We start from the raw sequence: 72,089 nt of genomic DNA, 5'->3' as shown, positions 1-72,089 counted from the left end.
TACTCCCATGGAGGAAAGTGCGGATGGTGACTGTTGCATTCACTTCCGATGCACTTTCTGTGTTTCATCAACATTTTGAAGGTCCACAGATTACAGAAATCCTCCAGATGTTCACCGGAAACTACTAATGGTCTTCCAATGTACGATCAAAGCGTAGACTGTTTCAGACATTACTCCCATGGAGGAAAGTGCGGATGGTGACTGTTGTATTCAATCCCAATGCAATTTCTGTGTTCCATCAACACTCTGATAGTCCACAGAATACAGAATTCCTACAGATGTGCATCGGGAAGTACAACTGGTGTAACAGGGAACGATCAAAGCGTAGACTCTTTGAGACATTACTCCCATGGAGAAAAGTGCTCATGCTGACTGTTGTATTCAATCCCGATGCAATTTCTGTGTTTCATCAACACTCAGATAGTCCACAGATTACAGAATGCCTCCAGATGTGCATCGGAAACTACTTTTGGTCTTCCATCGAACGATCAAAGCGTGGACTGTTTGCTCCATTACTCCCATGGAGGAAAGTGCGCATGGTGAATGTTGTATTCAAACCCGATGCCATTTCTGTGTTTCCTCAACACTCTGACAGGTTACAGATTACAGAATGCCACCAGATGTGCATCGGAAACTACTACTGGTCTTCCAGGAAACGATCAAAGCCTAGAATGTTTCAGACGTTACTCCCATGGAGGAGAGTGCGGATGGTGACTGTTGTATTCAATCCCGATGCAATTTCTGTGTTTCATCAACACTCTGATAGTCCACAGATTACAGATTGCCACCAGATATGCATCGGAAACTACTACTGGTCTTCCTGGGAACGATTAAAGCATAGACTGTTTGAGACATTACTCCCATGGAGGAAAGTGCGCATGGTGACTGTTTTATTCAATCCCGATGCAATATCTGCGTTTCATCAACACTTTGAAGGTCCACAGATTACAGAATGCCTCCAGATGTGCATGGGAAACTACTACTGGTCTTCCAGGGAACGATCAAAGCGTAGACTGTTTGAGACATTACTCCCATGGAGGAAAGTATGCATGGTGACTGTTGTATTCCATCATGTTGCAATTTCTATGTTTCATCAACACTCTGATAGTCCACAGATTACAGACTGCCTCCAGATGTCAATCGGAAACTACTAATGGTCTTCCAGGAAACGATCAAAGCGTAGAATGTGTCAGACGTTACTCCCATGGAGGAAAGTGCGGATGGTGACTGTTGTATTCAATCCCGATGCATTTCTGTGTTTCATAAACACTCTGATAGTCCACAGATTAAAGATTGTCTCCAGATGTGCATCGGAAACTACTACTGGTCTTCCTGGGAACGATTAAAGCATAGACTGTTTGAGACATTACTCCCATGGAGGAGAGTGCGCATGGTGCCTGTTGTATTCACTCCCGATGCAATTTCTGTGTTTCATCAACACTTTGAAGGTCCACAGATTACAGAATGCCTCCATATGTGCATCGGAAACTACTACTGGTATTCCAGGGAACGATCAAAGCCTACACTGTTTCAGATATTACTCCCATGGAGAAAAGTGGGGACTGTGACTGTTGTATTCCATCATGATGCAATTTCTATGTTTCATCAACACTCTGATAGTCCACAGATTACAGATTGCCTCCAGATGTGCATCGGAAACTACTACTGGTCTTCCTGTGACCCATCAAAACGTAGACTGTTTGAGACATTACTGCCATGGAAGAAAGTGCGGATGGTGACTGTTGTATTCAAACTCGATGCAATTTCTGTGATTCATCAACACTTTGAGGGTCCACAGATTACAGAATGCCTCCAGATGTGCATCGGTAACTACTGCTGGTCTTCCAGGGAACGATCAAAGCGTAGACTGTTTGAGACATTACTCCTGTGGAGGAAAGTGAGCATGGTGACTGTTGTATTCATTCCCGATGCAATTTCTGTGTTTCATCAACACTTTGAAGGTCCACAGATTACAGAATGCCTCCAGATGTGCATCGGAAACTACTACTGGTCTTCCAGGGAACGATCAAAGCGTAGACAGTTTCAGACGTTATTCCCATGGAGGAAAGTGCGGATGGTGACTGTTGTATTCAATCCCGATGCAATTTCTGTGTTTCATCAACATTTTGAAGGTCCATAGATTACAGAATTCCTTCAGATGTGCACCGGAAACTACTAATGGTCTTCCAGGGAACGATCAAAGCGTAGACTGTTTCAGACATTAGTCCCATGGAGGAAAGTGCGGATGGTGACTGTTGTATTCAATCCCGATTCAATTTCTGTGTTTGATCAACACTCTGATAGTCCATAGATTACAGAATGCCTATAGATGTGCATCAGAAACTACTACTGGTCTTCCTGTTAACGATCAAAGCTTAAAGTGTTTGAGACATTACTCACATGGAGGAAAGTGCGCATGGTGAAAGTTCTATTCAATCCCGATGCAACTTCTGTGTTTCATCAACACTCTGATAGACCACAGATTAAAGATTGTCTCCAGATGTGCATCGGAAACTACTACTGGTCTTCCTGGGAACGATTAAAGAGAGGACCGTTTCAGACATTACTCCCATAGTGGAAAGTGCGGATGGTGACTGTTGTATTCAATCCCGATGCAATTTGTGTGTTTCATCAACACTCTGGTAGTCCACAGATGTCAGATTGCCTCCAGACGTGCATCGGAAACTACTGCTGGTCTTCCAGGGAACGATCAAGAAGTAGACTGTTTCAGACATTACTCCTGTGGAGGAAAGTGCGCATGGTGCCTGTTACATTCACTCCCGATGGAATTTCTGTGTTTCATCAACACTCTGAGAGTCCACAGAATACAGAATCCCACCAGATGTGCAACGGAAACTGCTACTGGTCTTCCAGGGACCGGTCAAAGCGTAGACAGTTTGAGACATTACTCCCGTGGAGGAAAGTGCGCATGGTGACTGTTGTATTCAATCCCGAAGATATTTCTGTGTTTCATCAACACCCTGATCGTCCACAGATTATAGAATGCCACCAGATGTGCATCGGAAACCACTACTGGTCTCCCAGGGAATGATCAAAGCGTAGACTGTTTGAGACATTACTCCCGTGGAGGAAAGTGCGCATGGTGCTTGTTGTATTCAATCTCGATTCAATTTCTGTGTTTCATCAACACTTTGAATGTCCACAGATTACAGAATACCTCCAGATGTGCATGGGAAACTACTACCGGTCTTCCAGGGAACGATCAAAGCGTAGACTGTTTGAGACGTTACTCCCATGGAGGAAAGTACGCATTGTGACTGTTGTATTCAATCCCAATGCAATTTCTGTGTTTCATCAACACTCTGATAGTCCACAGAATACAGATTGTCTCCAGATGTGCATCGGAAAGTACTACTGTTCTTCCTCTGAACGATCAAAGCGTAGACTGTACCAGACATTACTCCCATTGAGGAAAGTTCGGACTGTGACAGTTGTATTCACTCCCGATGCAATTTCTGTGTTTCATCAACACTTTGAAGCTCCACAGATTACAGAATGCCTCCAGATGTGCATCGGAAACTACTACTGGTCTTCCAGGGAACGATCAAAGCGTAGACTGTTTTAGACATTATTCCCATGGAGAAAAGTGCGTATTGTGAATGTTGTATTCAATCCCGATGCAATTTCTGTGTTTCATCAACACTTTGATAGTCCACAGATTACAGAATGCCACCAGATGTGCATCGGAAACTACTACTGGTCTTCCAGGGAACGATCAAAGCGTAGACTGTTTGAGACATTACTTCCGTGGAGGAAAGTGCGCATTGTGACTGTTGTATTCAATGCCGATGCAATCTCTGTGTTTCATGAACACTCTGATAGTCCACAGATTACAGAATGCCACCAGACATGCGTCGGAAGCTACTATTGGTCTTCCAGGGAAGGATCAAAGTGTAGACCGTTACAGACATTACTCCCATGGAAGAAAGTGCGCATGGTGATCGTTGTATTCAATACCGATGCAATTTCTGTTTTTCATCAACACTCTGATAGTATACAGATTACAGATTGCCTCCAGATGTGCATCGGAAACTACTACTGGTCTTCCTGGGAACGATAAAAGCGTAGACAGTTTCAGACGTTACTCCCATGGAGGAAAGTGCGGATGGTGACTGTTGCATTCACTTCCGATGCACTTTCTGTGTTTCATCAACATTTTGAAGGTCCACAGATTACAGAAATCCTCCAGATGTTCACCGGAAACTACTAATGGTCTTCCAATGTACGATCAAAGCGTAGACTGTTTCAGACATTACTCCCATGGAGGAAAGTGCGGATGGTGACTGTTGTATTCAATCCCGATTCAATTTCTGTGTTTCATCAACACTCCAATAGTCCACAGATTACAGAATTCCTACAGATGTGCATCGGGAAGTACAACTGGTGTAACAGGGAACGATCAAAGCGTAGAATGTTTGAGACATTACTCCCATGGAGGAAAGTGCGCATGGTGAGTGTTGTATTCAATCCCGATGCAATTTCTGTGTTTCATCAACACTCTGATAGTCCACAGATTACAGATTGCCTCCAGATGTGCATCGGTAAATACTACTGGTCTTCCAGGGAACGATCAAAGCGTAGACTCTTTGAGACATTACTCCCATGGAGAAAAGTGCGCATGCTGACTGTTGTATTCAATCCCGATGCCATTTCTGTGTTTCATCAACACTCAGATAGTCCACAGATTACAGAATGCCTCCAGATGTGCATCGGAAACTACTTTTGGTCTTCCATCGAACGATCAAAGCGTGGACTGTTTGCTCCATTACTCCCATGGAGGAAAGTGCGCATGGTGAATGTTGTATTCAAACCCGATGCCATTTCCGTGTTTCATCAACACTCTGACAGGTTGCAGATTACAGAATGCCACCAGATGTGCATCGGAAACTACTACTGGTCTTCCAGGAAACGATCAAAGCCTAGAATGTTTCAGACGTTACTCCCATGGAGGAGAGTGCGGATGGTGACTGTTGTATTCCATCATGTTGCAATTTCTATGTTTCATCAACACTCTGATAGTCCACAGATTACAGACTGCCTCCAGATGTGCATCGGAAACTACTAATGGTCTTCCAGGAAACGATCAAAGCGTAGAATGTGTCAGACGTTACTCCCATGGAGGAAAGTGCGGATGGTGACTGTTGTATTCAATCCCGATGCATTTCTGTGTTTCATAAACACTCTGATAGTCCACAGATTAAAGATTGTCTCCAGATGTGCATCGGAAACTACTACTGGTCTTCCTGGGAACGATCAATGCGTAGACTGTATCATCATTACTCCCATGGAGGAAAGTGCGGATTGTGACTGTTGTATTCACTCCCGATGCAATTTCTGTGTTTCATCAACACTTTGAAGGTCCACAGATTACAGAATGCCTCCATATGTGCATCGGAAACTACTACTGGTATTCCAGGGAACGATCAAAGCCTACACTGTTTCAGATATTACTCCCATGGAGAAAAGTGGGGATGGTGACTGTTGTATTCCATCATGATGCAATTTCTATGTTTCATCAACACTCTGATAGTCCACAGATTACAGATTGCATCCAGATGTGCATCGGAAACTACTACTGGTCTTCCTGTGAACGATCAAAACGTAGACTGTTTGAGACATTACTGCCATGGAGGAAAGTGCGGATGGTGACTGTTGTATTCAAACTCGATGCAATTTCTGTGATTCATCAACACTTTGAGGGTCCACAGATTACAGAATGCCTCCAGATGTGCATCGGTAACTACTGCTGGTCTTCCAGGGAACGATCAAAGCGTAGACTGTTTGAGACATTACTCCTGTGGAGGAAAGTGAGCATGGTGACTGTTGTATTCATTCCCGATGCAATTTCTGTGTTTCATCAACACTTTGAAGGTCCACAGATTACAGAATGCCTCCAGATGTGCATCGGAAACTACTACTGGTCTTCCAGGGAACGATCAAAGCGTAGACAGTTTCAGACGTTATTCCCATGGAGGAAAGTGCGGATGGTGACTGTTGTATTCAATCCCGATGCAATTTCTGTGTTTCATCAACATTTTGAAGGTCCATAGATTACAGAATGCCTCCAGATGTGCATCGGAAACTACTACTGGTCTTCCAGGGAACGATCAAAGCGTAGACTGTTTCAGACATTACTCCCATGGAGGAAAGTGCGGATGGTGACTGTTGTATTCAATCCCGATTCAATTTCTGTGTTTGATCAACACTCTGATAGTCCACAGATTACAGAATGCCTCCAGATGTGCATCGAGAACTACTACTGGTCTAACAGGGAACGATCAAAGCGCAGAATCTTTGAGACATTACTCCCATGGAGGAAAGTGCACATGGTGAGTGTTGTATTCAATCCCGATGCACTTTCTGTGTTTCATCAACACTCTGATTGTCCACAGATTTCAGATTGCCTCCAGATGTGCATCTGAAAATACTACTGGCCTTCCTGGGAACGATCAAAGCGTAGACTCTTTGAGACATTACTCCCATGGAGATAAGTGGGCATGGTGACTGTTGTATTCAATCCCGATGCCATTTCTGTGTTTCATCAACACTCAGATAGTCCACAGATTACAGAATGCCTCCAGATGTGCATCGGAAACTACTACTGGTCTTCCATCGAACGATCAAAGCGTGGACTGTTTGAGACATTACTCCCGTGGAGGAAATTGCGCATGGTGACTGTTGTTATCAATCCCGATGCAATTTCTGTGTTTCATCAACACTTTGAGGGTCCACAGATTACAGAATGCCTCCAGATGTGCATCGGTAACTACTGCTGGTCTTCCAGGGAACGATCAAAGCGTAGACTGTTTGAGACATTACTCCCGTGGAGGAAAGTGCGCATGGTGACTGTTGTATTCAATCCCGATGCAATTTCTGTGTTTCATCAACACTTTGAAGGTCCACAGATTACAGAATGCCTCCAGATGTGCATCGGAAACTACTACTGGTCTTCCTGTGAACGATCAAAGCGTATACTGTTTGAGACATTACTCCCATGGAGGAAAGTACGCATTGTGACTGTTGTATTCAATCCCAATGCAATTTCTGTGTTTCATCAACACTCTGATAGTCCACAGAATACAGATTGTCTCCAGATGTGCATCGGAAAGTACTACTGTTCTTCCTCTGAACGATCAAAGCGTAGACTGTACCAGACATTACTCCCATTGAGGAAAGTTCGGACTGTGACAGTTGTATTCACTCCCGATGCAATTTCTGTGTTTCATCAACACTTTGATAGTCCACAGATTACAGAATGCCACCAGATGTGCATCGGAAACTACTACTGGTCTTCCAGGGAACGATCAAAGCGTAGACTGTTTGAGACATTACTTCCGTGGAGGAAAGTGCGCATTGTGACTGTTGTATTCAATGCCGATGCAATTTCTGTGTTTCATCAACACTCTGATAGTCCACAGATTACAGAATGCCACCAGACATGCGTCGGAAGCTACTATTGGTCTTCCAGGGAAGGATCAAAGTGTAGACCGTTACAGACATTACTCCCATGGAAGAAAGTGCGCATGGTGATCGTTGTATTCAATACCGATGCAATTTCTGTTTTTCATCAACACTCTGATAGTATACAGATTACAGATTGCCTCCAGATGTGCATCGGAAACTACTACTGGTCTTCCTGGGAACGATAAAAGCGTAGACAGTTTCAGACGTTACTCCCATGGAGGAAAGTGCGGATGGTGACAGTTGCATTCACTTCCGATGCACTTTCTGTGTTTCATCAACATTTTGAAGGTCCACAGATTACAGAAATCCTCCAGATGTTCACCGGAAACTACTAATGGTCTTCCAATGTACGATCAAAGCGTAGACTGTTTCAGACATTACTCCCATGGAGGAAAGTGCGGATGGTGACTGTTGTATTCAATCCCGATTCAATTTCTGTGTTTCATCAACACTCCGATAGTCCACAGATTACAGAATTCCTACAGATGTGCATCGGGAAGTACAACTGGTGTAACAGGGAACGATCAAGGCGTAGAATGTTTGAGACATTACTCCCATGGAGGAAAGTGCGCATGGTGAGTGTTGTATTCAATCCCGATGCAATTTCTGTGTTTCATCAACACTCTGATAGTCCACAGATTACAGATTGCCTCCAGATGTGCATCGGTAAATACTACTGGTCTTCCAGGGAACGATCAAAGCGTAGACTCTTTGAGACATTACTTCCATGGAGAAAAGTGCGCAGGCTGACTGTTGTATTCAATCCCGATGCAATTTCTGTGTTTCATCAACACTCAGATAGTCCACAGATTACAGAATGCCTCCAGATGTGCATCGGAAACTACTTTTGGTCTTCCATCGAACGATCAAAGCGTGGACTGTTTGCTCCATTACTCCCATGGAGGAAAGTGCGCATGGTGAATGTTGTATTCAAACCCGATGCCATTTCTGTGTTTCATCAACACTCTGACCGGTTACAGATTACAGAATGCCACCAGATGTGCATCGGCAACTACTACTGGTCTTCCAGGAAACGATCAAAGCCTAGAATGTTTCAGACGTTACTCCCATGGAGGAGAGTGCGGATGGTGACTGTTGTATTCAATCCCGATGCAATTTCTGTGTTTCATCAACACTCTGATAGTCCACAGATTACAGATTGCCACCAGATATGCATCGGAAACTACTACTGGTCTTCCTGGGAACGATTAAAGCATAGACTGTTTGAGACATTACTCCCATGGAGGAAAGTGCGCATGGTGACTGTTTTATTCAATCCCGATGCAATATCTGCGTTTCATCAACACTTTGAAGGTCCACAGATTACAGAATGCCTCCAGATGTGCATGGGAAACTACTACTGGTCTTCCAGGGAACGATCAAAGCGTAGACTGTTTGAGACATTACTCCCATGGAGGAAAGTGTGCATGGTGACTGTTGTATTCCATCATGTTGCAATTTCTATGTTTCATCAACACTCTGATAGTCCACAGATTACAGACTGCCTCCAGATGTGCATCGGAAACTACTAATGGTCTTCCAGGAAACGATCAAAGCGTAGAATGTGTCAGACGTTACTCCCATGGAGGAAAGTGCGGATGGTGACTGTTGTATTCAATCCCGATGCATTTCTGTGTTTCATAAACACTCTGATAGTCCACAGATTAAAGATTGTCTCCAGATGTGCATCGGAAACTACTACTGGTCTTCCTGGGAACGATCAATGCGTAGACTGTATCATCATTACTCCCATGGAGGAAAGTGCGGATTGTGACTGTTGTATTCACTCCCGATGCAATTTCTGTGTTTCATCAACACTTTGAAGGTCCACAGATTACAGAATGCCTCCATATGTGCATCGGAAACTACTACTGGTATTCCAGGGAACGATCAAAGCCTACACTGTTTCAGATATTACTCCCATGGAGAAAAGTGGGGATGGTGACTGTTGTATTCCATCATGATGCAATTTCTATGTTTCATCAACACTCTGATAGTCCACAGATTACAGATTGCCTCCAGATGTGCATCGGAAACTACTACTGGTCTTCCTGTGAACGATCAAAACGTAGACTGTTTGAGACATTACTGCCATGGAGGAAAGTGCGGATGGTGACTGTTGTATTCAAACTCGATGCAATTTCTGTGATTCATCAACACTTTGAGGGTCCACAGATTACAGAATGCCTCCAGATGTGCATCGGTAACTACTGCTGGTCTTCCAGGGAACGATCAAAGCGTAGACTGTTTGAGACATTACTCCTGTGGAGGAAAGTGAGCATGGTGACTGTTGTATTCATTCCCGATGCAATTTCTGTGTTTCATCAACACTTTGAAGGTCCACAGATTACAGAATGCCTCCAGATGTGCATCGGAAACTACTACTGGTCTTCCAGGGAACGATCAAAGCGTAGACAGTTTCAGACGTTATTCCCATGGAGGAAAGTGCGGATGGTGACTGTTGTATTCAATCCCGATGCAATTTCTTTGTTTCATCAACATTTTGAACGTCCATAGATTACAGAATTCCTTCAGATGTGCACCGGAAACTACTAACGGTCTTCCAGGGAACGATCAAAGCGTAGACTGTTTCAGACATTACTCCCATGGAGGAAAGTGCGGATGGTGACTGTTGTATTCAATCCCGATTCAATTTCTGTGTTTGATCAACACTCTGATAGTCCACAGATTACAGAATGCCTCCAGATGTGCATCGAGAACTACTACTGGTCTAACAGGGAACGATCAAAGCGTAGAATCTTTGAGACATTACTCCCATGGAGGAAAGTGCACATGGTGAGTGTTGTATTCAATCCCGATGCACTTTCTGTGTTTCATCAACACTCTGATTGTCCACAGATTTCAGATTGCCTCCAGATGTGCATCTGAAAATACTATTGGCCTTCCTGGGAACGATCAAAGCGTAGACTCTTTGAGACATTACTCCCATGGAGATAAGTGGGCATGGTGACTGTTGTATTCAATCCCGATGCCATTTCTGTGTTTCATCAACACTCAGATAGTCCACAGATTACAGAATGCCTCCAGATGTGCATCGGAAACTACTACTGGTCTTCCATCGAACGATCAAAGCGTGGACTGTTTGAGACATTACTCCCGTGGAGGAAATTGCGCATGGTGACTGTTGTTATCAATCCCGATGCAATTTCTGTGTTTCATCAACACTTTGAAGGTCCACAGATTACAGAATGCCTCCAGATGTGCATCGGAAGCTACTACTGGTATTCCATGGAACGATCAAAGCGTACACTGTTTCAGATATTACTCCCATGGAGAAAAGTGGGGATGGTGACTGTTGTATTCCATCATGATGCAATTTCAATGTTTCATCAACAGTCTGATAGTCCACAGATTACAGATTGCCTCCAGATGTGCATCGGAAACTACTACTGGTCTTCCTGGGAACGATCAAAGCGTAGACTGTTTTGATACATTACTGCCATGGAGGAAAGTGCAGATGGGGACTGTTGTATTCAAACTCGATGCAATTTCTGTGATTCATCAACACTTTGAGATTCCACAGATTACAGAATGCCTCCAGATGTGCATCGGAAACTACTGCTGGTCTTCCAGGGAACGATCAAAGCGTAGACTGTTTGAGACATTACTCCTGTGGAGGAAAGTGCGCATGGTGACTGTTGTATTCAATCCCGATGCAATTTCTGTGTTTCATCAACACTTTGAAGGTCCACAGATTACAGAATGCGTCCAGATGTGCATCGGAAACTACTACTGGTCTTCCAGGGAACGATCAAATCATAGACTTTTTGAGACATTACTCCCATGGAGGAAAGTGCGCATGGTGACTGTTGTAATCAATCCCGATGCAATTTCTGTGTTTCATCAACACTCTGTTAGTCCACAGTTTACAGAATGCCACCAGATGTGCAACGGAGACTACTACTGGTATTATAGGGAACGATCAAAGCGTTGACTGTTTGAGACATTACTCCCATTTAGAAAAGTGCGCATGGTGACTGTTGTATTGAATCCCGATGCATTCTCTGTGTTTTATCAACACCCTGATAGTCCACAGATTACAGAATGCCACCAGTTGTGCATTGGAAACCACTACAGGTCTTCCAGGGAACGATCAAAGCGCAGACTGTTTGAGACATTACTCCCATGGAGGGAAGTGCGCATGGTGACTGTTGTATTCAAAACCTATGCAATTTCTGTGTTTCATCAACATTCTGATAGTCCACAGATTACAGAATGCCTTCGGATGTGCATCGGAAACTACTACTGGTCGTCCAGAGAACGATCAAAGCGTAGACTGTTTGAGACGTTACTCCTAATGAGGAAAGTGCGCATGGTGACTGTTTTATTCAATCCCGATGCTATTTCTGTGTTTCTTCAACACTCTGGTAGTCCACAGATTACAGAATTCCACCAGATGTGCATCGGAATCTACTACTGGTCTTCCAGGGAACGATCTATGCGTAGACTGTTTGAGAATTACTCCCATGGAGGAAAGTGCGCATGGTGACTGTTGTATTCAATCCCGATGCAATTTCTGTGTTTCATCAACACTCCGATAGTCCACAGATTACAGAATGCCACCAGATGTGCATCGGAAACTACTACTGGTCTTCTAGGGAACGATCAAAGTTTAGACTGTTTGAGAATTACTCCTATGGAGGAAAGTGCGCATTTTGACTGTTGTATTCAATCCCGATGCAATTTATGCGTTTCATCAACATTCAGATAGTCCACAGATTACAGAATGCCTCCAGATGTGCATCGGAAACTACTACTGGTCTTCCATCGAACGATCAAAGCGTGGACTGTTTGAGACATTACTCCCGTGGAGGAAAGTGCGCATGGTGACTGTTGTTATCAACCCCGATGCAATTTCAGTGTTTCATCAACACTTTGAAGGTCCACAGATTACAGAATGCCTCCAGATGTGCATCGGAAGCTACTACTGGTATTCCATTGAACGATCAAAGCGTTAACTGTTTCAGATATTACTCCCATGGAGAAAAGTGCGGATGGTGACTGTTGTATTCCATCATGATGCAATTTCTATGTTTCATCAACACTCTGATAGTCCACAGATTACAGATTGCCTCCAGATGTGCATCGGAAGCTACTAATGGTCTTCCAGGAAACGATCAAAGCGTAGAATGTTTCAGACGTTACTCCCATGGAGTAAAGTGCGGATGGTGACTGTTGTATTCAATCCCGATGCAATTTCTGTGTTTCATAAACACTCTGATAGTCCACAGATTACAGATTGTCTCCAGATGTGCATCGGAAACTACTACTGGTCTTCCTGGGAACGATCAATGCGTAGACTGTATCAGACATTACTCCCATGGAGGAAAGTGCGGATTGTGACTGTTGTATTCACTCCCGATGCAATTTCTGTGTTTCATCAACCCTTTGAAGTTCCACAGATTACAGAATGCCTCCATATGTGCATCGGAAACTACTACTGGTATTCCAGGGAACGATCAAAGCCTACTCTGTTTCAGATATTACTCCCATGGAGAAAAGTGCGGATGGTGACTGTTGTAATCAATCCCGATGCAATTTCTGTGTTTCATCAACACTCTTATAGTCCACTGATTACAGTATGCCTCCAGATGTGCATCGGAAATTACTACTGGTCTTCCAGGAAACGATCAAATCGTAGACAGTTTGAGACATAACTCCCATGGAGGAAAGTGCGAATATTGACTGTTGTATTCAAACCCGATGCAATTTCTGTGTTTCATCAACACTCTGTTAGTCCACAGATTACAGAATGCCACCAGATGTGCAACGGAGACAACTACTGGTATTCCAGGGAACGATCAAAGCGTTGACTGTTTGAGACATTACTCCCATGGAGAAAAGTGCGCATGGTGACTGTTGTATTCAATCCCGATGCAATTTCTGTGTTTCATCAACACTCATATAGTCCACAGATTACAGAATGCCTTCTGATGTGGATCGGAAACTCCTACTGGTCTTCCAGGGAACGATCAAAGCGTAGACTGTTTGAGACATTACTCCCAAGAAGGAAGGTGCGCATGGTGACTGTTGTATTCAATCCCGATGCAATTTCTGTGTTTCATCAATATTCAGATAGTGCACAGATTACAGAATGCCTCCAGATGTGCATCGGAAACTACTACTGGTCTTCCAGGCAACGATCAAAGCGTAGACAGTTTGAGACATTACTCCCATGGAGGAAAGTGCGCATTGTGACTGTTGTATTCAATCCCATTGCAATATCTGTGTTTTATCAACACTCAGTTAGTCCACAGATTTCAGAATGCCTCCATATGTGTATGGGAAACTACTACTGGTCTTCCTGGGAACGATCAAAGCGTAGAGTGTATCAGACATTACTCCCATGGAAGAAAGTGTGGATTGTGACTGTTGTATTCACTCCCGATGCAATTTCTGTGTTTCATCAACAATTTGAAGGTCCACAGATTACAGAATGCCTCCAGATGTGCATCGGAAGCTACTACTGGTATTCCATGGAACGATCAAAGCTTACACTGTTTCAGTTATTACTCCCATGGAGAAATGTGCGGATGGTGACTGTTGTATTATATCATGATGCAATTTCTATGTTTCATCAACACTCTGATAGTCCACAGATTACAGATTGCCTCCAGATGTGCATCGGAAACTACTACTGGCCTTCCAGGAAACGATCAAAGCGTAGAATGTTTCAGACGTTACTCCCATGGAGGAAAGTGTGGATGGTGACTGTTGTATTCAATCCCGATGCAATTTCTGTGTTTCATAAACACTCTGCTAGTCCACAGATTACAGATTGTCTCCAGATGCGCATGGGAAACTACTACTGGCCTTCCTGGGAACGATCAAAGCGTAGACTGTATCAGACATTACTCCCATGGAGGAATGTGCGGATTGTGACTGTTGTATTCACTCCCGATGCAATTTCTGTGTTTCATCAACACTTTGAAGGTCCACAGATTACACAATGCCTCCATATGTGCATCGGAAACTACTACTGGTATACCAGGGAACAATCAAATCCTACACTGTTTCAGATATTACTCAAATGGAGGAAAGTGCGGATGGTGACTGTTGTATTCCATCATGATGCAATTTCTATGTTTCATCAACACTCTGATAGTCCACAGATTACAGATTGCCTCCAGATGTGCATCGGAAACTACTACTGGTCTTCCAGTCCACAGATTACAGATTGCCACCAGATATGCATCGGATAATACTACTGGTCCTCCTGGGAACGATCAAACCGTAGACTGTTTGAGACATTACTGCCATGGAGGAAAGTGCGGATGGTGACTGTTGTATTCAAACTCGATGCAATTTCTGTGTTTCATCAACACTATGAGGGTCCACAGATTACAGAATGCCTCCAGACGTCGTCGGAAACTACTGCTGGTCTTCCAGGGAACGATCAAAGCGTAGACAGTTTGAGACAATACTCCCGTGGAGGAAAGTGCGCATGGTGACTGTTGTATTCAATCCCGATGCAATTTCTGTGTTTCATCAACACTTTGAAGTTCCACAGATTACAGAATGCCTCCAGATGTGCATCGGAAGCTACTACTGGTCTTCCAGTCCACATAATACAGAATGCCTCCAGATGTGCATCGGAAACTACTACTGGTCTTCCAGGGAACGATCAAAGCATAGACTGTTTGAGACATTACTCCCATGGAGGAAAGTGCGCATGGTGACTGTTGTAATCAATCCCGATGCAATTTCTGTGTTTCATCAACACTCTGATAGTCCACAGATTACAGTATGCCTCCAGATGTGCATCGGAAATTACTACTGGTCTTCCAGGAAACGATCAAAGCGTAGACTGTTTGAGACATCACTCCCATTGAGGAAAGTGCGAATATTGACTGTTGTATTCAATCCCGATGCAATTTCTGTGTTTCATCAACATTCTGTTAGTCCACAGATTACAGAATGCCACCAGATGTGCAATGGAGACTACTACTGGTCTTCCAGGGAACGATCAAAGCGTTGACTGTTTGAGACATTACTCCCATGGAGAAAAGTGCGCATGGTGACAGTTGTATTCAATCCCGATGCTAAGTCTGTGTTTCATCAACACTCTGATAGTCCACAGATTTCAGAATGCTACCAGATGTGCATCGGAAACTACTACTGGTATTCCAGGGAACGATCAAAGCGTAGAATGTTTGAGATATCACTCCCGTGGAGGAAAATGCGCATGGTGACTGTTTTATTCAATCCCGATGCGTTCTCTGTGTTTTATCAACACCCTGATAGTAGACAGATTACAGAATGCCACCAGCTGTGCATTGGAAACCACTACAGGTCTTCCAGAGAACGATCAAAGCGCAGACTGTTTGAGACATTACTCCCATGGAGGGAAGTGCGCATGGTGACTGTTGTATTCAATCCCGATGCAATTTCTGTGTTTCATCAACACTCTGATAGTCCACAGATTACAGAATGCCACCAGATGTGCATCGGAAACTACTACTGGTGCAAATGGGAACGATCAAAACGTAGACTGTTTGAGACATTACTCCCATGGAGGAAAGTGCGCATGGTGACTGTTGTATTCAATCCCGATGCAATTTCTGTGTTTCATCAACACTCATATAGTCCACAGATTACAGAATGCCTCTTGATGTGGATCGGAAACTCCTACTGGTCTTCCAGGGAACGATCAAAGCGTAGACTGTTTGAGACATTACTCCCATGAAGGAAGGTGCGCATGGTGACTGTTGTATTCAATCCCGATGCAATTTCTGTGTTTCATCAATATTCAGATAGTCCACAGATTACAGAATGCCTCCATATGTGCATCGGAAACTACTACTGGTCTTCCAGGCAACGATTAAAGCGTAGACTGTTTGAGACATTACTCCCATGGAGGAAAGTGCGCATTGCGATTGTTGTATTCAATCCCATTGCTATTTCTGTGTTTTATCAACACTCAGTTTGTCCACAGATTTCAGAATGCCTCCATATGTGCATGGGAAACTACTACTGGTCTTCCTGGGAACGATCAAATCGTAGAGTGTATCAGACATTACTCCCATGGAAGAAAGTGTGGATTGTGACTGTTGTATTCACTCCCGATGCAATTTCTATGTTTCATCAACAATTTGAAGGTCCACAGATTACAGAATGCCTCCAGATGTGCATCGGAAGCTACTACTGGTATTCCATGGAACGATCAAAGCGTACACGGTTTCAGATATTACTCCCATGGAGAAAAGTGCGGATGGTGACTGTTGTATTATATCATGATGCAATTTCTATGTTTCATCAACACTCTGATAGTCCACAGATTACAGATTGCCTCCAGATGTGCATCGGAAACTACTACTGGTCTTCCAGGAAACGATCAAAGCGTAGAATGTTTCAGACGTTACTCCCATGGAGGAAAGTGCGGATGGTGACTGTTGTATTCAATCCCGATGCAATTTCTGTGTTTCATAAACACTCTGCTAGTCCACAGATTACAGATTGTCTCCAGATGTGCATCGGAAACTACTACTGGTCTTCCTGGGAACGATCAAAACGTAGACTGTATCAGACATTACTTCCATGGAGGAAAGTGCGGATTGTGACTGTTGTATTCACTCCCGATGCAAATTCTGTGTTTCATCAACACTTTGAAGTTCCACAGACTACAGAATGCCTCCAGATGTGCATCGGAAACTACTACTGGTCTTCCAGTCCACAGAATACAGATTGCCACCAGATATGCATCGGATAATACTACTGGTCTTCCTGGGAACGATCAAAGCATAGACTGTGGGAGACATTACTCCCATGGAGGAATGTGCTCATGGTTACTGTTGTATTCAATCCCGATGCAATTTCTGTGTTTCATCAACACTTTGAAGGTCCACAGATTACAGAATGCCTCCAGATGTGCATCGGAAACTACTACTGGTCTTCCAGGGAACGATCAAAACATAGACTGTTTGAGACATTACTCCCATGGAGGAAAGTGCGCATGGTGACTGTTTAATCAATCCCGATGCAATTTCTGTGTTTCATCAACACTCTGATAGTCCACAGATTACAGTATGCCTCCAGATGTGCATCGGAAATTACTACTGGTCTTCCAGGAAACGATCAAAGCGTAGACTTTTTGAGACATCACTCCCATTGAGGAAAGTGCGAATATTGACTGTTGTATTCCATTCCGATGCAATTTCTGTGTTTCATCAACACTCTGTTAGTCCACAGATTACAGAATGCCACCACATGTGCAACGGAGACTACTACTGGTCTTCCAGGGAACGATGAAAGCGTTGACTGTTTGAGACATTACTCTCATGGAGAAAAGTGCGCATGGTGACTGTTGTATTCAATCCCGATGCTATTTCTGTGTTTCATCAACACTCTGATAGTCCACAGATTTCAGAATGCCACCAGATGTGCATCGGAAACTACTACTGGTATTCCAGGGAACGATCAAAGCGTAGAATGTTTGAGATATCACTAACGTGGAGGAAAGTGCGCATGTTGACTGTTGTATTCAATCCCGATGCGTTCTCTTTGTTTTATCAACACCCTGATAGTCCAAAGATTACAGAATGCCACCAGTTGTGCATTGGAAACCACTACAGGTCTTCCAGAGAACGATCAAAGCGCAGACTGTTTGAGACATTACTCCCATGGAAGGAAGTGCGCATGGTGACTGTTGTATTCAATCCCGATGCAATTTCTGTGTTTCATCAACACTCTGATAGTCCACAGATTACAGAATGCCACCAGATGTGCATCGGAAACTACTACTGGTCCAAATGGGAACGATCAAAGCGTAGACTGTTTGAGACATTACTCCCATGGAGGAAAGTGCGTATGGTGAGTGTTGTATTCAATCCCGATGCAATTTCTGTGTTTTATCAACACTCATATAGTCCACAGATTACAGAATGCCTCCTGATGTGGATCGGAAACTCCTACTGGTCTTCCAGGGAACGATCAAAGCGTAGACTATTTGAGACATTACTCCCATGAAGGAAGGTGCGCATGGTGACTGTTGTATTCAATCCCGATGCCATTTCTGTGTTTCATCAATATTCAGATAGTCCACAGATTACAGAATGCCTCCAGATGTGCATCGGAAACTAGTACTGGTCTTCCAGGCAACGATCAAAACGTAGACTGTTTGAGACATTACTCCCATGGAGGAAGGTGCGCATTGTGACTGTTGTATTCACTCCCGATGCAATTTCTGTGTTTCATCAACAATTTGAAGGTCCACAGATTACAGAATGCCTCCAGATGTGCATCGGAAGCTACTACTGGTATTCCATGGAACGATCAAAGCGTACACTGTTTCAGATATTACTCCCATGGAGAAAAGTGCGGATGGTGACTGTTGTATTATATCATGATGCAATTTCTATGTCTCATCAACACAGATTACAGATTGCCACCAGATATGCATCGGATAATACTACTGGTCCTCCTGGGAACGATCAAAGCATAGACTGTGTGAGACATTACTCCCATGGAGGAATGTGCTCATGGTGATTGTTGTATTCAATCCCGATGCAATTTCTGTGTTTCATCAACACTTTGAAGGTCCACAGATTACAGAATGCCTCCAGATGTGCATCGGAAACTGCTACAGGTATTCCATGGAACGATCAAAGCGTAGACTGTTTCAGATATTACTCCCATGCAGAAAAGTGCGGATGGTGACTGTTCTTTTCCATCCCGATGCAATTTCTATGTTTCATCAACACTCTGATAGTCCACAGTTTACAGATTGCCTCCAGATGTGCATCGGAATCTTCTACTAGTCTACATGGGAACGATCAAAACGTAGACTGTTTGAGACATTACTCCCATGGAGGAAAGTGCGCATGGTGAATGTTGTAATCAATCCCGATGCAATTTCTGTGTTTCATCAACATTCAGATAGTCCACAGATTTCAGAATGCCTCCATATGTGCAGGGGAAACTACTACTGGTCTTCCTGGGAACGATCAAAGGGTAGAGTGTATCAGACATTACTCCCATGGAGGAAAGTGCGGATTGTGTTTGTTGTATTCACTCCCGATGCAATTTCTGTGTTTCATCAACACTTTGAAGGTCCACAGATTACAGAATGCCTCCAGATGTGCATCGGAAACTGCTACACGTATTCCATGGAACGATCAAAGCGTAGACTGTTTCAGATATTACTCCTATGCAGAAAAGTGCGGATGGTGACTGTTGTATTCCATCCCGATGCAATTTCTATGTTTCATCAACACTCTGATAGTCCACAGTTTACAGATTGCCTCCAGATGTGCATCGGAATCTTCTACTAGTCTACATGGGAACGATCAAAACGTAGACTGTTTGAGACATTACTCCCATGGAGGAAAGTGCGCATGGTGACTGTGGTAATCAATCCCGATGCAATTTCTGTGTTTCATCAACATTCAGATAGTCCACAGATTTCAGAATGCCTCCATATGTGCAGGGGAAACTACTACTGGTCTTCCTGGGAACGATCAAAGGGTAGAGTGTATCAGACATTACTCCCATGGAGGAAAGTGCGGATTGTGACTGTTGTATTCACTCCCGATGCAATTTCTGTGTTTCATCAACACTTTGAAGGTCCACAGATTACAGAATGCCTCCAGATGTGCATCGGAAGCTACTACTGGTATTCCATGGAACGATCAAAGCGTACACGGTTTCAGATATTACTCCCATGGAGAAAAGTGCGGATGGTGACTGTTGTATTATATCATGATGCAATTTCTATGTTTCATCAACACTCTGATAGTCCACAGATTACAGATTGCCTCCAGATGTGCATCGGAAACTACTACTGGTCTTCCAGGAAACGATCAAAGCGTAGAATGTTTCAGACGGTACTCCCATGGAGGAAAGTGCGGATGGTGACTGTTGTATTCAATCCCAATGCAATTTCTGTGTTTCATAAACACTCTGCTAGTCCACAGATTACAGATTGTCCCCAGATGTGCATCGGAAACAACTACTGGTCATCCTGGGAACGATCAAAACGTAGACTGTATCAGACATTTCTCCCATGGAGGAAAGTGCGGATTGTGACTGTTGTATTCACTCCCGATGCAAATTCTGTGTTTCATCAACACTTTGAAGTTCCACAGACTACAGAATGCCTCCAGATGTGCATCGGAAACTACTACTGGTCTTCCAGTCCACAGAATACAGATTGCCACCAGATATGCATCGGATAATACTACTGGTCTTCCTGGGAACGATCAAAGCATAGACTGTGTGAGACATTACTCCCATGGAGGAATGTGCTCATGGTGACTGTTGTATTCAATCCCGATGCAATTTCTGTGTTTCATCAACACTTTGAAGGTCCACAGATTACAGAATGCCTCCAGATGTGCATCGGAAACTACTACTGGTCTTCCAGGGAACGATCAAAGCATATACTGTTTGAGACATTACTCCCATGGAGGAAAGTGCCCATGGTGACTGTTTAATCAATCCCGATGCAATTTCTGTGTTTCATCAACACTCTGATAGTCCACAGATTACAGTATGCCTCCAGATGTGCATCGGAAATTACTACTGGTCTTCCATGAAACGATCAAAGCGTAGACTTTTTGAGACATCACTCCCATTGAGGAAAGTGCGAATATTGACTGTTGTATTCCATTCCGATGCAATTTCTGTGTTTCATCAACACTCTGTTAGTCCACAGATTACAGAATGCCACCAGATGTGCAACGGAGACTACCACTGGTCTTCCAGGGAACGATGAAAGCGTTGACTGTTTGAGACATTACTCCCATGGAGAAAAGTGCGCATGGTGACTGTTGTATTCAATCCCGATGCTATTTCTGTGTTTCATCAACACTCTGATAGTCCACAGATTTCAGAATGCCACCAGATGTGCATCGGAAACTACTACTGGTATTCCAGGGAACGATCAAAGCGTAGAATGTTTGAGATATCACTAACGTGGAGGAAAGTGCGCATGTTGACTGTTGTATTCAATCCCGATGCGTTCTCTGTGTTTTATCAACACCCTGATAGTCCACAGATTACAGAATGCCACCAGTTGTGCATTGGAAACCACTACAGGTCTTCCAGAGAACGATCAAAGCGCAGACTGTTTGAGACATTACTCCCATGGAAGGAAGTGCGCATGGCGACTGTTGTATTCAATCCCGATTCAATTTCTGTGTTTCATCAACACTCTGATAGTCCACAGATTACAGAATGCCACCAGATGTGCATCGGAAACTACTACTGGTCTTCCTGGGAACGATCAAAGCGTAGACTGTTTGAGACATTACTCCCATGGAGGAAAGTGCGTATGGTGACTGTTGTATTCAATCCCGATGCAATTTCTGTGTTTCATCAACACTCATATAGTCCACAGATTACAGAATGCCTCCTGATGTGGATCGGAAACTCCTACTGGTCTTCCAGGGAACGATCAAAGCGTAGACTGTTTGAGACTGTACTCCCATGAAGGAAGGTGCGCATGGTGACTGTTGTATTCAATCCCGATGCCATTTCTGTGTTTCATCAATATTCAGATAGTCCACAGATTACAGAATGCCTCCAGACGTGCATCGGAAACTAGTACTGGTCTTCCAGGCAACGATCAAAGCGTAGACTGTTTGAGACATTACTCCCATGGAGGAAAGTGCGCATTGTGACTGTTGTATTGAATCCCATTGCAATTTCTGTGTTTTATCAACACTCAGTTAGTCCACAGATTTCAGAATGCCTCCATATGTGCATGGGAAACTACTACTGGTCTTCCTGGGAACGATCAAAGCGTAGAGTGTATCAGACATTACTCCCATGGAAGAAAGTGCGGATTGTGACTGTTGTATTCACTCCCGATGCAATTTCTGTGTTTCATCAACAATTTGAAGGTCCACAGATTACAGAATGCCTCCAGATGTGCATCGGAAGCTACTACTAGTATTCCATGGAACGATCAAAGCGTACACTGTTTCAGATATTACTCCCATGGAGAAAAGTGCGGATGGTGACTGTTGTATTATATCATGATGCAATTTCTATGTTTCATCAACACTCTGATAGTCCACAGATTACAGATTGCCTCCAGATGTGCATCGGAAACTACTACTGGTCTTCCAGGAAACGATCAAAGCGTAGAATGTTTCAGACGTTACTCCCATGTAGGAAAGTGTGGATGGTGACTGTTGTATTCAATCCCGATGCAATTTCTGTGTTTCATAAACACTCTGCTAGTCCACAGATTACAGATTGTCTCCAGATGTGCATCGGAAACTACTAATGGTCTTCCTTGGAACGATCAAAGCGTAGACTGTATCAGACATTACTCCCATGGAGGAAAGTGCGGATTGTGACTGTTGTGTTCACTCCTGATGCAATATCTGTGTTTCATCAACACTTTGAAGGTCCACAGATTACAGAATGCCTCCATATGTGCATCGGAAACTACTACTGGTATATCAGGGAACGATCAAAGCCTACACTGTTTCAGATATTACTCCCATGGAGAAAAGTGCGGATGGTGACTGTTGTATTCCATCATGATGCAATTTCTATGTCTCATCAACACTCTGATAGTCCACAGATTACAGATTGCCTCCAGATGTGCATCGGAAACTACTACTGGTCTTCCAGTCCACAGATTACAGATTGCCACCAGATATGCATCGGATAATACTACTGGTCCTCCTGGAAACGATCAAAGCATAGACTGTGTGAGACATTACTCCCATGGAGGAATGTGCTCATGGTGATTGTTGTATTCAATCCCGATGCAATTTCTGTGTTTCATCAACACTTTGAAGGTCCACAGATTACAGAATGCCTCCAGATGTGCATCGGAAACTGCTACAGGTATTCCATGGAACTATCAAAGCGTAGACTGTTTCAGATATTACTCCCATGCAGAAAAGTGCGGATGGTGACTGTTGTATTCCATCACGATGCAATTTCTATGTTTCATCAACACTCTGATAGTCCACTGTTTACAGATTGCCTCCAGATGTGCATCGGAATCTTCTACTAGTCTTCATGGGAACGATCAAAACGTAGACTGTTTGAGACATTACTTCCATGGAGGAAAGTGCGCATGGTGACTGTTGTAATCAATCCCGATGCAATTTCTGTGTTTCATCAACATTCAGATAGTCCACAGATTTCAGAGTGCCTCCATATGTGCAGGGGAAACTACTACTGGTCTTCCTGGGAACGATCAAAGGGTAGAGTGTATCAGACATTACTCCCATGGAGGAAAGTGCGGATTGTGACTGTTGTATTCACTCCCGATGCAATTTCTGTGTTTCATCAACACTTTGAAGGTCCACAGATTACAGAATGCCTCCAGATGTGCATCGGAAACTGTTACAGGTATTCCATGGAACGATCAAAGCGTAGACTGTTTCAGATATTACTCCCATGCAGAAAAGTGCGGATGGTGACTGTTGTATTCCATGGCGATGCAATTTCTATGCTTCATCAACACTCTGATAGTCCACAGTTTACAGATTGCCTCCAGATGTGCATCGGAATCTTCTACTAGTCTTCATGGGAACGATCAAAACGTAGACTGTTTGAGACATTACTGCCATGGAGGAAAGTGCGGATGGTGCTCTTGTATTCAAACTAGATGCAATTTCTGTGTTTCATCTACACTTTGAGGGTCCACAGATTGCAGAATGCCTCCAGATGTGCATCGGAAACTACTACTGGTCTTCCAGGGAACGATCAAAGCGTAGACTATTTGAGACATTACTCCCATGGAGGAAAGTGCGCATGGTGACTGTTGTTATCAATCCCGATGCAATTTCTGTGTTCCATCAAGACTGATAGTCCATAGATTACAGAATGCCACCAGATGTGCATCGGAAACTTCTACTGGTCTTCCAGGAAACAATCAAAGCGTAGAATGTTTCAGACGTTACTCCCATGGAGGAAAGTGCGGATGGTGACTGTTGTATTCAATCCCGATTCAATTTCTGTGTTTCATCAACAGTCTGATAGTACACAGATTACAGAATGCCCCCAGATGTGCATCGGGAACTAGTACTGGTCTAACAGGGAACGATCAAAGCGTAGTAAGTTTGAGACATTACTCCCATGGACGAATGTGCGCATGGTAAGTGTTGTATTCAATCCCGACGCAATTACAGTGTTTCATCAACACTCTGATACTCCACAGATTACGGAATGCCTCCAGATGAGCATCGGAAATTACTACTGGTCTTCCAGGTAACGATCAAAGCGTAGACTGTTTGAGACATTACTCCCATGGAGGAAAGTGCGAATATTGACTGTTGTATTCAATCCCGATGCAATTTCTGTGTCTCATCAACACTCTGTTAATCCACAGATTACAGAATGCCACCAGATGTGCATCGAAAACTACTACTGGTCTTCCAGGTAACGATCAAAGCGTAGACTATTTGAGACATTACTCCCATGAAGGAAAATGCGCATGGTGACTGTTGTATTCAATCCTGATGCTATTTCTGTGTTTCATCAACACTCTGATAGTCCATAGATTACAGAATGCCACCAGATGTGCTTCGGAAACTTCTACTGGTCTTCCAGGGAACGATCAAAGCGTAGACTGTTGGAGACATTACTCCCATGGAGAAAAGTGCGCATGGTGACTGTTGTATTCAATCCCGACGCAATTTCTGTGTTTCATCAACACTCAGATAGTCCACAGGTTATAGAATGCCTCCAGATGTGCATCGGAAACTACTACTGGTCTTCCATAAAACGATTAAATCGTGGACTGTTTGAGACATTACTTCCATGGAGGAAAGTGTGCATGGTGACTGTTGTATTCATTCCGGATGCTATATCTGTGTTTCACCAACACTCAGATAGTCCACAGATTACAGAATGCCTCCTGATGTGCATCGGTAACTTCTACTGGTCTTCCAGGGAACGATCAAAGCGTAGACTGTTTGAGAATTACTCCCATGGAGAAAAGTGCGGATGGTGACTGTTGTATTCACTCCCGATGCAATCTCTGTGTTTCATCAACACTCAGTTAGTCCACAGATTACAGAATGCCTCCAGATGTGTATCGGAAACTACTATTGGTCTTCCTGGGAACGATCAAAGCATAGACTGTTTGAGACATTTCTCCCATGGAGGAAAGTGTGCATGGTGACTGTTGTATTCAATCCCGATGCAATTTCTGTGTTTCATCAACACTCAGCTAGTCCACAGATTACAGAATGCCTCCTGATGTGCATTGGAAACTCCTACTGGTCTTCCAGGGAACGATCAAAGCGTAGACTGTTTGAGACATTACTCCCATGGAGGAAAGTGCGCATGGTGACTGTTGCATTCAATCCCGATGCAATTTCTGTGTTTCATCAACATTCAGATAGTCCACAGATTTCAGAATGCCTCCATATGTGCATGGGAAACTACTACTGGTCTTCCTGGGAACGATCAAAGCGTAGAGTGTATCAGACATTACTCCCATGGAGGAAAGTGCGGATTGTGACTGTTGTATTCACTCCCGATGCAATTTCTGTGTTTCATCATCACTTTGAAGGTCCACAGATCACAGAATGGCTCCAGATGTGCATCGGAAACTACTACTGGTATTCCATGGAACGATCAAAGCGTAGACTGTTTCAGATATTACTTCCATGCAGAAAAGTGCGGATGGTGACTGTTGTATTACATCCCGATGCAATTTCTATGTTTCATCAACACTCTGATAGTCCACAGTTTACAGATTGCCTCCAGATGTGCATCGGAATCTTCTACTAGTCTTCATGGCAACGATCAAAGCGTAGACTGTTTGAGACATTACTGCCATGGAGGAAAGTGCGGATGGTGCTGTTGTATTCAAACTCGATGCAATTTCTGTGTTTCATCTACACTTTGAGGGTCCACAGATTGGAGAATGCCTCCAGATGTGCATCGGAAACTACTACTGGTCTTCCAGGGAACGATCAAAGCGTAGACTATTTGAGACATTACTCCCATGGAGGAAAGTGCGCATGTTGACTGTTGTATTCAATCTCGATGCTATTTCTGTGTTTCATCAACACTCTGATAGTCCACAGATTACAGAATGCCACCAGATGTGCATCGGAAACTACTACTGGTATTCCAGGGAACGATCGAAGCGTAGACTGTTTGAGATATCACTCCCGTGGAGGAAAGTGCGCATGGCGACTGTTGTATTCAATCCCGATGCATTCTCTGTGTTTCATCAACACTCTGATAGTCCACAGATTACAGAATGCCACCAGTTGTGCATCGGAAGCCATTACTGGTCTTTCAGGGAACGATCAAAGCGTAGACTGTTTGAGACATTACTCCCGTGGAGGAATGTGCGCATGGTAACTGTTGTATTCAATCCCAATGCAATTTCTGTGTTACATCAACACTCTGATAGTCCACAGATTACAGAATGCCAGCAGATGTGGATCGAAAACTGCTTCTGGTCTTCCAGAGAACCATCAAAGCGTAGACTGTTTGAGACATTACTCCCAAGGAGGAATTTGCTCATGATGACTGTTGTACTCAATCCCGATGCTATTTCTGTTTTTCATCAACACTCTGATAGTCCACAGATTACAGATTGCCTCCAGATGTGCATCGGAAACTACCACTGGTCTTCCAGTCCACAGATTACAGATTGCCACCAGATATGCATCGGATAATACTACTGGTCCTCCTTGGAACGATCAAAGCATAGACTGTGTGAGACATTACTCCCATGGAGGAATGTGCTCATGGTGATTGTTGTATTCAATCCCGATTCAATTTCTGTGTTTCATCAACACTTTGAAGGTCCACAGATTACAGAATGCCTCCAGATGTGCATTGGAAACTGCTACAGGTATTCCATGGAACGATCAAAGCGTAGACTGTTTCAGATATTACTCCCATGCAGAAAAGTGCGGATGGTGACTGTTGTATTCCATCCCGTTGCAATTTCTATGTTTCATCAACACTCTGATAGTCCACAGTTTACAGATTGCCTCCAGATGTGCATCGGAATCTTCTACTAGTCTACATGGGAACGATCAAAACGTAGACTGTTTGAGACATTACTCCCATGGAGGAAAGTGCGCATGGTGACTGTGGTAATCAATCCCGATGCAATTTCTGTGTTTCATCAACATTCAGATAGTCCACAGATTTCAGAATGCCTCCATATGTGCAGGGGAAACTACTACTGGTCTTCCTGGGAACGATCAAAGGGTAGAGTGTATCAGACATTACTCCCATGGAGGAAAGTGCGGATTGTGACTGTTGTATTCACTCCCGATGCAAATTCTGTGTTTCATCAACACTTTGAAGTTCCACAGACTACAGAATGCCTCCAGATGTGCATCGGAAACTACTACTGGTCTTCCAGTCCACAGAATACAGATTGCCACCAGATATGCATCGGATAATACTACTGGTCTTCCTGGGAACGATCAAAGCATAGACTGTGTGAGACATTACTCCCATGGAGGAATGTGCTCATGGTGACTGTTGTATTCAATCCCGATGCAATTTCTGTGTTTCATCAACACTTTGAAGGTCCACAGATTACAGAATGCCTCCAGATGTGCATCGGAAACTACTACTGGTCTTATAGGGAACGATCAAAGCATATACTGTTTGAGACATTACTCCCATGGAGGAAAGTGCGCATGGTGACTGTTTAATCAATCCCGATGCAATTTCTGTGTTTCATCAACACTCTGATAGTCCACAGATTACAGTATGCCTCCAGATGTGCATCGGAAATTACTACTGGTCTTCCATGAAACGATCAAAGCGTAGACTTTTTGAGACATCACTCCCATTGAGGAAAGTGCGAATATTGGCTGTTGTATTCCATTCCGATGCAATTTCTGTGTTTCATCAACACTCTGTTAGTCCACAGATTACAGAATGCCACCAGATGTGCAACGGAGACTACCACTGGTCTTCCAGGGAACGATGAAAGCGTTGACTGTTTGAGACATTACTCTCATGGAGAAAAGTGCGCATGGTGACTGTTGTATTCAATCCCGATGCTATTTCTGTGTTTCATCAACACTCTGATAGTCCACAGATTTCAGAATGCCACCAGATGTGCATCGGAAACTACTACTGGTATTCCAGGGAACGATCAAAGCGTAGAATGTTTGAGATATCACTAACGTGGAGGAAAGTGCGCATGTTGACTGTTGTATTCAATCCCGATGCGTTCTCTGTGTTTTATCAACACCCTGATAGTCCACAGATTACAGAATGCCACCAGTTGTGCATTGGAAACCACTACAGGTCTTCCAGAGAACGATCAAAGCGCAGACTGTTTGAGACATTACTCCCATGGAAGGAAGTGCGCATGGCGACTGTTGTATTCAATCCCGATTCAATTTCTGTGTTTCATCAACACTCTGATAGTCCACAGATTACAGAATGCCACCAGATGTGCATCGGAAACTACTACTGGTCTTCCTGGGAACGATCAAAGCGTAGACTGTTTGAGACATTACTCCCATGGAGGAAAGTGCGTATGGTGACTGTTGTATTCAATCCCGATGCAATTTCTGTGTTTCATCAACACTCATATAGTCCACAGATTACAGAATGCCTCTGATGTGGATCGGAAACTCCTACTGGTCTTCCAGGGAACGATCAAAGCGTAGACTGTTTGAGACTGTACTCCCATGAAGGAAGGTGCGCATGGTGACTGTTGTATTCAATCCCGATGCCATTTCTGTGTTTCATCAATATTCAGATAGTTCACAGATTACAGAATGCCTCCAGACGTGCATCGGAAACTAGTACTGGTCTTCCAGGCAACGATCAAAACGTAGACTGTTTGAGACATTACTCCCATGGAGGAAAGTGCGCATTGTGACTGTTGTATTGAATCCCATTGCAATTTCTGTGTTTTATCAACACTCAGTTAGTCCACAGATTTCAGAATGCCTCCAAATGTGCATGGGAAACTATTACTGGTCTTCCTGGGAACGATCAAAGCGTAGAGTGTATCAGACATTACTCCCATGGAAGAAAGTGCGGATTGTGACTGTTGTATTCACTCCCGATGCAATTTCTGTGTTTCATCAACAATTTGAAGGTCCACAGATTACAGAATGCCTCCAGATGTGCATCGGAAGCTACTACTAGTATTCCATGGAACGATCAAAGCGTACACTGTTTCAGATATTACTCCCACGGAGAAAAGTGCGGATGGTGACTGTTGTATTATATCATGATGCAATTTCTATGTTTCATCAACACTCTGATAGTCCACAGATTACAGATTGCCTCCAGATGTGCATCGGAAACTACTACTGGTCTTCCAGGAAACGATCAAAGCGTAGAATGTTTCAGACGTTACTCCCATGGAGGAAAGTGTGGATGGTGACTGTTGTATTCAATCCCGATGCAATTTCTGTGTTTCATAAACACTCTGCTAGTCCACAGATTACAGATTGTCTCCAGATGTGCATCGGAAACTACTAATGGTCTTCCTTGGAACGATCAAAGCGTAGACTGTATCAGACATTACTCCCATGGAGGAAAGTGCGGATTGTGACTGTTGTGTTCACTCCTGATGCAATATCTGTGTTTCATCAACACTTTGAAGGTCCACAGATTACAGAATGCCTCCATATGTGCATCGGAAACTACTACTGGTATACCAGGGAACGATCAAAGCCTACACTGTTTCAGATATTACTCCCATGGAGAAAAGTGCGGATGGTGACTGTTGTATTCCATCATGATGCAATTTCTATGTCTCATCAACACTCTGATAGTCCACAGATTACAGATTGCCTCCAGATGTGCATCGGAAACTACTACTGGTCTTCCAGTCCACAGATTACAGATTGCCACCAGATATGCATCGGATAATACTACTGGTCCTCCTGGGAACGATCAAAGCATAGACTGTGTGAGACATTACTCCCATGGAGGAATGTGCTCATGGTGATTGTTGTATTCAATCCCGATGCAATTTCTGTGTTTCATCAACACTTTGAAGGTCCACAGATTACAGAATGCCTCCAGATGTGCATCGGAAACTGCTACAGGTATTCCATGGAACTATCAAAGCGTAGACTGTTTCAGATATTACTCCCATGCAGAAAAGTGCGGATGGTGACTGTTGTATTCCATCCCGATGCAATTTCTATGTTTCATCAACACTCTGATAGTCCACTGTTTACAGATTGCCTCCAGATGTGCATCGGAATCTTCTACTAGTCTTCATGGGAACGATCAAAACGTAGACTGTTTGAGACATTACTTCCATGGAGGAAAGTGCGCATGGTGACTGTTGTAATCAATCCCGATGCAATTTCTGTGTTTCATCAACATTCAGATAGTCCACAGATTTCAGAGTGCCTCCAGATGTGCAGGGGAAACTACTACTGGTCTTCCTGGGAACGATCAAAGGGTAGAGTGTATCAGACATTACTCCCATGGAGGAAAGTGCGGATTGTGACTGTTGTATTCACTCCCGATGCAATTTCTGTGTTTCATCAACACTTTGAAGGTCCACAGATTACAGAATGCCTCCAGATGTGCATCGGAAACTGCTACAGGTATTCCATGGAACGATCAAAGCGTAGACTGTTTCAGATATTGCTCCCATGCAGAAAAGTGCGGATGGTGACTGTTGTATTCCATGGCGATGCAATTTCTATGCTTCATCAACACTCTGATAGTCCACAGATTACAGAATGCCTCCAGATGTGCATCGAAAACTACTACTGGTCTTCAGGGGAACAATCAAAACGTAGACTGCTTGAGACATTACTCCCATGGAGGAAAGTGCGCATGGTGACTGTTGTATTCAATCCCGATGCAATTTCTGTGTTTCATCAACACTCTGGTAGTCCACAGATTACAGAACGCCACCAGATGTGCATCGGAAACTACTACTGGTCTTCCAGGTAACGATCAAAGCGTAGACTGTTTGAGACATTACTCCCATGGAGGAAAGTGCGAATATTGACTGTTGTACTCAATCCCGATGCAATTTCTGTGTCTCATCAACACTCTGTTAGTCCACAGATTACAGAATGCCACCAGATGTGCATCGGAAACTACTACTGGTCTTCCAGGGAACGATCAAAGTGTAGACTATTTGAGACATTACTCCCATGGAGGAAAGTGCGCATGGTGACTGTTGTATTCAATCCTGATGCTATTTCTGTGTTTCATCAACACTCTGATAGTCCATAGATTACAGAATGCCACCAGATGTGCTTCGGAAACTTCTACTGGTCTTCCAGGGAACGATCAAAGCGTAGACTGTTTGAGAATTACTCCCATGGAGAAAAGTGCGGATGGTGACTGTTGTATTCACTCCCGATGCAATTTCTGTGTTTCATCAACACTCAGTTAGTCCACAGATTACAGAATGCCTCCAGATGTGCATCGGAAACTACTATTGGTCTTCCTGGGATCGATCAAAGCATAGACTGTTTGAGACATTACTCCCATGGAGGAAAGTGCGCATGGTGACTGTTGTATTCAATCCCGATGCAATTTCTGTGTTTCATCAACACTCAGATAGTCCACAGATTACAGAATGCCTCCTGATGTGCGTTGGAAACTCCTACTGGTCTTCCAGGGAATGATCAAAGCGTAGACTGTTTGAGACATTACTCCCATGGAGGAAAGTGCGCATGGTGACTGTTGTATTCAATCCCGATGCAATTTCTGTGTTTCATCAACATTCAGATAGTCCACAGATTTCAGAATGCCTCCATATGTGCATGGGAAACTACTACTGGTCTTCCTGGGAACGATCAAAGCGTAGAGTGTATCAGACATTACTCCCATGGAGGAAAGTGCGGATTGTGACTGTTGTATTCACTCCCGATGCAATTTCTGTGTTTCATCAACACTGTGAAGGTCCACAGATTACAGAATGACTCCAGATGTGCATCGGAAACTACTACTGGTATTCCAGGGAACGATCAAAGCGTAGACTGTTTGAGACATTACTCCCATGGAGGAAAGTGCGGATAGTGACTGTTGTATTCAATCCCGATGCAATTTCTGTGTTTCATCAACACTCTGATATTCCACAGATTACAGAATGCCACCAGATGTTTATCGGAAACTACTACTGGTCTTCTAGGGAACGATCAAAGCGTAGACTGTTTGAGAATTACTCCCATGGAGGAAAGTGCGCATGGTGACTGTTGTATTCAATCCCGATGGAATTTCTGTGTTTCATTAACACTCTGATAGTCCACAGATTACAGAATGCCTCATGATGTGCATCGAAAACTACTACTGGTCTTCCAGGGAACAATCAAAACGTAGACTGTATGAGACACTATCCCCATGGAGGAAAGTGCGCATGGTGACTGTTGTATTCAATCCCGATGCTATTTCTGTGTTTCATCAACACTCTGATAGTAAATAGATTACAGAATGCCACCAGATGTGCATCGGAAACTTCTACTGGTCTTCCAGGGAACGATCAAAGCGCAGACTGTTGGGGACATTACTCACATGGAGAAAAGTGCGCATGGTGACTGTTGTATTCAATCCCGATGCAATTTCTGTGTTTCATCAACACTCAGATAGTCCACAGATTACAGAATGCCTCCAGATGTGCATCGGACAGTACTACTGGTCTTCCATCGAACGATAAAATCGTGGACTGTTTGAGACATTACTCCCGTGGAGGAAAGTGCGCATGGTGACTGTTGTTATCAATCCCGATGCAATTTCTGTGTTCCATCAAGACTGATAGTCCATAGATTACAGAATGCCACCAGATGTGCATCGGAAACTTCTACTGGTCTTTCAGGGAACGATCAACGCGTAGACTGTATGAGACATTACTCCCATGGAGGAAAGTGCGCATGGTGACTGTTGTATTCAAACCCGATGCCATTTCTGTGTTTCATCAACACTCTGACAGTACACAGATTACAGAATGCCACCAGATGTGCATCGGAAACTACTACTGGTCTTCCAGGAAACAATCAAAGCGTAGAATGTTTCAGACGTTACTCCCATGGAGGAAAGTGCGGATGGTGACTGTTGTATTCAATCCCGATTCAATTTCTGTGTTTCATCAACAGTCTGATAGTACACAGATTACAGAATGCCTCCAGATGTGCATCGGGAACTAGTACTGGTCTAACAGGGAACGATCAAAGCGTAGTTAGTTTGAGACATTACTCCCATGGAGGAATGTGCGCATGGTAAGTGTTGTATTCAATCCCGACGCAATTACAGTGTTTCATCAACACTCTGATAGTCCTCAGATTACAGATTGCCTCCAGATGTGCATCGGAAACTAGTACTGGTCTTCCATCGTACGATCAAATCGTGGACTGATTGAGACATTACTCCCGTGGAGGCAAATGCGCATGGTGACTGTTGTATTCAATCCCTATGCTATTTCTGTGCTTCATCAACACTCTGATACTCCACAGATTACGGAATGCCTCCAGATGAGCATCGGAAATTACTACTGGTCTTCCAGGTAACGATCAAAGCGTAGACTGTTTGAGACATTACTCCCATGGAGGAAAGTGCGAATATTGACTGTTGTATTCAATCCCGATGCAATTTCTGTGTCTCATCAACACTCTGTTAATCCACAGATTACAGAATGCCACCAGATGTGCATCGAAAACTACTACTGGTCTTCCAGGTAACGATCAAAGCGTAGACTATTTGAGACATTACTCCCATGAAGGAAAATGCGCATGGTGACTGTTGTATTCAATCCTGATGCTATTTCTGTGTTTCATCAACACTCTGATAGTCCATAGATTACAGAATGCCACCAGATGTGCTTCGGAAACTTCTACTGGTCTTCCAGGGAACGATCAAAGCGTAGACTGTTGGAGACATTACTCCCATGGAGAAAAGTGCGCATGGTGACTGTTGTATTCAATCCCGACGCAATTTCTGTGTTTCATCAACACTCAGATAGTCCACAGGTTATAGAATGCCTCCAGATGTGCATCGGAAACTACTACTGGTCTTCCATAAAACGATTAAATCGTGGACTGTTTGAGACATTACTTCCATGGAGGAAAGTGTGCATGGTGACTGTTGTATTCATTCCCGATGCTATATCTGTGTTTCACCAACACTCAGATAGTCCACAGATTACAGAATGCCTCCTGATGTGCATCGGAAACTTCTACTGGTCTTCCAGGGAACGATCAAAGCGTAGACTGTTTGAGAATTACTCCCATGGAGAAAAGTGCGGATGGTGACTGTTGTATTCACTCCCGATGCAATCTCTGTGTTTCATCAACACTCAGTTAGTCCACAGATTACAGAATGCCTCCAGATGTGTATCGGAAACTACTATTGGTCTTCCTGGGAACGATCAAAGCATAGACTGTTTGAGACATTTCTCCCATGGAGGAAAGTGCGCATGGTGACTGTTGTATTCAATCCCGATGCAATTTCTGTGTTTCATCAACACTCAGATAGTCCACAGATTACAGAATGCCTCCTGATGTGCATTGGAAACTCCTACTGGTCTTCCAGGGAACGATCAAAGCGTAGACTGTTTGAGACATTACTCCCATGGAGGAAAGTGCGCATGGTGACTGTTGTATTCAATCCCGATGCAATTTCTGTGTTTCATCAACATTCAGATAGTCCACAGATTTCAGAATGCCTCCATATGTGCATGGGAAACTACTACTGGTCTTCCTGGGAACGATCAAAGCGTAGAGTGTATCAGACATTACTCCCATGGAGGAAAGTGCGGATTGTGACTGTTGTATTCACTCCCGATGCAATTTCTGTGTTTCATCATCACTTTGAAGGTCCACAGATCACAGAATGCCTCCAGATGTGCATCGGAAACTACTACTGGTATTCCATGGAACGATCAAAGCGTAGACTGTTTCAGATATTACTTCCATGCAGAAAAGTGCGGATGGTGACTGTTGTATTACATCCCGATGCAATTTCTATGTTTCATCAAGACTCTGATAGTCCACAGTTTACAGATTGCCTCCAGATGTGCATCGGAATCTTCTACTAGTCTTCATGGCAACGATCAAAGCGTAGACTGTTTGAGACATTACTGCCATGGAGGAAAGTGCGGATGGTGCTGTTGTATTCAAACTCGATGCAATTTCTGTGTTTCATCTACACTTTGAGGGTCCACAGATTGGAGAATGCCTCCAGTTGTGCATCGGAAACTACTACTGGTCTTCCAGGGAAAGATCAAAGCGTAGACTATTTGAGACATTACTCCCATGGAGGAAAGTGCGCATGTTGACTGTTGTATTCAATCTCGATGCTATTTCTGTGTTTCATCAACACTCTGATAGTCCACAGATTACAGAATGCCACCAGATGTGCATCGGAAACTACTACTGGTATTCCAGGGAACGATCGAAGCGTAGACTGTTTGAGATATCACTCCCGTGGAGGAAAGTGCGCATGGCGACTGTTGTATTCAATCCCGATGCATTCTCTGTGTTTCATCAACACTCTGATAGTCCACAGATTACAGAATGCCACCAGTTGTGCATCGGAAACCATTACTGGTCTTTCAGGGAACGATTAAAGCGTAGACTGTTTGAGACATTACTCCCGTGGAGGAATGTGCGCATGGTAACTGTTGTATTCAATCCCAATGCAATTTCTGTGTTACATCAACACTCTGATAGTCCACAGATTACAGAATGCCACCAGATGTGGATCGAAAACTGTTTCTGGTCTTCCAGAGAACCATCAAAGCGTAGACTGTTTGAGACATTACTCCCAAGGAGGAATTTGCTCATGATGACTGCTGTACTCAATCCCGATGCTATTTCTGTTTTTCATCAACACTCTGATAGTCCACAGATTACAGATTGCCTCCAGATGTGCATCGGAAACTACCACTGGTCTTCCAGTCCACAGATTACAGATTGCCACCAGATATGCATCGGATAATACTACTGGTCCTCCTTGGAACGATCAAAGCATAGACTGTGTGAGACATTACTCCCATGGAGGAATGTGCTCATAGTGATTGTTGTATTCAATCCCGATGCAATTTCTGTGTTTCATCAACACTTTGAAGGTCCACAGATTACAGAATGCCTCCAGATGTGCATTGGAAACTGCTACAGTATTCCATGGAACGATCAAAGCGTAGACTCTTTCAGATATTACTCCCATGCAGAAAAGTGCGGATGGTGACTGTTGTATTCCATCCCGTTGCAATTTCTATGTTTCATCAACACTCTGATAGTCCACAGTTTACAGATTGCCTCCAGATGTGCATCGGAATCTTCTACTAGTCTTCATGGGAACGATCAAAACGTAGACTGTTTGAGACATTACTCCCATGGAGGAAAGTGCGCATGGTGACTGTTGTAATCAATCCCGATGCAATTTCTGTGTTTCATCAACATTCAGATAGTCCACAGATTTCAGAATGCCACCATATGTGCATGGGAAACTACTACTGGTCTTCCTGGGAACGATCAAAGGGTAGAGTGTATCAGACATTACTCCCATGGAGGAAAGTGCGGATTGTGACTGTTGTATTCACTCCCGATGCAATTTCTGTGTTTCATCAACACTTTGAAGGTCCACAGATTACAGAATGCCTCCAGATGTGCATCGGAAACTGCTACAGGTATTCCATGGAACGATCAAAGCGTAGACTGTTTCAGATATTACTCCTATGCAGAAAAGTGCGGATGGTGACTGTTGTATTACATCCCGATGCAGTTTCTATGTTTCATCAACACTCTGATAGTCCACAGTTTACAGATTGCCTCCAGATGTGCATCGGAATCTTCTACTAGTCTTCATGGGAACGATCAAAACGTAGACTGTTTGAGACATTACTGCCATGGAGGAAGGTGCGGATGGTGCTCTTGTATTCAAACTACATGCAATTTCTGTTTTCATCTACACTTTGAGGGTCCACAGATTGCAGAATGCCTCCAGATGTGCATCGGAAACTACTACTGGTCTTCCAGGGAACGATCAAAGCGTAAACTATTTGAGACATTACTCCCATGGAGGAAAGTGCGCATGTTGACTGTTGTATTCAATCTCGATGCTATTTCTATGTTTCATCATCACTCTGATAGTCCACGGATTACAGAATGCCACCAGATATGCATCGGAAACTACTACTGGTATTCCAGGAAACGATCGAAGCGTAGAATGTTTGAGATATCACTCCCGTGGAGGAAAATGCGCATGGTGACTGTTGTATTCAATCCTGATGCTATTTCTGTGTTTCATCAACACTCTGATACTCCACAGATTACGGAATGCCTCCAGATGTGCATCGGAAACTACTACTGGTCTTTCAGGGAACGATCAACGCGTACACTGTATGAGACATTGGTCCCATGGAGGAAAGTGCGCATGGTGACTGTTGTATTCAAACCCGATGCCATTTCTGTGTTTCATCAACACTCTGACAGTCCACAGATTACAGAATGCCACCAGATGTGCATCGGAAACTACTACTGGTCTTCCAGGAAACAATCAAAGCGTAGAGTTTTTCAGACGTTACTCCCATGGAGGAAAGTGCGGATGGTGACTGTTGTATTCAATCCCGATTCAATTTCTGTGTTTCATCAACAGTCGGATAGTCCACAGATTACAGAATGCCTCCAGATGTGCATCGGGAACTAGTACTGGTCTAACAGGGAACGATGAAAGCGTAGAATGTTTGAGACATTACTCCCAAGGAGGAAAGTGCGCATGGTGAGTGTTGTATTCAATCCCGACACAATTACTGTGTTTCATCAACACTCTGATAGTCCTCAGATTACAGATTGCCTCCAGATGTGCATCGGAAACTACTACTGGTCTTCCATCGACCGATGAAATCGTGGACTGATTGAGACATTACTCCCGTGGAGGAAAGTGCGCATGGTGACTGTTGTATTCAATCGCGATGCTACTTCTGTGTTTCATCAACACTCTGATATTCCACAGATTACACAATGCCTCCAGATTTGCATCGGAAACTACTACTGGTCTTCCAGGGAACGATCAAAGCGTAGACTGTTTGAGACATTACTCCCATGGAGGAAAGTGCTAATATTGACTGTTGTATTCAATCCCGATGCAATTTCTGTGTCTCATCAACACTCTGTTAGTCCACAGATTACAGAATGCCACCAGATGTGCATCGGAAACTACTACTGGTCTTCCAGGGAACGATCAAAGCGTAGACTATTTGAGACATTACTCCCATGGAGGAAAGTGCGCATGGTGACTGTTGTATTCAATCCTGATGCTATTTCTGTGTTTCATCAACAATCTGATAGTCCATAGATTACAGAATGCCACCAAATGTGCTTCGGAAACTTCTACTGGCCTTCCAGGGAACGATCAAAGCGTAGACTGTTTGGGAATTACTCCCATGGAGAAAAGTGCGGATGGTGACTGTTGTATTCACTCCCGATGCAATTTCTGTGTTTCATCAACACTCAGTTAGTCCACAGATTACAGAATGCCTCCAGATGTGCATCGGAAACTACTATTGGTCTTCCTGGGAACGATCAAAGCATAGACTGTTTGAGACATTACTCCCATGGAGGAAAGTGCGCATGGTGACTGTTGTATTCAATCCCGATGCAATTTCTGTGTTTCATCAACACTCAGATAGTCCACAGATTACAGAATGCCTCCTGATGTGCGTTGGAAACTCCTACTGGTCTTCCAGGGAACGATCAAAGCGTAGACTGTTTGAGACATTACTCCCATGGAGGAAAGTGCGCATGGTGACTGTTGTATTCAATCCCGATGCAATTTCTGTGTTTCATCAACATTCAGATAGTCCACAGATTTCAGAATGCCTCCATATGTGCATGGGAAACTACTACTGGCCTTCCTGGGAACGATCAAAGCGTAGAGTGTATCAGACATTACTCCCATGTAGGAAAGTGTGGATTGTGACTGTTGTATTCACTCCCGATGCAATTTCTGTGTTTCATCAACACTGTGAAGGTCCACAGATTACAGAATGACTCCAAATGTGCATCGGAAACTACTACTGGTATTCCATGGAACGATCAAAGCGTAGACTATTTCAGATATTACTCCCATGCAGAAAAGTGCTGATGGTGACTGTTGTATTCCATCCCGATGCAATTTCTATGGTTTTTATCAACACTCTGATAGTCCACAGTTTACAGATTACCTCCAGATGTGCATCGGAATCTTCTACTAGTCTTCATGGGAACGTTCAAAGCGTAGACTGTTTGAGACATTACTGTCATGGAGGAAAGTGCGGATGGTGCTGTTGTATTCAAACTCGATGCAATTTCTTTGTTTCATCTACACTTTGAGGGTCCACAGATTGCAGAATGCCTCCAGATGTGCATCGGAAACTACTACTGGTCTTCCAGGGAACGATCAAAGCGTAAACTATTTGAGACATTACTCCCATGGAGGAAAGTGCGCATGTTGACTGTTGTATTCAATCTCGACGCTATTTCTGTGTTTCATCAACACTCCGATAGTCCACAGATTACAGAATGCCACAAGATGTGCATCGGAAACTACTACTGGTATTCCAGGGAACGATCGAAGCGTAGACTGTTTGAGTTATCACTCCCGTGGAGGAAAGTTCGCATGGTGACTGTTGTATTCAATCCCGATGCATTCTCTGTGTTTCATCAACACTCTGATAGTCCACAGATTAGTGAATGCCACCAGTTGTGCATCGGAAACCATTACTGGTCTTTCAGGGAACGATCAAAGCGTAGACTGTTTGAGACATTACTCCCGTGGAGGAATGTGCGCATGGTAACTGTTGTATTCAATCCCAATGCAATTTCTGTGTTACATCAACACTCTGATAGTCCACAGATTACAGAATGCCACCAGATGTGCATCGGAAACTACTACTGGTGTTCCAGGGAACGATCAAATCGTAGACTGTTTGAGACATTACTCCCATGGATGGAAGTGCGGATGGTGACGTATTCATTCCCGATGAAATTTCTGTGTTTCATCAACACTCTGATAGTCGACAGATTACAGAATGCCACCAGATGTGGATCGAAAACTGCCTCTGGTCTTCCAGAGAACCATCAAAGCGTAGACTGTTTGAGACATTACTCCCAAGGAGGAAATTGCTCATGATGACTGTTGTACTCAATCCCGATGCTATTTCTGTTTTTCATCAACACTCTGATAGTCCACAGATTACCGAATGCCACCAGATGTTTATCGGAAACTACTACTGGTCTTCTAGGGAACGATCAAAGCGTAGACTGTTTGAGAATTACTCCCATGGAGGAAAGTGCGCATGGTGACTGTTGTATTCAATCCCGATGTAATTTCTGTGTTTCATTAACACTCTGATAGTCCACAGATTACAGAATGCCTCATGATGTGCATCGAAAACTACTACTGGTCTTCCAGGGAACAATCAAAACGTAGACTGTTTGAGACACTATCCCCATGGAGGAAAGTGCGCATGGTGACTGTTGTATTCAATCCCGATGCTATTTCTGTGTTTCATCAACACTCTGATAGTCCATAGAATACAGAATGCCACCAGATGTGCATCGGAAACTTCTACTGGTCTTCCAGGGAACGATCAAAGCGCAGACTGTTGGGGACATTACCACATGGAGAAAAGTGCGCATGGTGACTGTTGTATTCAATCCCGATGCAATTTCTGTGTTTCATCAACACTCAGATAGTCCACAGATTACAGAATGCCTCCAGATGTGCATCGGAAAGTACTACTGGTCTTCCATCGAACGATAAAATCGTGGACTGTTTGAGACATTACTCCCGTGGAGGAAAGTGCGCATGGTGACTGTTGTTATCAATCCCGATGCAGTTTCTGTGTTCCATCAAGACTGATAGTCCATAGATTACAGAATGCCACCAGATGTGCATCGGAAACTTCTACTGGTCTTTCAGGGAACGATCAACGCGTAGACTGCATGAGACATTACTCCCATGGAGGAAAGTGCGCATGGTGACTGTTGTATTCAAACCCGATGCCATTTCTGTGTTTCATCAACACTCTGACAGTTCACAGATTACAGAATGAGACCAGATGTGCATCGGAAACTACTACTGGTCTTCCAGGAAACAATCAAAGCGTAGAATGTATCAGACGTTACTCCCATGGAGGAAAGTGCGGATGGTGACTGTTGTATTCAATCCCGATTCAATTTCTGTGTTTCATCAACAGTCTGATAGTACACAGATTACAGAATGCCTCCAGATGTGCATCAGGAACTAGTACTGGTCAAACAGGGAACGATCAAAGCGTAGAAAGTTTGAGACATTACTCCCATGGAGGAATGTGCGCATGGTGAGTGTTGTATTCAATCCCGACGCAATTACAGTGTTTCATCAACACTCTGATAGTCCTCAGATTACAGATTGCCTCCAGATGTGCATCGGGAACTACTACTGGTCTTCCATCGTACGATCAAATCGTGGACTGATTGAGACATTACTCCCGTGGAGGCAAATGCGCATGGTGACTGTTGTATTCAATCCCGGTGCTATTTCTGTGCTTCATCAACACTCTGATACTCCACAGATTACGGAAAGCCTCCAGATGAGCATCGGAAATTACTACTGGTCTTCCAGGTAACAATCAAAGCGTAGACTGTTTGAGACATTACTCCCATGGAGGAAAGTGCGAATATTGACTGTTGTATTCAATCCCGATGCAATTTCTGTGTCTCATCAACACTCTGTTAATCCACAGATTACAGAATGCCACCAGATGTGCATCGAAAACTACTACTGGTCTTCCAGGGAACGATCAAAGCGTAGACTATTTGAGACATTACTCCCATGGAGGAAAGTGCGCATGGTGACTGTTGTATTCAATCCTGATGCTATTTCTGTGTTTCATCAACACTCTGATAGTCCATAGATTACAGAATGTCACCAGATGTGCTTCGGAAACTTCTACTGGTCTTCCAGGGAACGATCAAAGCGTAGACTGTTGGAGACATTACTCCCATGGAGAAAAGTGCGCATGGTGACTGTTGTATCCAATCCCGACGCAATTTCTGTGTCTCATCAACACTCAGATAGTCCACAGGTTATAGAATGCCTCCAGATGTGCATCGAAAACTACTACTGGTCTTCCATAAAACGATTACATCGTGGACTGTTTGAGACATTACTTCCATGGAGGAAAGTGTGCATGGTGACTGTTGTATTCATTCCCGATGCTATATCTGTGTTTCACCAACACTCAGATAGTCCACAGATTACAGAATGCCTCCTGATGTGCATCGGAAACTTCTACTGGTCTTCCAGGGAACGATCAAAGCGTAGACTGTTTGAGAATTACTCCCATGGAGAAAAGTGCGAATGGTGACTGTTGTATTCACTCCCGATGCAATTTCTGTGTTTCATCAACACTCAGTTAGTCCACAGATTACAGAATGCCTCCAGATGTGTATCGGAAACTACTATTGGTCTTCCTGGGAACGATCAAAGCATAGACTGTTTGAGACATTTCTCCCATGGAGGAAAGTGCGCATGGTGACTGTTGTATTCAATCCCGATGCAATTTCTGTGTTTCATCAACACTCAGATAGTCCACAGATTACAGAATGCCTCCTGATGTGCATTGGAAACTCCTACTGGTCTTCCAGGGAACGATCAAAGCGTAGACTGTTTGAGACATTACTCCCATGGAGGAAAGTGCGCATGGTGACTGTTGTATTCAATCCCGATGCAATTTCTGTGTTTCATCAACATTCAGATAGTCCACAGATTTCAGAATGCCTCCATATGTGCATGGGAAACTACTACTGGTCTTCCTGGGAACGATCAAAGCGTAGAGTGTATCAGACATTACTCCCATGGAGGAAAGTGCGGATTGTGACTGTTGTATTCACTCCCGATGCAATTTCTGTGTTTCATCATCACTTTGAAGGTCCACAGATTACAGAATGCCTCCAAATGTGCATCGGAAACTACTACTGGTATTCCATGGAACGATCAAAGCGTAGACTGTTTCAGATATTACTTCCATGCAGAAAAGTGCGGATGGTGACTGTTGTATTACATGCCGATGCAATTTCTATGTTTCATCAACACTCTGATAGTCCACAGTTTACAGATTGCCTCCAGATGTGCATCGGAATCTTCTACTAGTCTTCATGGCAACGATCAAAGCGTAGACTGTTTGAGACATTACTGCCATGGAGGAAAGTGCGGATGGTGCTGTTGTATTCAAACTCGATGCAATTTCTGTGTTTCATCTACACTTTGAGGGTCCACAGATTGCAGAATGCCTCCAGATGTGCATCGGAAACTACTACTGGTCTTCCAGGGAACGATCAAAGCGTAGACTATTTGAGACATTACTCCCATGGAGGAAAGTGTGCATGTTGACTGTTGTATTCAATCTCGATGCTATTTCTGTGTTTCATCAACACTCTGATAGTCCACAGATTACAGAATGCCACCAGATGTGCATCGGAAACTACTACTGGTATTCCAGGGAACGATCGAAGCGTAGACTGTTTGAGATATCACTCCCGTGGAGGAAAGTGCGCATGGTGACTGTTGTATTCAATCCCGATGCATTCTCTGTGTTTCATCAACACTCTGATAGTCCACAGATTACAGAATGCAACCAGTTGTGCATCGGAAACCATTACTGGTCTTTCAGGGAACGATCGAAGCGTAGACTGTTTGAGACATTACTCCCGTGGAGGAATGTGCGCATGGTAACTGTTGTATTCAATCCCAATGCAATTTCTGTGTTACATCAACACTCTGATAGTCCACAGATTACAGAATGCCACCAGATGTGCATCGGAAACTACTACTGGTGTTCCAGGGAACGATCAAATCGTAGACTGTTTGAGACATTACTCCCATGGATGGAAGTGCGGATGGTGACTGTTGTATTCAATCCCGATGAAATTTCTGTGTTTCATCAACACTATGATAGTCCACAGATTACAGAATGCCACCAGATGTGGATCGAAAACTGCTTCTGGTCTTCCAGAGAACCATCAAAGCGTAGACTGTTTGAGACATTACTCCCAAGGAGGAAATTGCTCATGATGACTGTTGTACTCAATCCCGATGCTATTTCTGTTTTTCATCAACACTCTGATAGTCCACAGATTACCGAATGCCACCAGATGTTTATCGGAAACTACTACTGGTCTTCCAGGGAACGATCAAAGCGTAGACTGTTTGAGAATTACTCCCATGGAGGAAAGTGCGCATGGTGACTGTTGTATTCAATCCCGATGGAATTTCTGTGTTTCATTAACACTCTGATAGTCCACAGATTACAGAATGCCTCATGATGTGCATCGAAAACTACTACTGGTCTTCCAGGGAACAATCAAAACATAGACTGTTTGAGACATTATCCCCATGGAGGAAAGTGCGCATGGTGACTGTTGTATTCAATCCCGATGCTATTTCTGTGTTTCATCAACACTCTGATAGTCCATAGATTACAGAATGCCACCAGATGTGCATCGGAAACTTCTACTGGTCTTCCAGGGAACGATCAAAGCGTAGACTGTTGGGGACATTACTCACATGGAGAAAAGTGCGCATGGTGACTGTTGTATTCAATCCCGATGCAATTTGTGTGTTTCGTCAACACTCAGATAGTCCACAGTTTACATTATGCCTCCAGATGTGCATCGGAAAGTACTACTGGTCTTCCATCGAACGATAAAATCGTGGACTGTTTGAGACATTACTCCCGTGGAGGAAAGTGCGCATGGTGACTGTTGTTATCAATCCCGATGCAATTTCTGTGTTCCATCAAGACTCTGATAGTCCATAGATTACAGAATGCCACCAGATGTGCATCGGCAACTTCTACTGGTCTTTCAGGGAACGATCAACGCGTAGACTGTATGACACATTACTCCCATGGAGGAAAGTGCGCATGGTGACTCTTGTATTCAAACCCGATGCCATTTCTGTGTTTCATCAACACTCTGACAGTCCACAGATTACAGAATGCCACCAGATGTGCATCGGAAACTACTACTGGTCTTCCAGGAAACAATCAAAGCGTAGAATGTTTCAGACGTTACTCCCATGGAGGAAAGTGCGGATGGTGACTGTTGTATTCAATCCCGATTCAATTTCTGTGTTTCATCAACAGTCTGATAGTACACAGATTACAGAATGCCTCCAGATGTGCATCGGGAACTAGTACTGGTCTAACAGGGAACGATCAAAGCGTAGAAAGTTTGAGACATTACTCCCATGGAGGAAAGTGCGCTTGGTGAGTGTTGTATTCAATCCCGACGCAATTACTGTGTTTCATCAACACTCTGATAGTCCTCAGATTACAGATTGCCTCCAGATGTGCATCGGAAACTACTACTGGTCTTAAATCGAACGATCAAATCGTGGACTGATTGAGACATTACTCCCGTGGAGGAAAGTGCGAATATTGACTGTTGTATTCAATCCCGATGCAATTTCTGTGTCTCATCAACACTCTGTTAGTCCACAGATTACAGAATGCCTCCAGATGTGCATCGGAAACTACTACTGGTCTTCCAGGGAACGATCAAAGCGTAGACTATTTGAGACATTACTCCCATGGAGGAAAGTGCGCATGGTGACTGTTGTATTCAATCTTGATGCTATTTCTGTGTTTCATCAACACTCTGATAGTCCATAGATTACAGAATGCCACCAGATGTGCTTCGGAAACTTCTACTGGTCTTCCAGGGAACGATCAAAGCGTAGACTGTTGGAGACATTACTCCCATGGTGAAAAGTGCGCATGGTGACTGTTGTATTCAATCCCGACGCAATTTATTTGTTTCATCAACACTCAGATAGTCCACAGGTTATAGAATGCCTCCAGATGTGCATCGGAAACTACTACTGGTCTTCCATCGAACGATTAAATCGTGGACTGTTTGAGACATTACTTCCATGGAGGAAAGTGTGCATGGTGACTGTTGTATTCAATCCCGATGCAATTTCTGTGTTTCATCAACACTCAGATAGTCCACAGATTACAGAATGCCTCCTGATGTGCATTGGAAACTAATACTGGTCTTCCAGGGAACGATCAAAGCGTAGACTGTTTGAGACATTATTCCCATGGAGGAAAGTGCGGATTGTGACTGTTGTATTCACTCCCGATGCAATTTCTGTGTTTCATCAACACTTTGAAGGTCCACAGATTACAGAATGCCTCCAGATGTGCATCGGAAACTACTACTGGTATTCCATGGAACGATCAAAGCGTAGACTGTTTCAGATATTACTAACATGCAGAAAAGTGCGGATGGTGACTGTTGTATTCCATCCCGTTGCAATTTCTATGTTTCATCAACACTCTGATAGTCCACAGTTTACAGATTGCCTCCAGATGTGCATCGGAATCTTCTACTAATCTTCATGGCAACGATCAATGCGTAGACTGTTTGAGACATTACTGCCATGGAGGAAAGTGCGGATGGTGCAGTTGTATTCAAACTCGATGCAATTTCTGTGTTTCATCTACACTTTGAGGGTCCACAGATTGCAGAATGCCTCCAGATGTGCTTCGGAAACTACTACTGGTCTTCCAGGGAACGATCAAAGCGTAGACTATTTGAGACATTACTCCCATGGAGGAAAGTGCGCATGTTGACTGTTGTATTCAATCTCGATGCTATTTCTGTGTTTCATCAACACTCTGATAGTCCACAGATTACAGAATGCCACCAGATGTGCATCGGAAACTACTACTGGTATTCCAGGGAACGATCGAAGCGTAGACTGTTTGAGATATCACTCCCGTGGAGGAAAGTGCGCATGGTGACTGTTGTATTCAATCCCGATGCATTCTCTGTGTTTCATCAACACTCTGATAGTCCAAAGATTACAGAATGCCACCAGTTGTGCATCGGAAACCATTACTGGTCTTTCAGGGAACGATCAAAGCGTAGACTGTTTGACACATTACTCCCGTGGAGGAATGTGCGCATGGTAACTGTTGTATTCAATCCCAATGCAATTTCTGTGTTACATCAACACTCTGATAGTCCACAGATTACAGAATGCCACCAGATGTGCATCGGAAACTACTACTGGTGTTCCAGGGAACGATCAAATCGTAGACTGTTTGAGACATTACTCCCATAGATGGAAGTGCGGATTGTGACTGTTGTATTCAATCCCGATGAAATTTCTGTGTTTCATCAACACTATGATAGTCCACAGATTACAGAATGCCACCAGATGTGGATCGAAAACAGCTTCTGGTCTTCCAGAGAACCATCAAAGCGTAGACTGTTTGAGACATTACTCCCAAGGAGGAAATTGCTCATGATGACTGTTGTACTCAATCCCGATGCTATTTCTGTTTTTCATCAACACTCTGATAGTCCACAGATTACCGAATGCCACCAGATGTTTATCGGAAACTACTACTGGTCTTCCAGGGAACGATCAAAGCGTAGACTGTTTGAGAATTACTCCCATGGAGGAAAGTGCGCATGATGACTGATGTATTCAATCCCGATGGAATTTCTGTGTTTCATCAACACTCAGTTAGTCCACAGATTACAGAATGCCTCCAGATGTGCATCGGAAACTACTATTGGTCTTCCTGGGAACGATCAAAGCATAGACTGTTTGAGACATTACTCCCATGGAGGAAAGTGCGCATGGTGACTGTTGTATTCAATCCCGATGCAATTTCTGTGTTTCATCAACACTCAGATAGTCCACAGATTACAGAATGCCTCCTGATGTGCGTTGGAAACTCCTACTGGTCTTCCAGGGAACGATCAAAGCGTAGACTGTTTGAGACATTACTCCCATGGAGGAAAGTGCGCATGGTGACTGTTGTATTCAATCCCGATGCAATTTCTGTGTTTCATCAACATTCAGATAGTCCACAGATTTCAGAATGCCTCCATATGTGCATGGGAAACTACTACTGGTCTTCCTGGGAACGATCAAAGCGTAGAGTGTATCAGACATTACTCCCATGTAGGAAAGTGCGGATTGTGACTGTTGTATTCACTCCCGATGCAATTTCTGTGTTTCATCAACACTGTGAAGGTCCACAGATTACAGAATGACTCCAGATGTGCATCGGAAACTACTACTGGTATTCCATGGAACGATCAAAGCGTAGACTATTTCAGATATTACTCCCATGCAGAAAAGTGCTGATGGTGACTGTTGTATTCCATCCCGATGCAATTTCTATGGTTTTTATCAACACTCTGATAGTCCACAGTTTACAGATTACCTCCAGATGTGCATCGGAATCTTCTACTAGTCTTCATAAGAACGTTCAAAGCGTAGACTGTTTGAGACATTACTGTCATGGAGGAAAGTGCGGATGGTGCTGTTGTATTCAAACTCGATGCAATTTCTGTGTTTCATCTACACTTTGAGGGTCCACAGATTGCAGAATGCCTCCAGATGTGCATCGGAAACTACTACTGGTCTTCCAGGGAACGATCAAAGCGTTAACTATTTGAGACATTACTCCCATGGAGGAAAGTGCGCATGTTGACTGTTGTATTCAATCTCGACGCTATTTCTGTGTTTCATCAACACTCCGATAGTCCACAGATTACAGAATGCCACAAGATGTGCATCGGAAACTACTACTGGTATTCCAGGGAACGATCAAAGCGTAGACTGTTTGAGTTATCACTCCCGTGGAGGAAAGTTCGCATGGTGACTGTTGTATTCAATCCTGATGCATTCTCTGTGTTTCATCAACACTCTGATAGTCCACAGATTACTGAATGCCACCAGTTGTGCATCGGAAACCATTACTGGTCTTTCAGGGAACGATCAAAGCGTAGACTGTTTGAGACATTACTCCCGTGGAGGAATGTGCGCATGGTAACTGTTGTACTCAATCCCAATGCAATTTCTGTGTTACATCAACACTCTGATAGTCCACAGATTACAGAATGCCACCAGATGTGCATCGGAAACTACTACTGGTGTTCCAGGGAACGATCAAATCGTAGACTGTTTGAGACATTACTCCCATGGATGGAAGTGCGGATGGTGACAGTTGTATTCAATCCCGATGAAATTTCTGTGTTTCATCAACACTCTGATAGTCCACAGATTACAGAATGCCACCAGATGTGGATCGAAAACTGCCTCTGGTCTTCCAGAGAACCATCAAAGCGTAGACTGTTTGAGACATTACTCCCGAGGAGGAAATTGCTCATGACGACTGTTGTACTCAATCCCGATGCTATTTCTGTTTTTCATCAACACTCTGATAGTCCACAGATTACCGAATGCCACCAGATGTTTATCGGAAACTACTACTGGTCTTCTAGGGAACGATCAAAGCGTAGACTGTTTGAGAATTACTCCCATGGAGGAAAGTGCGCATGGTGACTGTTGTATTCAATCCCGATGTAATTTCTGTGTTTCATTAACACTCTGATAGTCCACAGATTACAGAATGCCTCATGATGTGCATCGAAAACTACTACTGGTCTTCCAGGGAACAATCAAAACGTAGACTGGTTGAGACACTATCCCCATGGAGGAAAGTGCGCATGGTGACTGTTGTATTCAATCCCGATGCTATTTCTGTGTTTCATCAACACTCTGATAGTCCATAGATTACAGAATGCCACCAGATGTGCATCGGAAACTTCTACTGGTCTTCCAGGGAACGATCAAAGCGCAGACTGTTGGGGACATTACCACATGGAGAAAAGTGCGCATGGTGACTGTTGTATTCAATCCCGATGCAATTTCTGTGTTTCATCGACACTCAGATAGTCCACAGATTACAGAATGCCTCCAGATGTGCATCGGAAAGTACTACTGGTCTTCCATCGAACGATAAAATCGTGGACTGTTTGAGACATTACTCCCGTGGAGGAAAGTGCGCATGGTGACTGTTGTTATCAATCCCGATGCAATTTCTGTGTTCCATCAAGACTGATAGTCCATAGATTACAGAATGCCACCAGATGTGCATCGGAAACTTCTACTGGTCTTTCAGGGAACGATCAACGCGTAGACTGTATGAGACATTACTCCCATGGAGGAAAGTGCGCATGGTGACTGTTGTATTCAAACCCGATGCCATTTCTGTGTTTCATCAACACTCTGACAGTTCACAGATTACAGAATGAGACCAGATGTGCATCGGAAACTACTACTGGTCTTCCAGGAAACAATCAAAGCGTAGAATGTTTCAGACGTTACTCCCATGGAGGAAAGTGCGGATGGTGACTGTTGTATTCAATCCCGATTCAATTTCTGTGTTTCATCAACAGTCTGATAGTACACAGATTACAGAATGCCTCCAGATGTGCATCAGGAACTAGTACTGGTCTAACAGGGAACGATCAAAGCGTAGAAAGTTTGAGACATTACTCCCATGGAGGAATGTGCGCATGGTGAGTGTTGTATTCAATCCCGACGCAATTACAGTGTTTCATCAACACTCTGATAGTCCTCAGATTACAGATTGCCTCCAGATGTGCATCGCAAACTACTACTGGTCTTCCATCGTACGATCAAATCGTGGACTGATTGAGACATTACTCCCGTGGAGGCAAATGCGCATGGTGACTGTTGTATTCAATCCCGATGCTATTTCTGTGCTTCATCAACACTCTGATACTCCACAGATTACGATATGCCTCCAGATGAGCATCGGAAATTACTACTGGTCTTCCAGGTAACGATCAAAGCGTAGACTGTTTGAGACATTACTCCCATGGAGGAAAGAGCGAATATTGACTGTTGTATTCAATCCCGATGCAATTTCTGTGTCTCATCAACACTCTGTTAATCCACAGATTACAGAATGCCACCAGATGAGCATCGAAAACTACTACTGGTCTTCCAGGGAACGATCAAAGCGTAGACTATTTGAGACATTACTCCCATGGAGGAAAGTGCGCATGGTGACTGTTGTATTCAATCCTGATGCTATTTCTGTGTTTCATCAACACTCTGATAGTCCATAGATTACAGAATGCCACCAGATGTGCTTCGGAAACTTCTACTGGTCTTCCAGGGAACGATCAAAGCGTAGACTGTTGGAGACATTACTCCCATGGAGAAAAGTGCGCATGGTGACTGTTGTATTCAATCCCGACGCAATTTCTGTGTCTCATCAACACTCAGATAGTCCACAGGTTATAGAATGCCTCCAGATGTGCATCGGAAACTACTACTGGTCTTCCATAAAACGATTAAATCGTGGACTGTTTGAGACATTACTTCCATGGAGGAAAGTGTGCATGGTGACTGTTGTATTCATTCCCGATGCTATATCTGTGTTTCACCAACACTCAGATAGTCCACAGATTACAGAATGCCTCCTGATGTGCATCGGAAACTTCTACTGGTCTTCCAGGGAACGATCAAAGCGTAGACTGTTTGAGAATTACTCCCATGGAGAAAAGTGCGAATGGTGACTGTTGTATTCACTCCCGATGCAATTTCTGTGTTTCATCAACACTCAGTTAGTCCACAGATTACAGAATGCCTCCAGATGTGTATCGGAAACTACTATTGGTCTTCCTGGGAACGATCAAAGCATAGACTGATTGAGACATTTCTCCCATGGAGGAAAGTGCGCATGGTGACTGTTGTATTCAATCCCGATGCAATTTCTGTGTTTCATCAACACTCAGATAGTCCACAGATTACAGAATGCCTCCTGATGTGCATTGGAAACTCCTACTGGTCTTCCAGGGAACGATCAAAGCGTAGACTGTTTGAGCCGTTACTCCCATGGAGGAAAGTGCGCATGGTGACTGTTGTATTCAATCCCGATGCAATTTCTGTGTTTCATCAACATTCAGATAGTCCACAGATTTCAGAATGCCTCCATATGTGCATGGGAAACTACTACTGGTCTTCCTGGGAACGATCAAAGCGTAGAGTGTATCAGACATTACTCCCATGGAGGAAAGTGCGGATTGTGACTGTTGTATTCACTCCCGATGCAATTTCTGTGTTTCATCATCACTTTGAAGGTCCACAGATTACAGAATGCCTCCAGATGTGCATCGGAAACTACTACTGGTATTCAATGGAACGATCAAAGCGTAGACTGTTTCAGATATTACTTCCATGCAGAAAAGTGCGGATGGTGACTGTTGTATTACATCCCGATGCAATTTCTATGTTTCATCAACACTCTGATAGTCCACAGTTTACAGATTGCCTATAGATGTGCATCGGAATCTTCTACTAGTCTTCAAGGCAACGATCAAAGCGTAGACTGTTTGAGACATTACTGCCATGGAGGAAAGTGCGGATGGTGCTGTTGTATTCAAACTCGATGCAATTTCTGTGTTTCATCTACACTTTGAGGGTCCACAGATTGCAGAATGCCTCCAGATGTGCATCGGAAACTACTACTGGTCTTCCAGGGAACGATCAAAGCGTAGACTATTTGAGACATTACTCCCATGGAGGAAAGTGCGCATGTTGACTGTTGTATTCAATCTCGATGCTATTTCTGTGTTTCATCAACACTCCGATAGTCCACAGATTACAGAATGCCACCAGATGTGCATCGGAAACTACTACTGGTATTCCAGGGAACGATCGAAGCGTAGACTGTTTGAGATATCACTCCCATGGAGGAAAGTGCGCATGGTGACTGTTGTATTCAATCCCGATGCATTCTCTGTGTTTCATCAACACTCCGATAGTCCACAGATTACTGAATGCCACCAGTTGTGCATCGGAAACCATTACTGGTCTTTCAGGGAACGATCAAAGCGTAGACTGTTTGAGACATTACTCCCGTGGAGGAATGTGCGCATGGTAACTGTTGTACTCAATCCCAATGCAATTTCTGTGTTACATCAACACTCTGATAGTCCACAGATTACAGAATGCCACCAGATGTGCATCGGAAACTACTACTGGTGTTCCAGGGAACGATCAAATCGTAGACTGTTTGAGACATTACTCCCATGGATGGAAGTGCGGATGGTGACAGTTGTATTCAATCCCGATGAAATTTCTGTGTTTCATCAACACTCTGATAGTCCACAGATTACAGAATGCCACCAGATGTGGATCGAAAACTGCCTCTGGTCTTCCAGAGAACCATCAAAGCGTAGACTGTTTGAGACATTACTCCCGAGGAGGAAATTGCTCATGATGACTGTTGTACTCAATCCCGATGCTATTTCTGTTTTTCATCAACACTCTGATAGTCCACAGATTACCGAATGCCACCAGATGTTTATCGGAAACTACTACTGGTCTTCTAGGGAACGATCAAAGCGTAGACTGTTTGAGAATTACTCCCATGGAGGAAAGTGCGCATGGTGACTGTTGTATTCAATCCCGATGTAATTTCTGTGTTTCATTAACACCCTGATAGTCCACAGATTACAGAATGCCTCATGATGTGCATCGAAAACTACTACTGGTCTTCCAGGGAACAATCAAAACGTAGACTGGTTGAGACACTATCCCCATGGAGGAAAGTGCGCATGGTGACTGTTGTATTCAATCCCGATGCTATTTCTGTGTTTCATCAACACTCTGATAGTCCATAGATTACAGAATGCCACCAGATGTGCATCGGAAACTTCTACTGGTCTTCCAGGGAACGATCAAAGCGCAGACTGTTGGGGACATTACCACATGGAGAAAAGTGCGCATGGTGACTGTTGTATTCAATCCCGATGCAATTTCTGTGTTTCATCGACACTCAGATAGTCCACAGATTACAGAATGCCTCCAGATGTGCATCGGAAAGTACTACTGGTCTTCCATCGAACGATAAAATCGTGGACTGTTTGAGACATTACTCCCGTGGAGGAAAGTGCGCATGGTGACTGTTGTTATCAATCCCGATGCAATTTCTGTGTTCCATCAAGACTGATAGTCCATAGATTACAGAATGCCACCAGATGTGCATCGGAAACTTCTACTGGTCTTTCAGGGAACGATCAACGCGTAGACTGTATGAGACATTACTCCCATGGAGGAAAGTGCGCATGGTGACTGTTGTATTCAAACCCGATGCCATTTCTGTGTTTCATCAACACTCTGACAGTTCACAGATTACAGAATGAGACCAGATGTGCATCGGAAACTACTACTGGTCTTCCAGGAAACAATCAAAGCGTAGAATGTTTCAGACGTTACTCCCATGGAGGAAAGTGCGGATGGTGACTGTTGTATTCAATCCCGATTCAATTTCTGTGTTTCATCAACAGTCTGATAGTACACAGATTACAGAATGCCTCCAGATGTGCATCAGGAACTAGTACTGGTCTAACAATGAACGATCAAAGCGTAGAAAGTTTGAGACATTACTCCCATGGAGGAATGTGCGCATGGTGAGTGTTGTATTCAATCCCGACGCAATTACAGTGTTTCATCAACACTCTGATAGTCCTCAGATTACAGATTGCCTCCAGATGTGCATCGGAAACTACTACTGGTCTTCCATCGTACGATCAAATCGTGGACTGATTGAGACATTACTCCCGTGGAGGCAAATGCGCATGGTGACTGTTGTATTCAATCCCGATGCTATTTCTGTGCTTCATCAACACTCTGATACTCCACAGATTACGATATGCCTCCAGATGAGCATCGGAAATTACTACTGGTCTTCCAGGTAACGATCAAAGCGTAGACTGTTTGAGACATTACTCCCATGGAGGAAAGAGCGAATATTGACTGTTGTATTCAATCCCGATGCAATCTCTGTGTCTCATCAACACTCTGTTAATCCACAGATTACAGAATGCCACCAGATGAGCATCGAAAACTACTACTGGTCTTCCAGGGAACGATCAAAGCGTAGACTATTTGAGACATTACTCCCATGGAGGAAAGTGCGCATGGTGACTGTTGTATTCAATCCTGATGCTATTTCTGTGTTTCATCAACACTCTGATAGTCCATAGATTACAGAATGCCACCAGATGTGCTTCGGAAATTTCTACTGGTCTTCCAGGGAACGATCAAAGCGTAGACTGTTGGAGACATTACTCCCATGGAGAAAAGTGCGCATGGTGACTGTTGTATTCAATCCCGACGCAATTTCTGTGTCTCATCAACACTCAGATAGTCCACAGGTTATAGAATGCCTCCAGATGTGCATCGGAAACTACTACTGGTCTTCCATAAAACGATTAAATCGTGGACTGTTTGAGACATTACTTCCATGGAGGAAAGTGTGCATGGTGACTGTTGTATTCATTCCCGATGCTATATCTGTGTTTCACCAACACTCAGATAGTCCACAGATTACAGAATGCCTCCTGATGTGCATCGGAAACTTCTATTGGTCTTCCAGGGAACGATCAAAGCGTAGACTGTTTGAGAATTACTCCCATGGAGAAAAGTGCGAATGGTGACTGTTGTATTCACTCCCGATGCAATTTCTGTGTTTCATCAACACTCAGTTAGTCCACAGATTACAGAATGCCTCCAGATGTGTATCGGAAACTACTATTGGTCTTCCTGGGAACGATCAAAGCATAGACTGATTGAGACATTTCTCCCATGGAGGAAAGTGCGCATGGTGACTGTTGTATTCAATCCCGATGCAATTTCTGTGTTTCATCAACACTCAGATAGTCCACAGATTACAGAATGCCTCCTGATGTGCATTGGAAACTCCTACTGGTCTTCCAGGGAACGATCAAAGCGTAGACTGTTTGAGCCGTTACTCCCATGGAGGAAAGTGCGCATGGTGACTGTTGTATTCAATCCCGATGCAATTTCTGTGTTTCATCAACATTCAGATAGTCCACAGATTTCAGAATGCCTCCATATGTGCATGGGAAACTACTACTGGTCTTCCTGGGAACGATCAAAGCGTAGAGTGTATCAGACATTACTCCCATGGAGGAAAGTGCGGATTGTGACTGTTGTATTCACTCCCGATGCAATTTCTGTGTTTCATCATCACTTTGAAGGTCCACAGATTACAGAATGCCTCCAGATGTGCATCGGAAACTACTACTGGTATTCCATGGAACGATCAAAGCGTAGACTGTTTCAGATATTACTTCCATGCAGAAAAGTGCGGATGGTGACTGTTGTATTACATCCCGATGCAATTTCTATGTTTCATCAACACTCTGATAGTCCACAGTTTACAGATTGCCTATAGATGTGCATCGGAATCTTCTACTAGTCTTCATGGCAACGATCAAAGCGTAGACTGTTTGAGACATTACTGCCATGGAGGAAAGTGCGGATGGTGCTGTTGTATTCAAACTCGATGCAATTTCTGTGTTTCATCTACACTTTGAGGGTCCACAGATTGCAGAATGCCTCCAGATGTGCATCGGAAACTACTACTGGTCTTCCAGGGAACGATCAAAGCGTAGACTATTTGAGACATTACTCCCATGGAGGAAAGTGCGCATGTTGACTGTTGTATTCAATCTCGATGCTATTTCTGTGTTTCATCAACACTCCGATAGTCCACAGATTACAGAATGCCACCAGATGTGCATCGGAAACTACTACTGGTATTCCAGGGAACGATCGAAGCGTAGACTGTTTGAGATATCACTCCCATGGAGGAAAGTGCGCATGTTGACTGTTGTATTCAATCTCGATGCTATTTCTGTGTTTCATCAACACTCCGATAGTCCACAGATTACAGAATGCCACCAGATGTGCATCGGAAACTTCTACTGATCTTCCAGGGAACGATCAAAGCGTAGACTGTTGGGGACATTACTCACATGGAGAAAAGTGCGCATGGTGACTGTTGTATTCAATCCCGATGCAATTTCTGTGTTTCGTCAACACTCAGATAGTCCACAGTTTACAGAATGCCTCCAGATGTGCATCGGAAAGTACTACTGGTCTTCCATCGAACGATAAAATCGTGGACTGTTTGAGACATTACTCCCGTGGAGGAAAGTGCGCATGGTGACTGTTGTTATCAATCCCGATGCAATTTCTGTGTTCCATCAAGACTCTGATAGTCCATAGATTACAGAATGCCACCAGATGTGCATCGGAAACTTCTACTGGTCTTTCAGGGAACGATCAACGCGTAGACTGTATGAGACATTACTCCCATGGAGGAAAGTGCGCATGGTGACTCTTGTATTCAAACCCGATGCCATTTCTGTGTTTCATCAACACTCTGACAGTCCACAGATTACAGAATGCCACCAGATGTGCATCGGAAACTACTACTGGTCTTCCAGGAAACAATCAAAGCGTAGAATGTTTCAGACGTTACTCCCATGGAGGAAAGTGCGGATGGTGACTGTTGTATTCAATCCCGATTCAATTTCTGTGTTTCATCAACAGTCTGATAGTACACAGATTACAGAATGCCTCCAGATGTGCATCGGGAACTAGTACTGGTCTAACAGGGAACGATCAAAGCGTAGAAAGTTTGAGACATTACTCCCATGGAGGAAAGTGCGCTTGGTGAGTGTTGTATTCAATCCCGACGCAACTACTGTGTTTCATCAACACTCTGATAGTCCTCAGATTACAGATTGCCTCCAGATGTGCATCGGAAACTACTACTGGTCTTCCATCGAACGATCAAATCGTGGACTGATTGAGACATTACTCCCGTGGAGGAAAATGCGCATGGTGACTGTTGTATTCAATCCCGATGCTATTTCTGTGCTTCATCAACACTCTGATACTCCACAGACTACGGAATGCCTCCAGATGTGCATCGGAAATTACTATTGGTCTTCCAGGGAACGATCAAAGCGTAGACTATTTGAGACATTACTCCCATGGAGGAAAGTGCGCATGGTGACTGTTGTATTCAATCCTGATGCTATTTCTGTGTTTCATCAACACTCTGATAGTCCATAGATTACAGAATGCCACCAGATGTGCTTCGGAAACTTCTACTGGTCTTCCAGGGAACGATCAAAGCGTTGACTGTTGGAGACATTACTCCCATGGTGAAAAGTGCGCATGGTGACTGTTGTATTCAATCCCGACGCAATTTATTTGTTTCATCAACACTCAGATAGCCCACAGGTTATAGAATGCCTCCAGATGTGCATCGGAAACTACTACTGGTCTTCCATCGAACGATTAAATCGTGGACTGTTTGAGACATTACTTCCATGGAGGAAAGTGTGCATGGTGACTGTTGTATTCAATCCCGATTCAATTTCTGTGTTTCATCAACACTCAGATAGTCCACAGATTACAGAATGCCTCCTGATGTGCATTGGAAACTAATACTGGTCTTCCAGGGAACGATCAAAGCGTAGACTGTTTGAAACATTACTCCCATGGAGGAAAGTGCGGATTGTGACTGTTGTATTCACTCCCGATGCAATTTCTGTGTTTCATCAACACTTTGAAGGTCCACAGATTACAGAATGCCTCCAGATGTGCATCGGAAACTACTACTGGTATTCCATGGAACGATCAAAGCGTAGACTGTTTCAGATATTACTAACATGCAGAAAAGTGCGGATGGTGACTGTTGTATTCCATCCCGATGCAATTTCTATGTTTCATCAACACTCTGATAGTCCACAGTTTACAGATTGCCTCCAGATGTGCATCGGAATCTTCTACTAGTCTTCATGGCAACGATCAAAGCGTAGACTGTTTGAGACATTACTGCCATGGAGGAAAGTGCGGATGGTGCAGTTGTATTCAAACTCGATGCAATTTCTGTGTTTCATCTACACTTTGAGGGTCCACAGATTGCAGAATGCCTCCAGATGTGCTTCGGAAACTACTACTGGTCTTCCAGGGAACGATCAAAGCGTAGATTATTTGAGACATTACTCCCGTGGAGGAAAGTGCGCATGGTGACTGTTGTATTCAATCCCAGTGCAATTTCTGTGTTACATCAACACTCTGATAGTCCACAGATTACAGAATGCCACCAGATGTGCATCGGAAACTACTACTGGTATTCCAGGGAACGATCGAAGCGTAGACTGTTTGAGACATTACTCCCATGGATGGAAGTGCGGATTGTGACTGTTGTATTCAATCCCGATGAAATTTCTGTGTTTCATCAACACTATGATAGTCCACAGATTACAGAATGCCACCAGATGTGGATCGAAAACAGCTTCTGGTCTTCCAGAGAACCATCAAAGCGTAGACTGTTTGAGACATTACTCCCAAGGAGGAAATTGCTCATGATGACTGTTGTACTCAATCCCGATGCTATTTCTGTTTTTCATCAACACTCTGATAGTCCACAGATTACCGAATGCCACCAGATGTTTATCGGAAACTACTACTGGTCTTCCAGGGAACGATCAAAGCGTAGACTGTTTGAGAATTACTCCCATGGAGGAAAGTGCGCATGGTGACTGTTGTATTCAATCCCGATGGAATTTCTGTGTTTCATTAACACTCTGATAGTCCACAGATTACAGAATGCCTCATGATGTGCATCGAAAATTACTACTGGTCTTCCAGGGAACAATCAAAACATAGACTGTTTGAGACATTATCCCCATGGAGGAAAGTGCGCATGGTGACTGTTGTATTCAATCCCGATGCTATTTCTCTGTTTCATCAACACTCTGATAGTCCATAGATTACAGAATGCCACCAGATGTGCATCGGAAACTTCTACTGGTCTTCCAGGGAACGATCAAAGCGTAGACTGCTGGAGACATTACTCCCATGGTGAAAAGTGCGCATGGTGACTGTTGTATTCAATCCCGACGCAATTTATTTGTTTCATCAACACTCAGATAGTCCACAGGTAATAGAATGCCTCCAGATGTGCATCGGAAACTACTACTGGTCTTCCATCGAACGATTAAATCGTGGACTGTTTGAGACATTACTTCCATGGAGGAACGTGCGCATGGTGACTGTTGTATTCAATCCCGATGCAATTTCTGTGTTTCATCAACATTCAGATAGTCCACAGATTTCAGAATGCCTCCATATGTGCATGGGAAACTACTACTGGTCTTCCTGGGAACGATCAAAGCGTAGAGTGTATCAGACATTACTCCCATGGAGCAAAGTGCGGATTGTGACTGTTGTATTCACTCCCGATGCAATTTCTGTATTTCATCAACACTTTGAAGGTCCACAGATTTCAGAATGCCACCAGATGTGCATCGGAAACTACTACTGGTATTCCATGGAACAATCAAAGCGTAGACTGTTTCAGATATTACTAACATGCAGAAAAGTGCGGATGGTGACTGTTGTATTCCATACCGATGCAATTTCTATGTTTCATCAACACTCTGATAGTCCACAGTTTACAGATTGCCTCCAGATGTGCATCGGAATCTTCTACTAGTCTTCATGGCAACGATCAAAGCGTAGACTGTTTGAGACATTACTGCCATGGAGGAAAGTGCGGATGGTGCTTTTGTATTCAAACTCGATGCAATTTCTGTGTTTCATCTACACTTTGAGGGTCCACAGATTGAAGAATGCCTCCAGATGTGCATCGGAAACTACTTCTGGTCTTCCAGGGAACGATCAAAGCGTAGACTATTTGAGACATTACTCCCATGGAGGAAAGTGCGCATGTTGACTGTTGTATTCAATCTCGATGCTATTTCTGTGTTTCATCAACACTCTGATAGTCCACAGATTACAGAATGCAAGCAGATGTGCATCGGAAACTAGTACTGGTATTCCAGGGAACGATCGAAGCGTAGACTGTTTGAGACATTACTCCCGTGGAGGATTGTGCGCAAGGTAACTGTTGTATTCAATCCCGATGCAATTTCTGTGTTTCATTAACACTCTGATAGTCCACAGATTACAGAATGAATCATGATGTGCATCGAAAACTACTACTGGTCTTCCAGGGAACAATGAAAACGTAGACTGTCTGAGACATTATTCCCATGGAGGAAAGTGCGCATGGTGACTGTTGTATTCTATCCCGATGCTATTTCTGTGTTTCATCAACACTCTGATAGTCCATAGATTACAGAATGCCACCAGATGTGCATCGGAAACTTCTACTGGTCTTCCAGGGAACGATCAAAGCGTAGACTGTTGGGCACATTACTCCCATGGAGAAAAGTGCGCATGGTGACTGTTGTATTCAATCCCGATTCAATTTCTGTGTTTCATCAACAGTCTGATAGTACACAGATAACAGAATGCCCCCAGATGTGCATCGGGAACTAGTACTGGTCTAACAGGGAACGATCAAAGCGTAGAAACTTTGAGACATTACTCCCATGGAGGAAAGTGCGCATGGAGAGTGTTGTATTCAATCCCGACGCAATTACTGTGTTTCATCAACACTCTGATAATCCTCAGATTACAGATTGATTCCAGATGTGCATCGGAAACTACTACTGGTCTTCCATCGAACGATCAAATCGTGGACTGATTGAGACATTACTCCCGTGGAGGAAAATGCGCATGGTGACTGTTGTATTCAATCCCGATTCAATTTCTGTGTTTCATCAACAGTCTGATAGTCCACAGATTACAGAATGCCTCCAGATGTGCATCGGGAACTAGTACTGGTCTAACAGGGAACGATCAAAGCGTAGAATGTTTGAGACATTACTAGCAAGGAGGAAAGTGCGCATGGAGAGTGTTGTATTCAATCCCGACACAATTACTGTGTTTCATCAACACTCTGATAGTCCTCAGATTACAGATTGCCTCCAGATGTGCATCGGAAACTACTACTGGTCTTCCATCGACCGATGAAATCGTGGACTTATTGAGACATTACTACAGTGGAGGAAAGTGCGCATGGTGACTGTTGTATTCAATCGCGATGCTATTTCTGTGTTTCATCAACACTCTGATAGTCCACAGATTACAGAATGCCACCAGATGTGCATCGGAAACTTCTACTGGTCTTTCAGGGAACGATCAACGCGTAGACTGTTTGAGACATTACTCCCATGGAGGAAAGTGCGCATGGTGACTGTTGTATTCAATCCCGATGCAATTTCTGTGTTTCATTAACACTCAGATAGTCCACAGATTACAGAATGCCTCCAGATGTGCATCGGAAATTACTACTGGTCTTCCAGGTAACGATCAAAGCGTAGACTGTTTGAGACATTACTCCAATGGTGGAAAGTGCGAATATTGACTGTTGTATTCAATCCCGATGCAATTTCTGTGTCTCATCAACACTCTGTTAGTCCACAGATTACAGAATGCCACCAGATGTGCATCGGAAACTACTACTGGTCTTCCAGGGAACGATCAAAGCGTAGACTATTTGAGACATTACTCCCATGGAGGAAAGTGCGCATGGTGAATGTTGTATTCAATCGTGATGCTATTTCTGTGTTTCATCAACACTCTGATAGTCCATAGATTACAGAATGCCACCAGATGTGCTTCGGAAACTTCTACTGGTCTTCCAGGGAACGATCAAAGCGTAGACTGTTGGAGACATTACTCCTATGGAGAAAAGTGCGCATGGTGACTGTTGTATTAAATCCCTATGCAATTTCTGTGTTTCATCAACACTCAGATAGTCCACAGGTTATAGAATGCCTCCAGATGTGCATCGGAAACTACTACTGGTCTTCCATCGAACGATTAAATCGTGGACTGTTTGAGACACTACTCCCATAGAGGAAAGTGCGCATGGTGACTGTTGTATTCAATCCCGATGCTATTTCTGTGTTTCATTAACACACTGATAGTCTACAGATTACAGAATGCCACCAGATGTGCATCGGAAACTACAACTGGTATTCCAGGGAACGATCAAAGCGTAGACTGTTTGAGACATTACTCCCATGGAGGAAAGTGCGAATATTGACTGTTGTATTCAATCCCGATGCAATTTCTGTGTCTCATCAACAGTCTGTTAGTCCACAGATTACAGAATGCCACCAGATGTGCATCGGAAACTACTACTGGTCTTCCAGGGAACGATCAAAGCGTAGACTATTTGAGACATTACTCCCATGGAGGAAAGTGCGCATGGTGACTGTTGTATTCAATCCTGATGCTATTTCTGTGTTTCATCAACACTCTGATAGTCCATAGATTACAGAATGCCACCAGATGTGCTTCGGAAACTTCTACTGGTCTTCCAGGGAACGATCAAAGCGTAGACTGCTGGAGACATTACTCCCATGGAGAAAAGTGCGCATTGTGACTGTTGTATTCAATCCCGACGCAATTTCTGTGTTTCATCAACACTCAGATAGTCCACAGGTTATAGAATGCCTCCAGATGTGCATCGGAAACTACTACTGGTCTTCCATCGAACGATTAAATCGTGGACTGTTTGAGACATTACTTCCATGGAGGAAAGTGTGCATGGTGACTGTTGTATTCTATCCCGATGCCATTTCTGTGTTTCATCAACACTCACATAGTCCACAGATTACAGAATGCCTCCTGATGTGCTTCGGAAACTTCTACTTGTCTTCCAGGGAACGATCAAATCGTAGACTGTTGGGAACATAACTCCCATGGAGAAAAGTGCGCATGGTGACTGTTGTATTCAATCCTGATGCAATTTCTGTGTGTTTCATCAACACTCAGATAGTCCACAGATTACAGAATGCCTCCAGATGTTCATCGGAAAGTCCTACTGGTCTTCCATCGAACGATCAAATCGTAGACTGTTTGAGAATTACTCCCATGGAGAAAAGTGCGGATGGTGACCGTTGTATTCACTCCCGATGCAATTTCTGTGTTTCATCAACACTCAGTTAGTCCACAGATTACAGAATGCCTCCAGATGTGCATCGGGAACTACTATTGGTCTTCCTGGGAACGATCAAAGCATAGACTGTTTGAGACATTACTCCCATGGAGGAAAGTGCGCATGGTGACTGTTGTATTCAATCCCGATGCAATTTCTGTGTTTCATCAACACTCAGATAGTCCACAGATTACAGAATGCCTCCTGATGTGCATTGGAAACTTCTACTGGTCATCCAGGGAACGATCAGAGCGTAGACTGTTTGAGACATTACTCCCATGGAGGAAAGTGCGCATGGTGACTGTTGTATTCAATCCCGATGCAATTTCTGTGTTTCATCAACATTCAGATAGTCCACAGATTTCAGAATGCCTCCATATGTGCATGGGAAACTACTACTGGTCTTCCTGGGAACGATCAAAGCGTAGAGTGTATCAGACATTACTCCCATGGAGGAAAGTGCGGATTGTGACTGTTGTATTCACTCCCGATGCAATTTCTGTGTTTCATCAACACTTTGAAGGTCCACAGATTACAGAATGCCTCCAGATGTGCACCGGAAACTGCTAATGGTCTTCCAGGGAACGATCAAAGCGTAGACTGTTTGAGACATTACTCCCATGGAGGAAAGTGCGCATGGTGTTTGTTGTATTCAATCCCGACGCAATTTCTGTGTTTCATCAACACTCTGATAGTCCATAGATTACAGAATGCCACCAGATGTGCATCGGAAAATTCTACTGGTCTTCCAGGGAACGATCAAAGCGTAGACTGTTTAAGACATTACTCCCATGGAGGAATGTGCGTATGGTGACTGTTGTATTCAATCCCGATGCAATTTCTGTGTTTCATCAACACTCTGATAGTCCACAGATTACAGAATGCCTCCAGAAATGCATCGAAAACTACTACTGGTCTTCCAGGGAACAATCAAAACGTATACTGTTTGAGACATTACTCCCATTGAGGAAAGTGCGCATGGTGACTGCTGTATTCAATCCCGATGCAATTTCTGATTTTCATCAACACTCTGATAGTCCACATATTACAGATTGCCTCCAGATGTGCATCGGAAACTACTACTGGTCTTCCTGGGAACGATCAAAGCGTAGACTGTTTCAGACGTTACTCCCATGGAGGAAAGTGCGGATGGTGACTGTTGTATTCACTCCCGACGCAATTTCTGTGTTTTATCAACATTTTAAAGGTCCACAGATTACAGAATGCTTCCAGATGTGCACCGGAAACTGCTAATGGTCTTCCAGGGAACGATCAAAGCGTAGACTGTTTGAGACATTACTCCCATGGAGGAAAGTGCGCATGGTGTTTGTTGTATTCAATCCCGATGCTATATCTGTATTTCACCAACACTCTGATAGTCCACAGATTACTGAATGCCCCCAGATGTGCATCGGAAACTACTACTGGTCTTCCAGGGAACAATCAAATCGTAGCCTGTTTGAGACATTACTCCCATGGAGGAAAGTGCGCATGGTGACTGTTGTATTTAATCCCGATGCATTCTCTGTGTTTCACCAACACTCTGATAGTCCACAGATTACTGAATGACACCAGATGTGCATCGGAAACTACTACTGGTCTTCCAGGGAACGATCAAAGCGTCGAATGTTTGAGAATTACTCCCATGGAGGAAAGTGCGCATGGTGACTGTTGTATTCAATCCCGATGCAATTTCTGTGTTTCATCAACACTCTGATAGTCCACAGATTACAGAATGCCTCCAGATGTGCATCGGAAATTACTACTGGTCGTCCAGGGAACGATCAAAGCGTAGACTGTTTGAGACATTACTCCCAAGGAGGTAAGTGCGCATGGTGACTGTTGTATTCAATCCCGATGCTATTTCTGTGTTTCATCAACACTCTGATAGTCCACTGATTACAGAATGCCACCAGATGTGCATCGGAAACTACTACTGGTATTCCAGGGAACGATCAAATCGTAGACTGTTTGAGATATCACTCCCATGGAGGAAAGTGCGCATGGTGACTGTTGTATTCACTCCCGATGCAATTTCTGTGTTTTATCAACATTTTGAAGGTCCACAGATTACAGAATGCTTCCAGATGTGCACCGGAAACTACTAATGGTCTTCCAGGGAACGATCAAAGCGTAGACTGTTTCAGACATTACTCCCATGGAGGAAAGTGCGCATGGTGAGTGTTGTATTCAATCCCGATGCTATTTCTGTGTTTCACCAACACTCTGATAGTCCACAGATTACTGAATGCCACCAGATGTTTATCGGAAACTACTACTGGTCTTCCAGGGAACGATCAAATCGTAGAATGTTTGAGAATTACACCCATGGAGGAAAGTGCGCATGGTGACTGTTGTATTCAATCCCGATGCAATTTCTGTGTTTCATCAACACTCTTATAGTCCGCAGATTACAGAATGCCTCCAGATGTGCATCGGAAACTACTACTGGTCTTCCAGGGAACGATCAAAGCGTAGACTGTTTGAGACATTACTCCCATGGAGGAAAGTGCGCATGGAGACTTTTGTATTCAATCCCGATGCTATTTCTGTGTTTCATCAACACTCTGATAGTCCACAGATTACACAATGCCACCAGAAGTGCATCGGAAACTACTACTGGTATTCCAGGGAACGATCAAAGCGTAGACTGTTTGAGATGTCACTCACGTGGAGGAAAGTGCGCATGGTGACTGTTGTATTCAATCCCGACGCACTCTCTGTGTTTAATCAACACCCTGATAGTCCACAGATTACAGAATGCCACCAGTTGTGCATCGGAAACCACTACTGGTCTTTCAGGGAACGATCAAAGCGTAGACTGTTTCAGACATTACTCACATGGAGGAATGTGCGCATTGTGACTGTTGTATTCAATCCCGATGCTATTTCTGTGTTTCATCAAGTCTCTGATAGTACACAGATTACAGAATGCCACCACATGTGCATCGGAAACTACAACTGGTGTTCCAGGGAACGATCAAATCGTAGACTGTTTGAGACATTACTCCCATGGAGGGAAGTTCGCATGGTGACTGTTGTATCCAATCCCGTTGCAATTTCTGTGTTTCATCAACACTCTGATAGTCCACAGATTACAGAATGCCACCAGATGTGCATCGAAAACTACTACTGGTCTTCCAGTGAACGATCAAAGCGTAGACTGTTTGAGACATTACCCCCAAGGAGGAAAGTGCTCATGATGACTGTTGTATTCAATCCCGATGCTACTTCTGTGTTTCATCAACACTCTGACAGTCCACAGATTACAGAATTCCACCAGATGTGCATCGGAAACTACTACTGGTCTTCCAGGGAACGATCAAAGCGTAGACTGTTTGAGAATTACTCCCATGGAGGAATGTGCGCATTGTGACTGTTGTATTCAATCCCGATGCTATTTCTGTGTTTCTCGAACACTCTGATAGTCCACAGATTACTGAATGCCACCAGATGTGAATCGGAAACTACTACTGGTCTTCCAGGGAACGATCAAAGCGTAGAATGTTTGAGAATTACTCCCATGGGGGAAAGTGCGCATGGTGACTGTTGTATTCAATCCCGATGAACTTTCTGTGTTTCATCAACACTCTGATAGTCCATAGATTACAGAATGCCTCCAGATGTGCATCGGAATTTACTACTGGTCTTCCAGGGAACGATCAAAGCGTAGACTGTTTGAGACATTACTCCCATGGAGGAATGTGCGCATGGTGACTGTTGTATTCAATCCCGATGCCATTTCTGTGTTTCTCGAACACTCTGATAGTCCACAGATTACTGAATGCCACCAGATGTGAATCGGAAACTACTACTGGTCTTCCAGGGAACGATCAAAGCGTAGAATGTTTGAGAATTACTCCCATGGGGGAAAGTTCGCATGGTGACTGTTGTATTCAATCCTGATGCAATTCCTGTGTTTCATCAACACTCTGATAGTCCGCAGGTTACAGAATGCCTCCATTTGTGCATTGAAAACTACTACTGGTCTTCCAAGGAACAATCAAAACGTAGACTGTTTGAGACATTACTCCCATGGTGGAAAGTGCGCATGGTGACTGTTGTATTCAATCCCGATGAACTTTCTGTGTTTCATCAACACTCTGATAGTCCACAGATTACAGAATGCCTCCAGATGTGCATCGGAAATTACTACTGGTCTTCCAGGGAACGATCAAAGCGTAGACTGTTTGAGACATTACTCCCATGGAGGAAAGTGCGAATATTGACCGTTGTATTCCATTCCGATGCAATTTCTGTCTTTCATCAACACTCTGTTAGTCCACAGATTACAGAATGCCACCAGATGTGCATCGGAAACTACTACTGGTCTTCCAGGGAACGATCAAAGCGTAGACTGTTTGAGACATTACTCCCATGGAGGAAAGTGCGCATGGTGACTGTTGTATTCAATCCCGATGCCATTTCTGTGTTTCATCAACACTCTGATAGTCCACTGATTACGGAATGCCACCAGATGTGCATCGGAAACTACTACTGGTATTCCAGGCAACGATCAAAGCGTAGACTGTTTGAGATATCACTCCCGTCGAGGAAAGTGCGCATGGTGACTGTTGTATTCAATCCCGATGCATTCTCTGTGTTTCATCAACACTCCGATTATCCACAGATTACAGAATGAAACCAGTTGTGCATCGGAAACCACTACTGGTCTTTCAGTTAGCGATCAAAGCGTAGACTGTTTGAGACATTACTCCCATGGAGGAAAGTGCGCATGGTGACTGTTGTATTCAATCCCGATGCAATTTCAGTGTTTCATTAACACTCAGTTAGTCCACAGATTCCAGAATGCCACCAGATGTGCATCGGAAACTACTACTGGTCTACCAAGGAACAATCAAAACGTAGACTGTTTGAGACATTACTCCCATGGAGGAAAGTGCGCATGGTGACTGTTGTATTCAATCCCGATGCCATTTCTGTGTTTCTCGAACACTCTGATAGTCCACAGATTACTGAATGCCACCAGATGTGAATCGGAAACTACTACTGGTCTTCCAGGGAACGATCAAAGCGTAGAATGTTTGAGAATTACTCCCATGGGGGAAAGTTCGCATGTTGACTGTTGTATTCAATCCTGATGCAATTCCTGTGTTTCATCAACACTCTGATAGTCCACAGATTACAGAATGCCTCCAGATGTGCATCGGAAATTACTACTGGTCTTCCAGGGAACGATCAAAGCGTAGACTGTTTGAGACATTACTCCCATGGAGGAAAGTGCGAATATTGACCGTTGTATTCCATCCCGATGCAATCTCTGTCTTTCATCAACACTCTGTTAGTCCACAGATTACAGAATGCCACCAGATGTGCATCGGAAACTACTACTGGTCTTCCAGGGAACGATCAAAGCGTAGACTGTTTGAGACATTACTCCCATGAAGGAAAGTGCGCATGGTGACTGTTGTATTCAATCCCGATGCTATTTCTGTGTTTCATCAACACTCTGATAGTCCACTGATTACTGAATGCCACCAGATGTGCATCGGAAACTACTACTGGTATTCCAGGGAACGATCAAAGCGTAGACTGTTTGAGATATCACTCCTGTCGAGGAAAGTGCGCATGGTGACTGTTGTATTCAATCCCGATGCATTCTCTGTGTTTCATCAACACTCTGATGATCCACAGATTACAGAATGAAACCAGTTGTGCATCGGAAACTCCTACTGGTCATCCAGGGAACGATCAGAGCGTAGACTGTTTGAGACATTACTCCCATGGAGGAAAGTGCGCATGGTGACTCTTGTATTCAATCCCGATGCAATTTCTGTGTTTCATCAGCATTCAGATAGTCCACAGATTTCAGAATGCCTCCATATGTGCATGGGAAACTACTACTGGTCTTCCTGGGAACGATCAAAGCGTAGAGTGTATCAGACATTACTCCCATGGAAGAAAGTGCGGATTGTGACTGTTGTATTCACTCCCGATGAACTTTCTGTGTTTCATCAACACTCTGATAGTCCATAGATTACAGAATGCCACCAGATGTGCATCGGAAACTTCTACTGGTCTTCCAGGGAACGATAAAATCGTGGACTGTTTGAGACATTACTCCCGTGGAGGAAAGTGCGCATGGTGACTGTTGTTATCAATCCCGATGCAATTTCTGTGTTCCATCAAGACTCTGATAGTCCATAGATTACAGAATGCCACCAGATGTGCATCGGAAACTTCTACTGGTCTTTCAGGGAACGACCAACACGTAGACTGTTTGAGACATTACTCCCATGGAGGAAAGTGTGCATGGTGACTGTTGTATTCAAACCCGATGCCATTTCTGTGTTTCATCAACACTCTGACAGTCCACAGATTACAGAATGCCACCAGATGTGCATCGGAAACTACTACTGGTCTTCCAGGAAACAATCAAAGCGTAGAATGTTTCAGACGTTACTCCAATGGAGGAAAGTGCGGATGGTGACTGTTGTATTCAATCCCGATTCAATTTCTGTGTTTCATCAACAGTCTGATAGTCCACAGATTACAGAATGCCTCCAGATGTGCATCGGGAACTAGTACTGGTCTAACAGGGAACGATCAAAGCGTAGAAAGTTTGAGACATTACTCCCAAGGAGGAAAGTGCGCATGGTGAGTGTTGTATTCAATCCCGACACAATTACTGTGTTTCATCAACACTCTGATAGTCCACAGAATACAGAATGCCACCAGATGTGCATCGGAAACTACTACTGGCCTTCCAGGGAACGATCAAAGCGTAGACTGTTTCAGACATTACTCCCATGGAGGAAAGTGCGCACGGTGACTGTTGTATTCAATCCCGATGCAATTTCTGTGTTTCATTAACACTCAGATAGTCCACAGATTACCGAATGCCTCGAGATGTGCATCGGAAATTACTACTGGTCTTCCAGGTAACGATCAAAGCGTAGACTGTTTGAGACATTACTCCAATGGTGGAAAGTGCGAATATTGACAGTTGTATTCAATCCCGATGCAATTTATGTGTCTCATCAACACTCTGTTAGTCCACAGATTACAGAATGCCACCCGATGTGCATCGGAAACTACTACTGGTCTTCCAGGGAACGATCAAAGCGTAGACTATTTGAGACAGTACTCCCATGGAGGAAAGTGCGAATGGTGAATGTTGTATTCAATCCTGATGCTATTTCTGTGTTTCATCAACACTCTGATAGTCCATAGATTACAGAATGCCACAAGATGTGCTTCGGAAACTTCTACTGGTCGTCCAGGGAACAATCAAAGCGTAGACTGTTGGAGACATTACTCCCATGGAGAAAAGTGCGCATGGTGACTGTTGTATTAAATCCCGATGCAATTTCTGTGTTTCATCAACACTCAGATAGTCCACAGGTTATAGAATGCCTCCAGATGTGCATCGGAAACTACTACTGGTCTTCCATCGAACGATTAAATCGTGGACTGTTTGAGACATTACTCCCATGGAGGAAAGTGTGCATGGTGACTGTTGTATTGATTCCCGATGCTATTTTTGTGTTTCACCAACACTCTGATAGTCCACAGATTACAGAATGCCTCCTGATGTGCATCGGAAACTACTACTGGTCTTCCAGGGAACGATCAAAACGTAGACTGTTTGAGACATTACTCCCATGGAGGAAAGTGCGCATGGTGACTGTTGTATTCACTCCCGATGCAATTTCTGTTTTTCATCAACACTCTGATAGTCCACAGATTACAGAATGCCTCCAGATGTGCATCGGAAACTACTACTGGTCTTCCAGGGAACGATCAAACCCTAGACTGTTTGTTACATTACTCCCATTGACGAAAGTGCGCATGGTGACTGTTGTATTCAATCCCGCTGCAATTCCTGTGCTTCATCAAAACTTTGAAGGTCCACAGATTACAGAATGCCACCTGATGTGCATCGGAAACTACTACTGGTCTTGCAAGGAACGATCAAAGCGTAGAGTGTATCAGACATTACTCCCATGGAGGAAATTGCGCATGGTGACTGTTGTATTGAATCCCGATGCAATTTCTGTGTTTCATCAACACTTTGAAGGTCCAAAGAAAACAGAATGCCTCCAGATGTGCATCGGAATCTACTACTGGTTTCCAGGAAACGATGAAACCGTAGACTGTTCGAGAC

This window comes from Schistocerca gregaria, unplaced genomic scaffold (assembly GCF_023897955.1).
Source record: "Schistocerca gregaria isolate iqSchGreg1 unplaced genomic scaffold, iqSchGreg1.2 ptg000169l, whole genome shotgun sequence".
Taxonomy (NCBI): Eukaryota; Metazoa; Arthropoda; class Insecta; order Orthoptera; family Acrididae; genus Schistocerca; species Schistocerca gregaria.
This window is presented reverse-complemented; position numbering follows the sequence as displayed.